This window comes from Bos indicus x Bos taurus, chromosome 11, assembly GCF_003369695.1.
Source record: "Bos indicus x Bos taurus breed Angus x Brahman F1 hybrid chromosome 11, Bos_hybrid_MaternalHap_v2.0, whole genome shotgun sequence".
NCBI lineage: Eukaryota > Metazoa > Chordata > Mammalia > Artiodactyla > Bovidae > Bos > Bos indicus x Bos taurus.
Genome location: NC_040086.1, coordinates 76,286,359 through 76,358,447, shown reverse-complemented (window position 1 = coordinate 76,358,447; position 72,089 = coordinate 76,286,359). Strand labels below are relative to the sequence as shown.

General features: G+C 39.6%; 1 long non-coding RNA gene across 1 annotated transcript; it reads left to right on the top strand.

Moving 5' to 3' along the window:
• The first annotated feature begins 14,659 nt into the window (after positions 1 to 14,659).
• On the top strand, positions 14,660 to 50,249 carry LOC113900764. Its single transcript, XR_003513243.1, has 3 exons — positions 14,660 to 15,164; positions 47,243 to 47,334; positions 49,819 to 50,249. It is a non-coding gene; the product is annotated as an uncharacterized LOC113900764 (long non-coding RNA).
• Positions 50,250 to 72,089: the final 21,840 nt, after the last annotated feature.

The window sequence follows — 72,089 nt, the reverse complement described above, 5'->3', positions numbered from 1 at the left end:
ACAGACTGAAACCACAATCACAGACAACTAGCCAATCTGATCACACGGACCACAGCTTGTCTAACTCAATGAGACTAAGCCATGCCGTGTGGGGACACCCAAGATGGAGGGGTCATGGTGGAGAGGTCTGATAGAATGTGGCCCACTGGAGACGGGAATGGCAAACCACTTCAGTATTCTTGCCTTGAGAATCCCATGAACAGTATGAAAAGGCAAAAAGATAGGACACTGAAAGATGAGCTCCCCAGATTGGTAGGTGCCCAATATGCTACTGGAGGTTCTCTACATTGGGAGGTGGATTCTTAACTGATAGACCACCAGGAAAGTTTAAATGCACGTGTGATTCTTAAAGATTTAATAGAAACAACACAATGAAAGTAGAAGGCACACACATTAAGTACGTTTTTAAAGTGTCAATATCAGTAGATTTTAAATTACTTTGTCAAATTGAGATAAAAGTTTTTAAGTTCCTACTCTCAATGTCTATATTTATATCATTGTGGACCAGTAAGAAACAATGGACAGACAGTGTGCCACAGACTGCCATTACAGTGGTGTGGGCATGTACTCTTTTGGCCTATTGTCCAGAACACGATGACACCGTCTCAGCCTAAATGCAAGAAAGGTTGGGAAATGGTTTCACCTGTGGTTAGAAAAGTGAAATATATTCGTGGGTATCTCATCCATTCCTGCTACAGAGTTCCAATTAATTTAAATCAGATTTATTGTATTCCTTGCTTAATGTCCCTTTCTGGGAAACTGTTGCCTAAGCAGTACAGTCTGAATACCTTAGCATGACAAATTTATTCAGGATTTGTTGTGTTTACATAACTCTGTTGTTGTTGCTGTTTTTGTTGTTTTATTAAAGCACTTGATACCCTCTGCTATATGGACTTTTTCATATCTAACTTTCCCACTAGAACCCAGGTCTCCTGCCTTGCAAACAGACGCTTTTACTGTCCGAGCCACCATAGCACACAACTTTCCCACTAAACTATCAAAATCTGTCTCATTTTTACAACAGCATCTAATAGTGTAGTATTTGATGCCTAGAAAACTTTTAATAAATGTTTGTAAGCTGAATTAGTTAACGTATTAAGCGTGGGGATTTCCCTGATGGTCCAGTGGCTAAGACTCCATGTTGCAAATGCAGGGCATCCAGGTTCAATCCCTGGTCAGGGAACTGGATGCCACATGCTGCAGCTAAGATTTGGCACAGCCAAATAGATGAATATTAAAAATTATATATTAAGCATGATATTATTTGATCTGTTTTATTATGCAAAGGTTCTTATCATCAAATTGAAGGAAGGATTGGCCAGAAAGTTGGCAAGACTGGAAGTAAGAATATTAATTAGGAAATAATTTTTAGTAATCTAAATTAAGTATGTTAACGGTCTTAATTAAAAGATCATGGAGATGAATATAGGGAGCAGAAACAGCGAAGTTTCTGGAGTTTGAGTAAAGAGGATTCCTTCACTGATTGGTGATTCAGAATGAAGAATGACTTAGATTTCTAGTTTGTAGGACTAGTTGCATTTGATAGCAGCAACATAGAGGACACAGGAGGATGTGTGAGTTTGAATGGAAAAGTATGAGTAATGAGCTCAGTTTGGGTCATGCTGAGCTTGAGATCCCTACAGAATAATGCACGGTAGTTTCTATGATCTTCATGTTGTAAAGTCTGTGTGGTTCTTTGTAAACCAAAGAGAAGAACTATTATCATAATGACTTGTAATATATTTCCTCCACTTCAATATGAAAAGCTTCCTCAAATTTTAAAATACATTGGTTTGAAAGAGGAATTCTAAACTCTAGAGGGGAGCTGTGGTTCATGGCCCCTTTGAAGGGTGGAGATGAGTGGAGAAGGGGTTTAGAACAGGCATGTTAAGAAGCTTATCAGGCTGCATTTCAATGCTCCCCTCTAGTCCTCTAGAACTAGATGGGGGGAGTTTTTATTCGCCAACCCATTGTTTGTGATCTTTTTCCATAGACTGCTTTCTTCCTTTTGCCAATCTCTGTCTCCACGCACTCCTACTTCTCATATTGCCTACACTCCCTCTCCCCACCAATTCTCATCCTGAATCCAATGTGCTCACTCCCTCTCTCAGTCCCTTAGCTCTTTGTTAGCCCTTCTGTACTGCATGCTATGTGCTGTGCTTAGTCACTCAGTCGTGTCTGACTCTTTGCAACAGCATGGACTGTAGCATGCCAGTCTCCCCTGTCCATGGGGATTCTCCAGGCAAGAATAGTGGAGTGGGTTGCATGCTCTCCTCCAGGGGATCTTCCCAACCCAGGGATTGAACCTAGGTCTCCCGCATTGCAGGAGGATTCTTTACCATCTAAGCCACCAAGATGTATGATTTTACTTTGCATTCTAGATACTTATGGGCTTGCCTATTCCCACTAGGAGATAATAAAGCTTTTTTTTTTTTTTTTATTGTCTATTGCCTTTTTAAGGGAGAAACCATTGCTTAACTATGTATAGCTTGCTCTATCAGAGTATACACTATACAAAAAATGTGATGTGCCTCAATGATTATATTTGGAATTCACCTAAATTGTTCAGGAATTTATCGCCTAGAAGGCAATTTCAGCTGAGACTAAAGAAGAGCCAATTAGACAAAAGTGATGAGTAGTTGAAGGTAGGTGGGAGATTACATCTTCTTAGTCTTCTGTTTCCATGTTAGCATACTTCTCATGGAGTAAACAATCTCTTTTGGCCTCTTACACATTTCTTCTGGGCAAGAGAAGCGTGTTATCCAGTTAGTGGATTTTGAAAAAAAAAATGAGTTTGAATAATTCAGTCTCAATGTGCTTGGTTTCTTGTTTTTATTTGTCGGTCTCTAACTCTCAGATATACCTGGCTCCAGAGAATCTACTGTCTGATTTATTCTCCTTCTGTGGAATATGTTTATTGTGTTAGGATCTTTGGCTTCAAGGGAGGCCTGGAGTTGTACATAGCTTTGGGGATGGGAAAAGTATAGTCTGATTTGGTGAGGGGGTGTTTCTGGGCCTACCAGTTCTCTCATCAGCTTCATCAGAATTGAGGTGGTCATTTTCATAATAATCTCCTGTTATTGTCCATCTTTCTATTAAGGTATAGTTGCCTTTCAGTGTTGCGTTAGTTTCTGCTGAACAACAAAGCAAATCACCCATATGTTTACATATATCCCTTCCTCTTGGGCCTCCCCCTCACCCCACCCCCATCCCACCCATCTAGGTCATCACAGAGCACCAAGCTGAGCCCCTGCGCTGTACAACAAGTTCCCACTAGCTACTTGTTTAACACAAGGTACTGTATATATGTCAATTCCAGTCTCCCAGTTGATCCCCCCACACCTCCCACCTTATGTCACATGTCCATTCTCTACCTCTGTGTCTCTATTCTCCCCCTGCAAACAAGTTCATCTGTGCCGTTTTTCAGACCACATTTTTTAAAAAGGTAAATCATAAAGAGCAGGAAAGCAAAGCTAAAAGAAACAGCAGCTCTAATGTATTTTTCTGTGAGTGTCTCAGGTCTCCTTAAGTGTTTTCCTGTTTTGGCTCTTCAAATCCGGCCTAAGCTAAAATGAAGAGGTATGATAGATGCTGTTACACATATGCGCAGTTTCCAAAGACCCCAGTAGGGTAAAGACCAAAAGGAAGCAAAACTAAGAGAAGATAAAACAGGAGAGCTGAGTTCGATCCCTGGTTTGGGAACATCCCCTAGAGAAGGGAATGGCAACCCATTCCAATATTCTTACCTGGAGAATCCCATGGACAGAGGAGCCAAGTGAGCTACAGTCCATGGGGTCGCAAAGAGTTGGACATGACTGAGCGACTTTCACTCACTCACACACCATTTTTCTAGATTCCACATATCCTGTATTTTCTTTTTCCACTGGTTTCAGAGGCAGAAGAGGGTCTGTGGTGGGCAGAATTCTAAGCTCACCTCCAAGATTTCCCACTCTCTTCCTTTGTATATGTGGTACAGTTTACCTTAGATTAGGTGATAAGGGGACTTTGTATGAAGGAACAGAGGAGGTATTCAGGGATTGAGAGAAACCACTGGCTAGCAACCAGCAAGGAAGTAGGGATGGTCTCACAAATGAGTTATGCCAACCAAAGAATGGGCTTAAAAGGGATTTTCTCCAAGAGTGTCCATATGAAAATACAGCCCTTGATTTCATGTTGTGAGAATCTAAGCAGAGATCCCAGCCCTTCTGTGTCAGATTTCTGACCTATAAAACTAGGAGTTAATGTGTGAGTGTTATGTTAAGCTACTAGTTTACACATGGATAATCTTTAAGAAATCAAAATCTCTACAAAAAAGATTCTGGGGCAATAGGGGGCGATAACATAATTTTTGAATCTCTGCAAATTCCCCTCTAGAAACAAAAAACTGAGAATGTAAGACCAAAACCCATCAATAGCATTTACAAGAAAACTAAACAACAAGATAATTCTCTGTGAACTCCAAATATAAATGGGGAGAACTAAACCAGAGCTGCAAACCTACCTGGTATCAGGCCAGACTGGGAGGAACTTCTATGATAATTCTCACACTGTTTTTTAGTTCAGTCTGCTACAACAATAAGTCCCCCAACACTTTCAGCCAGTTTTGCTATTTAAAAACACAAGTATATCCTGGTTTTTATAACGATTTAGTACCTAAACATTTAGCTTCTCTGGGTTCTCTGGTTTAAATCAGCCTGTGCTGAGTTTTCCCTATGACAGTCTTAGATTGGAGGTGTTTACCATCTGCTAGTCAGTTATTCCTGTCTGTTTGCCCTGCATTTTCTAAAGCTGTGCTGCTCTTGTTTTGTCATTCTTTGTCTTTGTGGGTTTATGCCTTTTAAAAAATCCATTTTCCCGAGACTGTGTTGGTGTTTCACGGAAAGGTAAGATAAATGCATTTGTTCAGTCTCCCATGTTTTACCACATGTTTGACTTCAACATTTAAAGAGCAAAGAGACTTTCAATAGATTTGCCCCCAGTCAAAGGGAGATGGCAGCCCTCCTTCAGAGCCCCATTCTGCACAGAGTTCGTCTATAGGAAGCGTGCTTGTGTCTGCCTACTGCCAATTATTTGCTTCTTAACAAAATGACCTTCTAGAAGTATTCCACACACTTGTTGAGAAAGATTTCTTAAAGGTTCAGAAGGACACAAAGTACTTACTTTTGAAAAGGAGAATTGGTGGGGGATACAGATGGTGACAGGAAAATTCTGTTCTTTCCTGCATATAATATGTTTATGCAATAGCATATATTTGTTATTAAAACTAAAATAATTACACAGATAAATTTAGCATTGTGGTATATTTTTCAGCAAAAGATAGAAAAGAAGGAATGTAGGATGGATGGGGGGAAGGAAGGAAGGAGAGAAAAAAGGGAGAATTCCTTGAGAATGCACAGCTACATTTAGGTACCTCGATAGTCAATAGTGATGAGGACTTAGATACCTCAGTGGTTTGTCAACAGCGACGATGAGTTGACAGCAATGATGATCGCCATGATCGCCTTTCATTTTACTGTGGATTTGAATAGCATTTGGGCTTTGCAGTTCACTGCCTGGATGCCCTGCTTTTTCTCTCAGTTCTAACTAAGCTTTGCTCATGCTTCTTTGTTAAATACCAATGAAATTCATAGATCTTTGCCACCTTAAGCTGTAAGAAAATTCAGTGCAAAATCCTGGCTTATATAACTTTGAATTCAGACCTTGACAACTAGACAGGATTTATCTCATGCATATGTATTAATTTTAAGTGCTTTTCTGTAACAGTCATTTGACATTTAATATACCATAATTGTATTATTAAATTTAAATGCATATTTGCAATTCTAAAAGCACTACTGAACTTTATGGGTGAAAAATACGTTCTCCTTCACCTTGGTTCCTTCTCACCCACCGGCTCTTCTCTAGGCGTTATTATCTCTGCTACCCTTACATTGATTGGAGCCCCTTCTGTATTTTTCTCAACACCAGATTCCCAACTTCCTATCTTTTCCCACTTCCTAACAATGTCTCCCTGGTCGGGACACTAAGATACCACATGCTACACACTGGTGGTTAAATAATAAAAATAAAATGTAAAAAAGCAAAACAAAGCATCTCTTCTTATACATTTAAAAAAGAATTAAGTGCTGCCGAATATCTAGCTCTCCACTGAAAACTCTTAACTTTGACCTTGACCTATTATAATGGCAGGTGTCAGTGGGGTTTTAGCGCTTCTTTCAACACCATCATTTTCATTAGAAATAAAACCGAGACCCAGAGAAATTAAGTCTTGGATTAACCTCATCTGTGGCAGAGCGTACAAAAAGGTCCTGATCTATGATGCATTCTCTAGTGCTCCCCATTCATCCCATTGGCTGCAGCCGCACAAAACATCTTGTTGTGAGTTCCCTGAATGTGACCTTAGATTTTATGGCTCTTGTCACAGCCACGCACTTACATCTGCTCTTTGCCCTGCCAGGTACTACTTTTCCAACTTCCCCTGTAGAGTTAAGTTTTATTAATTCTTCACTGGGTTTCCCATGTGGTGCCAGTGGTAAGGAATCCTCCTGCCAACACAGGAGTTATTAAGAGCTACATTATGATAGCCAAGCACTGCCTTCCCGGAACATCTTTCTTCATCTTCCTCCACCACTTCTGTCCTCTGTCTGCCTCAGGTGCTCTGGTCCTGTGTTCTGTTAGCACCTGAGTTTAGTTTCTATTTGTACTTAATCACACAGTACCTGTATTGAATTTGCCTGTTTATTAACCATCACCCTCTACTAGAATAGGAGCTTCTAGGGGTCAGGGTCTGTGCATTATTTAACTTTCGATTCTCAGGATCTGGCATAGAGCCTGCCATAGAAGGATTTAATTTTTTTTGTTGTTGGACTGAGAAATTAAGGCTGCTAATCTCCCTACTACTTCTCTTAAGCCCCTTTTAGCACTTTTAGCTTTGTGAGTAAAAAAATATATCCTCCTTCCCTTTGGTTTCTTTCTATGTGCCGGTTCTTCTGCGGGCTGCTCTCACCCTGACTGAAATTCCCTGTGCCTTTCTCCATTTCAGCTTCTCAGTTTCTTTCCTTTTCCATTTCTCAGTGCTTACTGTGCTTCTCTCTCTGCAGTGCACATTCCCTCACGCTTAGCTACTGCCTTCCTTTTTTGGAAGGAAATTGCATTTCTGTTCTATGTGGGAATGTCTAGTGCTTCTCTTCACTGCAAAACATTTTCCCCCAGTCGGCGCCTCTCCCAGTCATATGTCTCCCGCACCACGGAGGGCGGCTTCCTGCTCAAGAGGGAGGTTATCCTGTACTTTCAGACCCTCAGGCTGGGGAAGAGTGGACTTCAAGCAATGCACAGGCTCGGATTTTATTGATATCTGCCTCCCTCTACAAAAGCTATTTTAGGGAGATTCTCTGAGGGTCTAACAGTTTAAACCAGTCATTATCTCTTTCCTGCTCTGCTAAAATTCTTGATCTGTTAACCCAGTGAAGATATGTGGTAACAGGAACTACAGTGTACCTCCTTCTTTTTAGACTTTTCTGGACATGCCCAGTGTTTATCTTCGTGACAAAATAACTTTCCAGTCAGCCCACCACACATTTTACCCTAAAAACCAGGTTTTAGGATGATTCAGTGACCTCCTTACTCCTGCTTCTTTGAGTTTTCATTATAGTTTGAGCAATCATTTTCTAAAATTTAAATTCTCTATCACTGAAAAAATTCCATTTTCCTTCCTAGCAGTGTCCCACCTTCAAGGAGGATTATACTATAGGACTTGCTTTGAATAGAGAAATATAATTGTATATCACTCCTGAGTAGATACTTTCAGAGTTTACAATAATTCCTTTTCATTCTGCCACTCAAGATAGAAGTTATTCTATTAACAAGGTCCTAGGAGTAAAGATGATACAATACAGAGCTTCAGCTGACCCATTGCAAGCATGTAGCCTGAGCAAGAAATAACATCTTTTGATAAGCTGCTGGGATGGTGGTTATAACCAAATGTTAACTCAACACATGAATTTTCAGGGGACCCAAACATTCAGTGGATATATCTTTCCTTTTCTCCTTTGCTTTTCGCTTCTCTTCTTTTCACAGCTATTTGTAAAGCCTCCTCAGAGAGCCATTTTGCTTTTTTGCATTTCTTTTTCTTGGGGATGGTCTTGATTCCTGTCTCCTGTACAATGTCATGAACCTCTGTCCATAGTTCATCAGGCACTCTGCTTATCAGATCTAGTCCCTTAAATCTATTTCCCATTTCCACTGTATAGTCATGAGGGATTTGACTTAGGTCATACCTGAATGGTCTAGTGGTTTTCCCCACTTTCTTCAATTTAAGTCTGAATTTGGCAATAAGGAGTTCATGATCTGAGCCACAGTCAGCTCCCAGTCTTATTTTTGCTGACTATATAGAGCTTCTCCATCTTTGGATGCAAAGAATATAATCAATCTGATTTCGTGTTGACCATCTGGTGATGTCCATGTGTAGAGTCTTCTCTTGTGTTGTTGGAAGAGGGTGTTTGTTATGACCAGTGCGTTCTCTTGGTAGAAATCTATTAGCCTTTGCCCTGCTTCCAATAGATAGAAATTCCAAACAATAGAATGTATTCCAAACAATAGAATGGGAAAGACTAGAGATCTCTTCAAGAAAATTAGAGATACCAAGGGAACATTTCATGCAAAAATGGGCTCAATAAAGGACAGAAATGGTATGGACCTGACAGAAGCAGAAGATATTAATAAGAAGTGGCAAGAATACACAGAAGAATTGTACAAAAAATATCTCCATGACCCAGATAACCACAGCGGTGTGATCACTCACCTAGAGCCAGACATCCTAGAATGTGAAGCCAAGTGGGCCTTAGAAAGCATCACTACAAACAAAGCTACTGGAGGTGATAGAATTCCAGTTGAGCTATTTCAAATCCTGAAAGATGATGCTGTGAAAGTGCTGCACTCGATATGCCAGCAAATTTGGAACACTCAGCAGTGGCCACAGGACTGGAAAAGGTCAGTTTTCATTCCAATCCAAAAGAAATGCAATGCCAAAGAATGCTCAAACTACTGCACAATTGCACTCATCTCATACACTAGTAAAGTAATGTTCAAAATTCTCCAAGCCAGGCTTTAGCAATATGTGAACCGTGAACTTCCTGATGTTCAAGCTGGTTTTAGAAAAGGCAGAAGAATCAGAGATCAAATTGCCAACATCTGCTGGATCATCAAAAAAGCAAGAGAGTTCCAGAAAAACATCTATTTCTGCTTTATTGACTATGCCAAAGACTTTGACTGTGTGGATCACAATAAGCTGTGGAAAATTCTGAAAGAGATGGGAATACCAAACCACCTGACCTGCCTCTTGAGAAACCTATATGCAGGTCAGGAAGCAACAGTTAGAACTGGACAAGGAACAACAGACTGCTTCCAAATAGGAAAAGGAGTATGTCAAGGTTGTATATTGTCACCCTGCTTATTTAACTTATATGCAGAGTACATCATGAGAAACGGTGGGCTGTAAGAAGCACAAGCTGGAATCAAGATTGCCGGGAGAAATATCAATAACCTTAGATATGCAGATGACACCACCCTTATGGCAGAAAGTGAAGAAGAACTAAAGAGCCTCTTGATGAAAGTGAAAGAGGAGAGTGAAAAAGTTGGCTTAAAGCTCAACATTCAGAAAACGAGGATCGTGGCATTCGGTCCTGTCACTTCATGGCAAATAGATGGGGAAACAGTGGAAACAGTGGCTGACTTTATTTTTCTGGGCCCCCAAATCACTGCAGGTGGTGATTGCAGCCATGAAATTAAGACGCTTACTCCTTGGAAGGAAAGTTATGACCAACCTAGACAGCATATTAAAAAACAGACATTACTTTGCCAACAAAGATCTGTCTAGTCAAAGCTATAGTGTTTGCAGTAGTCATGTATGGATGTGAGAGTTGTAGTATAAAAAAAGCTGAGTCCTGAAGAATTGATTCTTTTGAATTGTGGTGTTGGAGAAGACTCTTGATAGTCCCTTGGACTGCAAGACGATCCAACCAGTCCATCCTAAAGGAAATCAGCCCTGAGTGTTTATTGGAAGGACTGATGTTGAAGCTGAAACTCCAATACTTTGGCCACCTGATGTGAAGAACTGACTCATTGGAAAAGACCCTGATGTTGGGAAAGACTGAAGGCAGGAGGAGAAGGGGATGACAGAGGATGTGATGGTTGGACGGCATCACCGACTCAATGGACATGGGTTTGGGTGGACTCCAGGAGTTGGTCATGGACAGGGAAGCCTGGAGTGCTGCGGTTCATGCGGTCGCAAATAGTCGGACAGGACTGAGCGTGTGAACTGAACTGAACTGAACTGAAACATTCAGTGTATAGCGCCGAGCATAACTTAACATCTACAGGCAGGGAAAATGGAAGAGTGGACTCTTTACTGGTGTGACATATATGTGCTTTATTGCTTAGCTCTGTCTGACTCTTTGCAACCCCATGGACTGTAACCCATCAGGCTTCTCTGTCCATGGGGATTTCCAGGCAAGAATGCTGGAGTAGGTTGCCAACCCTGCTCCAGGGGATCTTCCCAACCCAGGTATCAAATCCAGGTCTCCTACACTGCAGGCAGATTCTTTACCACCTGAGCTATCGAGGAAGCTGGTAGCTTACTTGAAAGAAGGCATCAGGAGCCTCCGTGTACAACCAAAGCATTAATGACTGAGGCTAGAGCATTGGGAAACAGTCCCAAAAATCTAATGAATGTTGTCTAATTTCCCAAGTCTAGTTTTCATAGAATGCACCTTACAGAACATGAAGTAAATTCTTCAAGGATTAATAAAAGAACCTTGTTATTATATATACTATCTCTCCGGTGGACCATCTAGATGAAAAAAAATCTATAAAATGTATTAGAGCTTCATTGAAGTTGTGAAAATTTTATGGATGACAGCACTATAAACAGGGATTGGACAAAAACAGGCCAGCCTAACCTGAAACTGAGCTTCAGAGATCAAGGACAATTAATCCAAGCTCACCTTGGGTGTGCCATCTGAGACTGCACACTCTCCACAGCTGGACTTGAAGCTGAAGCTAAGGTGGCATTTACACTCCTCTGAAAATAGCAGAGGAGTTTGTCATTCCACCAGTATCAGGTTTTCTTTTTGCCTTTATACTTGCCACATGAAAGCTGCCTTTATATGCGTGTCACCAGACTGTCTTTTTATAAATCACGCCTGCCTTGCCAAATAGATACGTGCATTGGTAAGACTGTCCTTTTTTGCATTAGTCTCATAAATCAACATCACAGAACAATTCCCAGCTTAGGTAGTCTTTTAAATTTAAAATTAGGAAACATAAAAACGGAGGCTGTGATAAGGAAATTAAAAAATCTCTTAAGAAATTCTGTGTGTTTGTTTGGAAGAGTGAGAGAAAGAGAGAGATTGAGCCAGTGAAAAATTCCCTTCATTCAGCTGCTCTGAGTTATGAGGCAGAAGGCATAGCAATGCTTGGAGGAGAAATAAAAAGACAGTTTTTCTAGGTAGCTTGGTACAGGTTTGCATTTTGTGACCCCTGGGAGGAGGCTCTCTGATGTGGCCTCAGGAATCACTGGACTCACTGGTTCACCCTAAAATGCATGTTCTTGACAGAGGTTAAAAAAAACAAAAAAACAAAAAAACCTGACTACTGTGATGTCCAAAGAAAGTAACAAATGGATTAATTTCAATGGAAAAAATACTAAGAATTGTGATAACTTTACTCTATTGAGTACTTATTCTATGCTGGGAACTTTCTAAACACGGTACCTGTAAGAATGCAGTCAGCCTCTAAGTTGAAGCCTCTAAGATAGGCACCAGAGTTGTGTCTTTATATAGAAAAGGAAACTGAGGCATAGAGATATCATTAAATAACTTGGATAGAGACATATGGCTGATGGGTGTCCGGGCAGGATCTGAACTTGGACAGCATGGCTTCAGGGTCCATGCCTCTCTAGCAGCAAACCTATAATTTAACCACAGATAGTCTCAAGTTGAGAAATGAAATCCCTGAATAGGACCCTGACTTTCTTTGATGACCAGTGTGGATATTAGAATGTGGGCTTAGAATCGATAAGGCTCTTGACCTTGCTTTAAAGTACTTTCTAAAATAGCTTCTATCTGGTGTGAAATTGTGAAGGGGATAGAGTGGATCATGATTCTTAAAGGTACATGGAGTAGCCCAAGTTCAGTCTAATCATGGCCAGGAGGATCTGTGGCTGTTTTAAGTGTGCTTTCTCATCTATTTGGTGCATGTTATATGGGAAGCCACTTCCCTTCTTAGTTTAGTTGGCTATGGAGAGACTAATGAGCTCAGTCATGTCTGACTCTTTGCGACCTCATGGATTGTAGCCCACCAGGCACCCCTGCCCATGGAATTTTCCAGCCAAGAATACTGAATTGGGGTGTCATTTCCAACTCCAGGGAATATTCCTGACCCAAGGATTGAACCCACGTTTCTTGCATTTCCTGCACTGGCATGCAGACTCTTTACCACTAGCACTAGGAAGATGATAACACCAGTGGTATAGGGGATGTTGGTGAAAGTGTATATTCTTGGCCTTCAGTAAACATCAATAAATGACAGTCATTAGATTTCTAGCTGTTGTCACATCCTTTGCTTGTGGGTTCCCTGTTCCAGGATTAGATTTGCAGAGCTACTTGAAAGCCTGCAGGGATAGGGTGGAGCATCACCTTAAGCCAAGAAGACTTACCTTAAAGGACCCTCTAAAAAAACAAGAAACCTCTTTTACTCTTTGATTCTCTAAAAAAAAAAAAAAAGAATATTTTGAGTCAAACTAGCAATGTACAGCTCAGAAAAACAAAAACATGTATACCTGTGGCGGATTCATTTTGATATTTGGCAAAACTAATACAATTATGTAAAGTTTAAAAATAAAATAAAATTTAAAAAAAAATAAAAGAAAAGAAAAACAAAAAAATCATTATTTAGTGGTCAGGGCAATGAAGTAGAAGTTAGATTTCACATCTTAAAGGGACAAAACAAACCCAGGGTATAGGTTATATTTGAAAGTCTTCTAAGAAAGCTAAAATCAGATCTAGCCCACAAATCACACCTGCCCAGCTTAAGAAATAGCAACGCTATCCCCACTGATTGCCATCTTCTCTCCAAGTCTCCCTGCTGTTCGAAAGAATCCTCTACCAGGGAGAGGGATAGAAGGGAAAGGTTTATTTCAGTCATATTCCTGAGAATGGATCCCTTACGCTTATACCCTCTGAATCAGAATTTTCTGGGAGATGGGAAGAACAGAAAAGTGTTTAAAAATCTCTCATACTAATACTGAAACATAATTTGCTCCACCTGGACACCACTGTGTTTTAAGAACATTTACATAGATGCACAAATGTATGAATAATATGTTTGAAGTGATAAGTTATTCTCTGAGCCACACACACACACACATACATATAATTCTTATGACTGTTCACTTCCTGTACTCACTTATCTAGCTAAACATATCTTAAATATTTCGAAACATATTTTAGAATTCACTTCTAAGGGAAAAAAAATCCATCCCTCTTAATTAACTGTTACACTTTTGTTCCTATTAATACCTAGCATCCTCTAATGTTTTTGCTTTGACCACCAGGAAGCTACATTCAATGCTTTGTTATTATCATATTTCAGATTTTTGGCAAATTTATTTATATCCTTTCCTGTTTTTGTTCTTCTGATGATCTGTGCCTAGTGTCAAACAAGGTCTTTTGTGTAAGACATCCCAGTCATTATTAGAAGTTGATTATATGTAAATAATTTACTAAAAAGAAAAACGGGCATTTATTCTCTAAGAATGCTTAAAAGCTGGAATGTATGGGAATTTCACATTCAGATCTTTCCTTGCCTCTTTTTCTCTGGGGTCCCACAGGGAAGTGTTCCTGGAGGCTCCTTCCTACTCATCTTGTGATAATAACTCAGAACGAACATTAATCCAGAAGGGCCCTGTCTCGTGTTAACAAGAATTTTTCAAGGAGGTCCATTTGAAAGGGCTTGGGGATGATGTGCTATGTCATAGCTTTTCACATAACAGGTCTGAAGATAATCATTTCTGAGAAAAGATGAAAGGGACCCAAACCCGTGGGGCCTGAGAAATAATGACAAGTCTGGAGAACAGGCCAGATGAAAGGAGGGTAAAGGACATTGTCAGCGTGCCACACGGAGGCTTTGGTTCAATGGGAACACGCTGGAAAAAAAAATGATGAAAAAACACACAAAGAGCACACCGTGTCTCTGCTCTGCTCCCCCACGTGCCTTGATAAACCGTGGACACGGGAAGATGAAGGCGCCTGTTCCCCAGACAGTACCACCCAGGACAAGAGCCTCTCCCTGGCTTCCTTGCTGCCTTCTTTTCTCAGCCCTTAGTGCCCCTCCATTTCCCTTTAACATTTTCCACGGCATCATTAGGCTTCTTTTTTTTTTTTTGTACACTTTTGAGATTGCTATTTCATCTCGGTCCGATAACATCCAAGTTTTTAGCTAAAAGTTGCTGTGATTTGTTTTGTGATTTCTGGAGGAGAGTTTGGTGTGTGGTTGGCATACTTCAAAAGCAGCCCTGTGCATTTCAGCTTCTCCTCTCCTGGTAGAAATGTGACAGTCCATCCGTTTCCCCTCCCAGACTGCTCACATTTGTGCCCCAGCTCAGGCCCGGTCCCCTGCCCATTCACGGCAGGCATGAAGCAAGAATTCCTGGTTCACCTGGAACACACAAGTCACCCACGCCTCTCTGGGGGGACGTCTGGCAGCTCTTTCCTCAGTTTCAGGGATGTTTCAGGCAGCCCTCCATCACTGGAAAACACCAGATGGGATGGATGGAGGCAATTTTGCAGAAAGTGCTGCGAGATCGGCTTCCTCAGTGGTCTTTCCAGCTGGAAGCAGAGCGGCCAGAAAACACTGCGTTCTCAGCCCAGTTTCATCGCCTCGAGAGCTACAGATGGCTTCCCCAAGCACCTGAAGTCTGTGCCGCTTCCCTGGACAGAATATGCTGCAAGCTGCAGAAAGTCTTTTGTCTGTCCACAGCGCAACTCAGACCCCAATTTCTTACTGCCTTGAGAATGAGAGCAGAAGACGCAGAGTAGAAAGAGCCAGAAGGTGGGGAAATGAATGTTTAATGTTTGAAACTCCCTGGGACTGGCCAGCTGCTCAAAAAGGTACATCAGGGGATATTTATAACATGGCTTCCTGTGGGCATGCATAAACAAGGCTTTGAAAATCGTCCAGCTCTCTTCCTCCAGAAAGATGTGGATTTACCAGTTGAGTTTGAATTGATTGCATGATTCTTACATATTACTGACTATAGCATTTTTTTCTTGTGCTTTTCCTCTCCTTTTCCTTTTCTTTCTTTTGGACTCTTACTTGACTGTTTAGTTCTATGAACATCAGCCAGTAGTCACAGGGGCTGGGATCAAGGCATTGGCACAAAGAGCCATGGTCACTGAATTGCTTCTGCTACTGTTTAATGAGTCTTGCATTTGTTTTAAATTTGAGCTGAGTGTTGGGGGCTGAGGCTAACTGGCATGGTAAAAGGGTTGGAAGGAAGAGTAACCCTGGGACGGCTGTCAGAAAGGCAGGCAGAAGTGATCTTTGGTTTTACATAGTCGCCCGCAGGAGGCCACCAGTGGTTGCTTCGTGTCAGGCCCAGGAATATTCCACTGTCAGTCAAGACCTCTCAGTTTCTGCATGGTGTCATGGAAACTATGTTGAAAAACTAAATATTTTTTTCTGATTGAAATACGATTTGCATCTTTTTTCCTTATTCCTCCATACAAAACCAAGTGTCAACCATTTCAGTCCAGGCTTTGCCCTGCACCTTTCATTGTTTCTCAACCACTAGGGCTGAGGAGCAAAAAAGATTGGCACTGATAATCTTAAACTCAAGATTCCCTCAAAGCTGGTGGGCTGGTGGTTACACTGAAGCAGCCTCCTGGGATTTGGGTATAGTCTTTCTTCAAGATGGTCTGCTTTCTTGAAGATAAATGAGGCTGACAGTCCATGCCTGCCATGACCCACACAATGCAGGGAATTCTATTCAGAATGCCACATATCAGTGCAGCTGCTGGCCAGGCTAAAGGAAAGTGCAGGGCCAACCAGATAACAGGCAAGAGTGAAGGATCCCGACATAGTAACAGCCTTTGTGCAATAAAATATCTTTATATTAGAGGACTTGGAAATTGTCAAAGTCCTTTTGTATTTGTTGATTCATTTCAGTCCTGCACAAAACCTTCAGCATGACAAGGGAAACAGCCCAGAATCTATCGGTTTTCTGTCTAAAACCTGGAAGGTGAGCCAAAGCCCAGTATTTGTCCAGCAACTCGAGACTTGGCTGAACTGTTCTTATATTCTGTGGGTTCATTCAAAGGGCTTTGGAATGTGCAAAATACAGCACCGTGTAGTTTTGGAGTCCAGAGGATCACATAGACATATGTACAAGCAACAAAACAAATGGGGTAAGGGATGAAATTGTACAACTGGCTTTGCCATGTGCTCAGTGGTAGATCCAGTACCTAAAATATTGTTTGATGCTTACAGTAACAATTCTGTCCTCAATGATATGAGGAAACCAGTGCATACAGACAACTATTGTCATTTACTAATTTCACAAAGTTCATGAATGATGATGCCGGAATTTAAACCCAGGTCTTATCGGCTATACCCAATTTGTTCCAAATAACGTCTAATAGTACTTAGTGCTCTATCACTTGTAAAACATATTCATATACTCCATTGCACCAGATCCCTATCACCCCTGTAGGAGTTGGGTAATGTGATAGATGAGGGAATGAGATTCAAATAGTTAACTGATTTTTCCCAGATCCCAAGGCTGGCAACTGGGAGAGTCAAAACTCCGTCCTTTTCAAATCTTCCTTTTGAAAATTCTTTTTCCTATTTTACTCTGCTTCCCTGATAAACAGCATCAGCAGCCACTTTTTATGGAGCAATTACTTCCTCTCAGACACTACACAAAACATTTTACCTGGGTTCTCCCACTTAACTCTCACAACAAAACTAGGTGAGTAACCATTGTTACTCTAATTTTTCAGACAAGTAATTTAAAGACTACGCTCCAAGGTTACACAGCTAGTGAGTGGTAAGACTGGGCTTTCATCCCAGTTACTCTGGTTCTGACTGTAGAATCCAAACCTTCACAGCTCTTCCTGCGTGTGGCATAATATACTTGAGGTGCACAGTTCCATGGAAGGATAGAAGAAGGAAATATTGATTTCAGCTAAAGAGATCTCCAAAAGCTTTGTGAAAGAAGTGACATTTGAGCTGAGCCTTAAGAGATTAAGTATCTAAGGAACAGATAGGCTTAGTGGCTTGTTTAAAATTTTATAAGTTCTTCAAATACAGGTTTTCTTAAACTCAGATTCAGACTTTTTTTAAAGAATGTATTCCCTAGCCCTATCTAACTGTTCCCTTCCTTCTCTGTAGACCTTTTCTCTCTTTCCTTGAGCTACAAAGAAATAGGCAGAATTTAGAAGGACAAGAGCCTCAGATTCTTCAAAGATTATGTATAAAAATATAGTAGTGTCATTCCATGGAGTCAAGTACAAAAGGTACAAATTGAAAGCATATATTCATGCCCAAACTAACTCAAATCCCTCTGCTAACAAAAACAGCGTCAATTTGCTCTATGAGTATGTACGATCTAAAACATCCCAGCCTGTGAATCCAGACCTGAGAAATGCCCTAGCAGAGCTTCCATTCATGAAATGATATAAAGCAGAAGTAAAGCTTGACTCTATAGTCACATTTTTAAAAAGCTATATTTCTATACAGTTTTCAAACACGTGTAAAACTCTTTTTCATGTGAAATAAATACAAGTCCTGAGTAGTTTTAATTAGCGATCTTGGAGACACGCTGCACCTGTTCCAATTCATCTGCAGAGATGAAAACCCTTCACCCTTTTCATTTGCTGACAAGTTAATAGACATTTCCAACTCAAGCCAGCACATGGAGTTTTGCAGCTTTCTTGTGACAGGTGAATAATAAAGCTGCACAAGAACATGGCAACCATACACAGGAAATCCTCAGCGAGGATAAATTCCTGAGTAGAGGCGCTAGGTCGCCCATTGTTCTGCAGGGCCCTGCATGTGCAGCTTATGTATCACTTTGTTTTTATTAACAGATTTACTGAGTTGTAATTTACATCGTGTGTAATCCTCCCATCGAAAGTGTACAATTCAGTAAGGTTAATATATTTCAGAGTGGTGCAGCTATCACTAGAATCTAATTTTAGAACATTTCCACCACCCCCAAAAGAAATTTCATGCCATTTACAGTTATTCCCTATTCAACATCCCCCTCAACTTCAGTTCTAGACAACTACTCTGATGCTTCATTTTTATATTGTAGTATAGAAGGTATTAACTGTTTCATATGCTTGCTGCTTTGTATATTGGGCTACTGAGTAACTGAATGGCACTTGCATTCATTGGAAAACATGGTATGGTATGACTATTACCATGGTAGTATGTGTGTGTGTGTGTGTATGAGCATCTGTATTCATATGTCCGTGCAAACAGGCTAAACAGAAATAACAAGAAATCATTCCTGAGGAGAAGCAGAGGTTGGAAGACAGCTTATACTTTGATAGCAAAGCTGTCAGCAGAGATCGTTTAATATAACAAGAGGCATTTTACAGAGAAAAGAGCAAAACTACAATTACAGTGTTTTCTCATTATTTGGAGATTCTGTAATTGCAGGTCATCTTTCTAAAATTTATTTGTAACCCCAGCATCAGCTATTCATGATTTGCAGTCATATTCAGACATGCGTAGAACAGCAACAAAAATTTGAGATTCTTCACTCTCTTCTCTCATGTTCCTAGCTGAGGTCAATCAAGGGGACGCTTTGCCATCTTGTTTAAGCTCTCAAACGAGACCAGTGCAGATGGAGAAGGTTAGGACAGTGCAGTACGATGCAAGAAGCTTCAGTTCTTTGGCCAGTTGGATGGGCTTTGACTCCAACTTTGGCACCTGTTAGTGGAGCAGCTTTAGGCGAGTAAGTTAAAATCTCTGACCTGACTTATTCATTTGTAAAATAAAGTAAAATAAAGAGGATAGAATCTATATGAATGATTTAAGATTTAAGATTATGGTCTATGGGAATCTCTCTCTATCTCTCTCTCTCATCTTCCTCTGGTTCTCTGTCTCTTTCTCTCTTTATTGTCTATTTGTTTCCTCTAGGGGTACTGGTTCACACACTATTCACTAATTCTGTGTTCCTGGGGAACTTGAGAGAACGTAGCTCTTGTGAATAATGAGAATCAACTATACATTATAGATATTGTTGACTGTGATAGGGAAGAAGGAGACTTTTTCATACAATAAACTTTCTGTGGATAATTTATCCTATGAAATAATGACAACTCTCTTCAAATTTCCTTCTTTCTTAATACATACAGTCTTATAGGTAGAGGTCATTCCTAAGTTTCAAAAGATAGAGAAGAAACCTTTGAAACTACAAATTAGGAATTTACTTTACTGCTAGTAATGCAAATCGGAGTCACTGGACTTGAAAACGGAGATTTGTTATTCAAACATAACAAGATATTTGAGGGTTGAGATGCTGGTGTTGGTTTAGCTGCTCACGGTAGAAACCAAGGCTATTACCACCCTCCCACTCTATCATCCTCAGTACTGGTTTTCATCATCATGTTTTTGCCTCTCAGACACAAAATGGCTACACAACCACAGACCTCATGGGAAGGGAGGGTAAGGAATAGCACATAGAACAGTAGTCAATCTGTCCTTTATTAGGATCAGAAAAGAATTTTACCAGAAATGACTCCCCATAATTTTTTCATCAGTCTCATTTGCCAGAAATATGCTTTATGGCTATTTAAGACCAATTAGATGTTCTAATTTTTAGTGTGACCTGGTCATGTTGCTATCCCCAATGAAATCAAGCTTTGATAAACCATGAAGAAGAGGTCACAGGCATTGGATATTCTAGGGACTACATGGAATTGAACACAGTATCTGGATATAAGCAGACTGGAGCCTCATTTGAATTTCTGATGTGGTATCATTTCTGGTAGGTAGCTCAGGTGCAGAGATGTTCCCTGGCTTTAACCTTGTACCATAAAATGAAAAACTGGCTATCCAGGATTGAGACTCAACTGATCCTTCATCCCACTACAGCTCACGAGCTTCCTTTATGACTATTTGGTGAAATATTTTATTCTCTGGAAAGAATGTAAGTCTGCTGCATGGATACAAACGTGAAGAATTATTTCTGCAAGTTGAGTATCTTGTTAAAAATAAGAGAAGAGACATTTTCAAATAAAAATGTCAGTCAGAGGATGAGAAGTTGAAAATCTTCATTCAGCTTCCCATGTGTATTTATAACGCTTGAGCCAAAGTAGGATATAAGGGCTGCTCTATGACAATGTAAAAGTCTTAAAAATCAGAATTTTCCCAACCAGATTTTTGAGAAGTATTCCCACATTATTCTAAGCCCTTTAAAAACTACATAATATTTTATTAAAATGTGGCAGGTTTAAATTAATAAAAAGTAATTTTATTAATTCAATGCATACATTTAATACATGAACTTATTTCATGGACCACTAATATTTTTGCTGCTAAGTCACTCAGTCGTGTCCAACTCTGTGCCACCCCATAGACAGAAGCCCACCAGGCTCCCCCATCCCTGGGATTCTCCAGGCAAGAATACTGGAGTGGGTTGCCATTTCCTTCTCCAATGCATGAAAGTGAAAAGTGAAAGTGAAGTCAGTGGTGTCCGACTCCTAGCGACCCCATGGACTGCAGCCTACGAGCCTCCTCCGTCCATGGGATTTTCCAGGCAAGAGTACTGGAGTGGAGTGCTATTGCCTTCTCCGCTAATATTTTTATTAGTTCTCAAAACATTGATCTTAAAAAACTTTTAAGTATTAGACTTCTAGTAAAAAATTTTAAGTTCATACTATCAATGACTGATAATTTCTCCAAGATCCCATACAAATATCAACAAAATTATATAACTTAGAATAATCTTATGAGCCCCTAGAATTTGAGAACAAAACAAAAAATGAGCTCAGGCCAAAAAATATCAAGAAGAATCACTGACAATGAGACTAGTAAATCTGACTTGGGAAACAGATCATGTTTTGTATAGTCTACACCTTGAACTAAAACTTTTCCAGCCAGGAAAGTGGTAACAAAAGCCTTTGATTCATTGCGTTGTCTAACCCTTGCTCAAGGTCACAGAAAACAGGTTAAGTAGAAAACTAAGCAGCTGCTCCTCCTTACCCCTTTTACCTCCACATCATAGTGACTGTTTCCTAGACTTTAAGAATTCATCGTGGAGAATAAAGTGGTGACCAGTGTCTGGGTTCAGCAGAACCTGAGTTAAACCCTAGGTCCCTGACTAGCTTAGGTGCTGTACTTAGGCTAAATATTCATTTTCTCATCTGTGAAATGGGAGTAATAACAGCACCTACTTCCAAGAGTTATGATGCTTATTTGAGGTGGTTTGCACAGCACAATTAGTCCTAGAGGAGACTTTCCTGGTGATACTGTGGATGAGAATCTACCTGCCAATGCAGGGGACCACAGATTCGATCCCTGGTCCCGGAAGATTCCAAATGCCACGGGGCAGCTAAGCCCGTCTGCCGCAACTACTGAGCCCACGTGCCACAGCTCCTGAAGCCCTTGTGCCTAGAGCCTGTGCTCTGCAACAAAAGAAGCCACCACAATGAGAAGCCTGCACACCACCACAAAGACTAGACCCTGCTTGCTGTAGCTAGAGAAAGCCCAAGCGCAGCAACCAAGATCCAGCACAGCCAAAAAATTTTTAAAAAAGCCCAAGAGTTCACATATATTAAGTACTCAGTAGTTGTTCTTACCTATCATCTATCAAACTATTATTGCGCTTCCTGACACCATAAGGTACACATACAAGGGAGGAGGAGCGATGATGGAGGAGGCAGAGATTCTAAAACCTGCCATTGGACTGAGGTACCATGGGCTGACTGGTCTGAAAAATGGGACATGCACTTCTTGGCCTGCATTGTCCTGTTTGTCCTTAATAACAACACAAAGGAGCATCATTTGTGGCAAAGTCTTAAAGTATGAGAGGCTACGGTTGCTCTGCTGAATATATTACATGAACTAAGAATTACAGATTGACCACACCTCTTTGCCACACTGTGGAAAGACACAGATATTGGAGCCTAAGAAAAGTCCACCACAGAAATACTGGCTATGCAAAAAAAAAAAAAAAAAAAAAAGCAGGTAGTTACAGGGTTACTGGATCAATAAAACAAGACTAGGAGTCATAGGGAAGCAAAGATTTAGGTGAAGACTGATACAAAGAGGAGGCAGGATACAAAAATAAACTCTAAAGTAGTAGTTCTTAATTGAAGGTGATTTTGCAACCCCCGCTCCCCCGCCTCCGGGAACATGTGGCAATATCAGGGGCAGTTTGATAGTCATGATTTGCTGCTGCCATTACTGGGTACTGGTTGGGAATGCTACTAAATATTTTGCAATATATTATATATGCTGCTATAAACTACATAAGGCACTCCTTCAAACCAGGCATCATCTGGCTCAAGTGCACTTAGTGCTGGGGTTGAGAAGCTCTACTTGAAAGAAAGGTTGATAGTAGAAACCAGGGGTATTGATCATTGGAAGTGACCCTACAGGAAACTGAATCACCCATTAAATGCTACTGAAAGGCTTTTTGCTAATTCAAAAGAAAAAGAAAATATGCTAGAAAGAATATGTTACATATAGACTAGAAGAGGTGAGACCCAACCAATGAAAAATAGGTATATATATAGAAAAAAAATGAAGACGGAAATACAGAGGTGCATCATAAATTAAAGTTTACCTAAATGGAAGCATCAGTTTGGTTTAGGTAAAAAAGACATCCTCCCATTTGTAGTAAACCATGTTTAAAAAAAAAAAATCTAGGTGTAAAAAAAGAATGGTTTCTTCTTTTGGTTTAAACAAAACCCAAGCTAGTCTCAAATTTCTCCTGTCCAAGGTAAAATGCCAAAACAAAAGAACAAACCAACATTCCATAGACAGACAAACAAAAATCTCCAGAACAAAGTCCATAGAAATTTAAGGACAAAGACTTCAATTAAGTAAATGTGTACCTAATCAATAGCCATCTTACATGTGCAAAGAAAGATACTTAGAGTCCATGCTTTCAACTAAAAAATATTAATATCCCAGTTAATAACAGCAAAATTGAAAAGTGATAACTTAGGATAGCCATGATATGAAAAGCCTGGTTGAGAAATAGAAACAGGTGAAACAACAATAATTATTTAAATTTTGGTAACAAAGTCAAATCCAAATATTAAAATTATTCTTAAAAGTTAAATGAATAGTAATCGGTTCACACATTCCTTATGAACAGTAATCTACATCTAATACCTTCAAATGAAATAATAAAAGCCAAGGTGACTTACCTGAAATGATAAATACAAAAGGTAATATTTTATTCATGATGTTTGTAATTTTAGAAATATTAGAAATGACTTCTTACAAATAAAATTGTCTTTAGAATTCTATTTTTAAATGTTTCATTCTTTCATGATCACTAACAATTTTAAATTGAATAATTTAGCATATGTATCAAGAGAAAGAAGAGCATAGCATAAGTGCAATATTTTTTAAATTCATAAACTATGCGACATAAATAGGACCAAAATCATCAATGTATTTTTAACCTTCAGATTACACTGGATAAAGAGAAGAGTTTTCTGTTAAAAACAATAATAATCCCATAATGAAGATAAATCTCTGTGTATTACATAATTTTTTCATCAAATATATAAAGCCTATTTTTTTAATGAATGCAAAGCTAAATTGATAGAAATGTTCAGATAGTCATAGATAAGTAGTTTTAAAAGAAATGCATTTATAAAAACTAGAAAAATATTTTCAAAGTTTGCATCCATAAACACAAAACATAATCATTAATAGTGTACAATTAAAATCACTTGTATAGAAATATGTATCCTAGAAACACAAAAATACACTTTAAAGAACTGATGAAATATTTACTTTAAAAATTGCATCTTAGAGTATAAATTAAGCAATAAAACATTACAAATATATGAAAATATACATACAGAATGCTCCAAATTCAAAACTATTGAAGCACATTACTTGAAAGTAAAAGAAAATGTTTCTTGAACAGAACAAATTAAGAAAAAACAGAATCTTATAAGTAACTCAAGTAAATGAGGGGGAAAATCTTTATTTTTTATTCAGCAACCATAAAATTCTTATCAATATTTGTAGAATGTATCCAAAGTTATGCTCAGAGGCAAATGTACATCCTTAAATATTTTCATTATTCATTAACAAATATTAAGCTAAGCTTTCAACTTCTATAAAATAATACAAGCCCAAGGATAGCAGCAGAATAAATAATTTTGAAATTTATTAACTCAATATATTTGCAAAATAAATTGAAAAATTTACTCTGTGGTGTAATAAGGAACATAATAATTAAATATTAGGAAAATAGCTTGCTTTTTTAATTAAGAAAAAAAAAAATGAATAAACCCACAAATATATGTTGTTAGAATGAAAGGACTATTTCAAAGTAGTGGAATTTTTAAAAGTATAAGAAAATTTTATGTAAAAACTTATGCCCCAAAATTTGAAAACCTTAATGAAAAAGAAACTTTCACAAGTTATTTTTAGTTGATGAAAAGTGATTCTAGAAATCTTAGAAAACAAAAAAATGTCTAACACCTATTGGAAAGAATGAAAAAAATCAAGGCTTACTAGGGTCTGATAGATTTACCAAGGATTTATTTTAGATTATTACTTTAAAAATTCCAATGTCATGTCAAATATTTCATTATATAGTAAAATATAAAAGTCTATCAATTTATTTTGTGATACAAATATTACCCTGAGAAGTAGACCATAATTAGCATGTCTCACAATTGTAGGCCAATAAAATTTATGAATGCAGTACAAAAATTATAAGTATATTACTGAAAATAGTATGTTAATGGAAGAATTATAAAAATCATTATTTATATTAGGAAATTATTTAAATAATCATGGAAAACATATTTCTTCAACATGACGTCTATTCTAAGCTAACATAATATAAATTCTCAGTTATGAAAGCTAATGTTATGATTACTGGAAAAAGCATTGTTTCTTAAATGTAGATTATGACAAAATTGCCTACTGTCCCCAGTGCTATTTCACATTGCTTTAAAACACTGACCAAGATAAGGAAACATGAAACACAAATAAAATGTGCAGCTATTGGTAATGAGAACAGACTATCAATATTTATGAGTTGCTTCTGTGAAAACACAATTAACTGAAATATGATTTAAGATAATATAAAATGAATCAAACCCTTCCCAATGCACTGGCAGTAGCAAATTGAAAGATGGAATGGGAAAATAAGGTGTTTATGATAACAACAAAACACAGACCAATGGAAAACCTTGATAAGAAATGTGGAAAACTATAGAAATTTTAAAAGATTAAACTATTAGCTTATAAAGCATGATGATATATATCATGTTTCTAGATGGAAATATCAAACATTGTAAGGGTAGTATAGCTCCCTAAATCGAGATAATCCCAATCAAGATTTAAATTAGATTGTTTTGTTCTTTTTGGCAAGGAAATGGAAGACTTATAAAGGTAAAGAAAGAACTGATAATGTTGAAACAGAATGACACAAGTGATAAAAAAAATCATTTGTAATAGATATAAAATTATAACAACCAAGAGATAGTTGATGATGATGCTGTGAAAGTGCTGCACTCAATATGCCAGCAAATTTGGAAAACTCAGCAGTGGCCACAGGACTGAAAAAGGTCAGTTTTCATTCCAATCCCAAAGAAGGGTGATGTCAAAGAATGTTCAAACTACCACACAATTGCACTCATCTCACTCACTAGCAAACTAATGCTCAAACTTTTCCAAGCCAGGCTTCAATAGTACATGAACTGTGAACTTCAAGATGTTCAAGCTGGATTTAGAAAAGTCAGAGGAACCAGAGATCAAATTGCCAACATCCGTTGGACAATTGAAAAAGCAAGAGAATTCCAGAAAAACAACTACTTCTGCTTTATTGATTACACCAAAGCCTTTGACTGTGTCAGTTCAGTCAGTTCAGTTCAGTCGCTCAGCCGTGTCCAACTCTTTGTGACCCCATGAATCGCAGCACGCCAGGCCTCCCTGTCCATCACCAACTCCCGGAGTTCACTGAGACTCACGTCCATTGAGTCAGTGATGCCATCCAGCCATCTCATCCTCTGTTGTCCCCTTCTCCTGCCCCCAATCCCTCCCAGCATCAGAGTCTATTCCAATGAGTCAACTCTTCGCATGAGGTGGCCAATGTACTGGAGTTTCAGCTTCAGCATCATTCCTTCCAAAGAAATCCCAGGGCTGATCTCCTTTAGAATGGACTGGTTGGATCTCCTTGCAGTCCAAGGGACTCTCAAGAGTCTTCTCCAACACCACAGTTCAAAAGCATCAATTCTTCAGCGCTCAGCTTTCTTCACAGTCTAATTCTCACATCCATACATGACCACTGGAAAAATCATAGCCTTGACTAGACAGACCTTTGTTGGCAAAATAATGTCTCTGCTTTTGAATATGCTATCTAGGTTGGTCATAAGTTTCCTTCCAAGGAGTAACCGTCTTTTAATTTCATGGCTGCAATCTGCATCTGCAGTGATTTTGGAGCCACCAAAAATGAAGTCTGACACTGTTTCCAGTGTTTCCCCATCTATTTGCCATGAAGTGATGAGACCAGATGCCATGATCTTAGTTTTCTGAATGTTGAGCTTTAAGTCAACTTTTTCACTCTCCTCTTTCACTTTCATCAAGAGGCTTTTGAGTTCCTCTTCACTTTCTGCCCTATGGGTAGTGTCATTTGCATATCTGTGGTTATTGATATTTCTCCAGGCCATCTTGATTCCAGCTTGTACTTCATCGAGCCTGGCATTTCACATGATGTACTCTGCATATATTAAATGAGCAGGGTGACAATACACAGCCTTGAAGTGTTCCTTTCCCAATTTGGAACCAGTATGTTGTTGCATGTCTGGTTCCGACTGTTGCTTCTTGACCTGCATGCAGATCTCTCAGGAGGTGAAGATTGAAGGTGGGAGGAGAAGGGGATGACAGAGGATGACATGGTTGTATGGCATCAGTGATTCAATGGGCATGAGTTTGAGTAAACTCCAGGAGTTGGTGATGGACATGGAAGCCTGACATGATACAGTTCATGGGGTCACAAAGAGTTGGACATGACTGAGTGACTGAACTGAAGAGATAGTTGAATTGATGTAAGGATCAAAACACATGTTAATTGAATGGAATAGTTGGCCTTAAACTACACTACAGAATTTATTAGAATCTAATTATGATAAAGAAAGCAACATACACCAATAGGAAATTAATTATTCAAGATATGGTATTGGGAGAATAAATGCATGAGAATGATGAGGTAGGGTTTTTTCCTTATATAGTCCATTAGTATGTATTCCATATATTTAAAGAACTGGTAGAAATAAAGATATTCTGCAAAGAACTCTACTAAAAGGAGTTTCCCTGGTGACTCAATTGGTAAAAAATCCGCTTGCAATGCAAGAGACTGCCTGCAGTGCAGGAGACCCTGGTTTGATCCCTGGGAAGTCTGGTGAGCTATACTCCATGGGGTTGCAAAAGAGTTGGACACAACTTAGTGACTAAACCACCACCACCAAACATACCCAACCTTGCATGTTCTTGTGTGCATATTTTGGAAGAATGATTTTTCTGAGTACAAATCAGTCACAAGATATCTAAAATATGTACTTTAGTAAAAACATAAAATGCAAGATAAATATTCTAGTTTTTTGAAGAATGTACAACCAGGAAACATCCTTTTTATATGTATATGTAGATTATTAATATATATATCTCTCTCACAATTTCAGTGATACACAATTGTCAATGAAAAGAGATTTAGGGGGATGAGAGTGGGATTAGGAAAAAGTCAAGGTGGGTTTCTGCTTAATTTTTGTTTTTCAGTATTTTACAAGGAGGAGAATCAATTTTGTTTGTGTAATTAAAATTAATTAGTTTTAAAGATAAAAATTAAATCCATGGATAACTTCATACAAAAATCATTGTATTATATGCACATTACACAATTTAAAAAGCAGAGCAAAAATTTATGAATCGAATGAAAAACTGAAATATTATTGCAATATATATTTTCACATTGAAAATGTCATTAAGAAACCTTTAAAAAAATGCTTCAATATAGAAGTGGCCACTTGATATGAACAATTTACAGAGGCCAGAAAATGCATTGAAAAGATCAATTCTGCAAGTAATCAGGGATGCAAATGAAAGTTATATTGATTTTTCACTCACCACATTGAAATAGATTTTTTAAATGTATTTCAATAGTAGAGAGAATGAATTTTATGAGCAGTTTTATACATTCCTAATGCGAGTATGAATTTGGGTAAGTTGACTATGAAACAGTTTATGTTTTTTTTTTTTTTTTTTAATTTACCAAAATCCTTAATGGAAATTTACCCTTTGCTCCAACAGTATTACTTTTCAGTTCAGTTCAGTTCAGTCCCCCAGTCGTGTCCAACTCTTCGCGACCCCATGGACTGCAGCACACCAGGCCTCCCTGTCCATCACCTTTGAGTAAACTCTGGAGTTTACTCAAACTCATGTCTATTGAGTCGGTGATGCCATCCAACTATCTCATCCTTTGTTGTCCCCGTCTCCTGCCTCCTTCAATCTTTCCCAGGATCAGGGTCTTTCAAATAAGTATTACTTTTAGTTATCTATTAAATTTTTAAGAGAGAGAGCGACAGGCAAGTGTTTGTACAAAATGATTATTGCATCAAAATTTATCATAGTATAAAAAATGAAAGCAATTCAAGTTCCAAACAATAGAGGACTTTAAAATGCAGAATATCTGCATGAGGCCCTGATAGGCACTAATTAAAAATCATGTCGTAGAAGACTATCCTCCATCATCATAATAAGTGAGAAAGTAGAATACAAAACTGTTAATCGGTTTTTGTTTTAGGCTCCTCTGTCTATGGAATTCTCCAGCAAGAATACTGGAGTGTGTGGTCATTCCCTATTCCAGGGTATCTTCCCAACCCAGGGATCAAACCCAAGCCTTCCACATTGCAGGCAGATTATTTACTGTCTGAACCACCAGGGAAGCTCTTTATTTAATAGGCATACATTGAATGCTCATCAAAATCCTTGCACAAAATAGCATCAAGTAATCGAAGTGCACATGTGTGTCCAAGTATGTGTAGACATGGAGATAAAGCAATATATATTTTGGTTATTTGTATGTAATTATATATAATTGATTTAAAGGTATTATTCATTTTCTTCATTAAACTCTTCTGCTCTTAAATGTTTTTCTTTTTAGTGAGCGTCCACTGTTTTCACCATCAGAAAAAGAAAAACAAGCATTAAAAATAAACAAAGCACACATCCCCTTCCTTGGTAAGTTTCTGCGCTTTTGCTGACAGCCCTGCATCCGCCAAACATTCAAACAGGCAATTCTGACAGATTCTGGAGGCATTTAACAGGCATTTTTATGAGCATTTAATGACCAAATATTTACAAATTCTCACGACACCTCTGTGAAATAGGTAAAGGAAGTGCATCATTCCTTCAAAAAGCAAGTTGTGTTTGAAGTTACTCCTTCACTAATCTTGTCAAGACTGTCAGATCGCCCCCATGCTACAAATGGCGATAGTTGAGATACCGCCATTACAGTTCCTAGTAATACAAATAGTAAAATGCCACAATAACCAGAAATAACTTTACCCGAAGGGGAAACTGATGCCTGCTTTGGTCACCTATGTCCTTTGTAGGGTCAACAAAGTCCCCACAGATTCCCCAAATCCATCTCCATGGATTCACTGACACAGGGACTGAGGCACCACATCCTTTCTCTCATTATTGAAGCAAATGTACGTTGAACACCTGCTTTCACAGCTGCTGGCTATAACGGCGGTGAAAAACAGCAAAACCTAAGTTTATGACTTCAGGGTGCTCACAATCCAGTGTAACTGAACCTGGTGTTCCCCCTCCCTCTCCTCTTCCCAGGCCTCCCAAAAACTCAGAGAGTGGTGTCCCTAAAGTCTTAGCTTCTTCAGAGTTTCCAGGACAATCTAGATATGAAATAGGACTATAATGAATACGCACGTATCTTTTGCTGAAAATTAAAGCACACTGCTAACTGGTCCTGTGATAGACTATCCCAACCTCCTTTGTGGTCTGGCATTACTTTCGGAGACTACATCCTGCCAATCAAACCCTAAATCTGATGCCAATAGAACAGTGCTGGTGAATATGGTAGCCACTAGCTACATATGGTGGCTATTTAAACTCAAATTACAATTAATTCAGAAGTTCAGTTCCCAAATTAGCCACCATTCAAAGAATCAATTACCACATGGCTGGGGCCATTGTATTGGGGAGGACAAACAGAAACATCATTGTGAAAGGTCTGTTGGGTGGCACTGCTCAATAGTTGTACTTGGATTTGCATTGTTTGTTAAATCGAAACTTTCCACATCCCCCACCTGTGCTCCTGAATCCTGTTGTCTAGTCTGTCTTCTCAGATGTAGGCTCTTCCCTAAATACCCCAGCCTTCGTCTCGGTAATGAAATACTCAGGAGAATACTGCTAAGCGACTATGTTTATGAGATTCTCAGTCCACATTTTCACTATGTTCTTCCCACCTTGCATTTTAAATGGGCACCAACTTTTGAATTGTGGCTGAGTCTGCCATGCACAGATCTATAAGGCAGTTTGGACCACTTTCTACTTTAGAAAGTGAGTGAGTGAGTGTGTGTGTGTGTGTGTGTGTCCGACTCTTTGTGACCTAATGGAATGTAGCCCACCAGGTTCCTCTGTCCAAGGAATTTTCCAGGCAAGAATACTGGGGTGAGTTGCCCTATTTCCTACTCCAGCAAATAAATCTTCCCAACCCAGGACTGAATCCACGTCTCTTGTGTCTCCTGCATTGGCAGGTGAATTCTCTACCACTGCACCACCTGGGAAGCATTTCAGAGTTTAATTCCACTTAATAGTAACCTATTCATCTTCCCACTATTCATTTTCTTACTGTTGTTCCCAACCCTGTTCTCAGCCTCTCAGGGTTGCCTCATCCCTGGACCTCACATTTATTTATAATATTCCTGGTTCCAATCACATCTCCCATCTGTCTGTAATTTATATTCTTTGTAGGAGAAACTTTCCTCTGGCTTCCTTCAAAGGTATACTTACCAATTAACATTGTCCTCAAGACTTGCAGGTATAAACATTTATCCCCACAAAGTACCTGAACTTAAATGAATTTCCTTGAACCTAGACTTGACTGCCACTTTTAGAATCCAAGTTCTTTGACCCAATCTTCTCCCACGGTCCTAGACTATATTTGTAGGAAGATCTTTTTCAAGGTTCTCCCTCCCTCCCCTCTTCCAGTCCCAGGAACTGCCAGAATAATATGCCTTGCATCTAAGTCTTAAATCATTCATCGAACAACATCAAAAGCTCCTATGTCTTGAGCACAGCACTACAATAAGAGAATATCCAGAGAGGAATGAAACCTTTCCTTAAGGAGATCACTATGTAATTATGACATGAAATTCTTTGACATGGAAAGAAGCCTTTCTTTCTGCTGTAAGAGATCATGTTCAGAATATAAGTAAAGCTTAGAAGAAGCAAATCACTGATCACAAATTTACTTCTGTCATAAATGAGAAGACTGGTTCAGAAATGAGGAGGCCATTAAAAAAAATGATGGAAATAAAAAAAAAAACTTTGCAAAGTTAGTTATCTTTGTGAGATTCTGGTTTTCATATATTTATGCTTTTTTAAAAAATATAAAAATTATGACTGAGGAAAAGAATATTTGCAGGGTTTCCTTGGTGGTCTAGTGGTTGAGAATCCACCTGCCAATGCAGGCATCACAGGTTTGATCACTGGTCCAGAAAGATCCCACTTGCCACAGAGCAACCTGCGCGCCACAGCTACTGAAGCCCACGTGCCTAAAGCCTGTGCTCCACGTGAAAAGCCACTGTGATGAGAAGCCCGTGCTCCGCAATGAAGAGTAGTCCCTATTCACTGAAACTAGAAAAAGCCCATATGCAGAATGAAGACCCAGCACAAACAAAAGTAAATAAATAAAAATTTAGAGGAATATTTGCAAATTTTCATTCTTGGGTAGTCTGGATTGCTCTGATCAATTAGAAGCATTTCAACTTTAGATTCATCTTGACCATTTCCTTGAGTCCCTCCAAGCTTGGTCTCAGTATAGATATTCCTCCTTATTCAAGGCACCCTGTTAATGAGTTTTATGATCTCAGACTGGTCTATTCTGAATACTCATTCATTCATTTATTCAGCACGCATTTGTTAATTATCCAGACAGTGTTAACCCCTGTCCTGGGTGTCAGGAACACAGTGATGGGCATGAGAGACAAATCCCTGGTTCCCAAACATGACACTCCGATAAACTGATAAATAAATATTAACATATCTGGTACTGAAAGCTGCTAGGAAAAATACAGTGGTGGGGGAATGGAAATCAGTTGTTTCTTAGGGTATTTAGGGACAAGCTTTTTGAGGAGGTGGCATCTGAGTAGATAGCAAACTGGAATGAGATGGTAAACTGTATGGATTTGGGAGGAGTGTCTCATACAGAGAGAAAAACTAATGAAAAATCCCAAAGGAGGGGAGTGGTATACACTAGTTTATGTTTTCAAAGGATTTTTCCAGCTTCTGTGTGGATGATAGACTCCTGGCAAGACAGAAGCAAAGACACTGTTAAGAGGCTGTGCATCCTTCAGGTGACTCAAAGCTATTGTAAGTCCCACACGTCCAGTACTCCTGAGTCATTCTGAACCCTAAGTAGGATGTATTTTTTTTCCTTATCTATCCCCTGTAATTTATTCTCAGGAATATATGTGTTTTATGTGTCTGTTTTGTCAATGTTAACCTTAAAAGCTCAATCATAATATTTTGTTGCAGGGATAGGAAAAGTAGTTCAATTTGATACTGTTTAGCCCTCAATTACTGAATCACAGCAGTGCTTACTGGAAATGGCATTAGTTGCTATAGTCTTGGTGTTTGTATTTTTACATGAAAAAGAGTAACTCCAGCATGGCCATCACCCCATTGCCAAGAATAAAAGCCCAGTTTCACCAGGGCATATCAAGACTGCCTTCCACTGGTCCGTCTTTTTGGCATTTGTGGGAGCTTATATATATATATATATATCAGAGAAGGCAATGGCACCCCACTCCAGTACTCTTGCTTGGAAAATCCCATGGACGGAGGAGCCTGTTAGGCTGCAATCCATGGGGTCGCTAAGAGTCGGACACAACTGAGCGACTTCACTTTCACTTTTCACTTTCATGCATTGGAGAAGGAAATGGCAGCCCACTCCAGTGTTCTTGCCTGGAGAATGCCAGGGACGGGGGAGCCTGGTGGGCTGCTGTCTATGGGGTTGCACAGAGTTGGACACAACTGAAGTGACTTAGCATAGCATATATATATATATATATATAGGATCACAAAGGTGGATCCTATATATATATGATATATATATATATAAATATATATTTATTTATAAATAAATATATTTATTTATATATAAAGGATCTCACACACACACACACACACACATATATATATATATATAGAGAGAGAGAGAGAGAGAGAGAGAGAAGGCAATGGCACCCCACTCCAGTACTCTTGCCTGGAAAATCCCATGGACGGAGGAGCCTGGAAGGCTGCAGTCCATGGGGTCCCTGAGGGTCGGACACGACTGAGCAACTTCACTTTCACTTTCCACTTTCATGCATTGGAGAAGGAAATAGCAACCCACTCCACTGTTCTTGCCTGGAGAATCCCAGGGACAGGGGAGCCCCGTGGGCTGCCGTCTATGGGGTCGCAGAGTCAGACACAACTGAAGCGACTTAGCAGCAGCAGTATATATATATATATATATATATATATATATATATTTTTTTTTTTTTAATTCACAGAATACCTAGAGACATTTACCCTTTCCAACGTAAAACCTTGGGTGAGACCATAAAAATTATATTCATGCCATCTTTCCTAATGAAAGCAAGCATATGCTTTCTTCATTAAAATGGCAGAATGGTAAACATAGACAAAATACATTAGTTACCATTAGCAACTGTATCAAAATTAGCAAATTTAGGTTATACTTGAAAAATTATATATATATATATATATATATATATACACACACACACATATATTTTAGTAATCATTTCCCCAGTATGAAGGCTCAATGCAGTTTGATGGGAAGGTCTAAAAATACACTTTCTGCATAAAAATCAGTTGAAGCAAATTAGCTGTTAAGATGAGAAATTTTAAAACAGGGCTGATAATAAAAAAAAATATAATTTGATTCTGCTTCCACAAAGATGGTATTTTTTTGTACAAAAAAGTCTTGAATGTAATGATAATAAACACAACTGAGTTTAAGTTCTTTTAATTTTACTTTGATACATTGTTTTGACTTTATTATGGGCTTTGGCCTACAGATTATTAAAAAAAAACTTGAGCTCTGTTTCAGCATTATTAGAGAGATTTAAGTCTAATGTTGATAGATTATTCATTTTGGATTTTATGATGCCATAGTCCCTCATATGTCACTACAAATGGAGATTTTAGCACTTTCATATGTGTATTTGACTAGTGAGAGAAGATCATAAAGCTGAGGATTGTGTGCTTAAGTAGCAGGTTTATTTGTGGAATATTTTTTCAAACATAAAAGTTATTATTTCTTATCACCCACATACTGTCATTAGTATAAGTAATTTACTGAATTTTTATCAACCTGTGTTCTGGTACCTAATATGAGACAGACATGAGATTTCTTATTGAAGGCATTCGGTTGTGCAGTGCTCTTCTCAGGAGGAGTGGATAGAAAGTCTGAGATTAATGATGTTTGGGGTAAAAAGTTAATAGCTTATTCGCCTGCATAGTTAATGCTTGGCTGTTGGTGACTGGATACTGATCTAGTCAGGACGCCTGTAATCCTGGAATTTTGCCATTGGCACAGTGCTCGCCTTCTATACTTTCTTTGGGTCATTATTCTTATTAGCTTGGTATAGGTAGAAAACAAATTATAGTTGAGTTTTATTTGTTTCAGAATTGAGGTCAGATAGCATGAATCCTTGCATGCACTGTTAAGTGAATCTTTGTATGATTTAATCGGATTGTTAACAGCACTTTGCACTAAGTAGCTTACTGCAGAAAATTCAGAATTCTGACTTCCTTAACTCACGTAACATGATAAATTCAGGAAAAAAAATACTACATCATGGGACAATTGATCCTGCTAACTTGATTTTTCCAGAACTGGAAAACATCATCTTAGGCAACACACATATGTAACTGTGTTCAATAAAGGCTCCAGCGTCTTTAAGCATCTGATATATGGCATGCACTGAGCTAGTTGGTTACACCAGCAATAAATATTTATCGGGTATGGTGCAGTTCATTTGTTATTGATCCTCCCATTGCTGTATTATCAACATTTCATTATTAACATGATGGTAACAATATCCAAAAAGCAAAGTTATTTCAGTTTCAAGGAAGGAGTTGTGAGAGAGGAGATCATTAAAATAAGGCACAAACCAGAGCCAAGGAACTTGGCAGGATGGTGGGTTCTGTCTGTTTGTCTTCTGAGAAACACTTTTCTGTGCTTATGAACCAATATGGAGCAATACCCTAGTGTTTTTCACACTCCACGTTGCTCCATTTGTGTTCCATTTCCCTGTGAGGAAAGTGAACCAAGGAAGTTGGCTTCTCCTTAGGTTACGTGCCCTACCGTGATGACTCAATAAAGCTACCCCTTCTATTCTGGCTAAAGTGCAAAGGTGACATGTGATCTAGGTGAATCGGATGGTATCAGCCTCTGAAGTATCTGGAATTGAATTCTATTCAACAAGTTTTCTTTACATTGGCCTCTGAAAACCCAATTCCAACGAATTCCTCTCTTAGTGGATGTATTACTTCTAGATGAACAGTGAGGAAGCACAGCTATTGTCAGGGCAATGGTGATACTGAGTTTCTTTTCTGGCTTGAGTCTCCAGAGCACTGAGATCTGAATACTTGAAGAGCTGTTGATACAGTTTCACACTAAATAGGTGTACTCCACTGCCTATAGTATGTATCACTGCAACAATTCTCTCTGTCCTATTAAGAGATATAAGAAGCTTTTGCAATATAAAGATCATTGATGGGTTTACCATTTTGTTATGTATTTTTCTAGACAACCCTATCCAGTGCTTGTACATTATATTTAACTTGACAACATGGATATAAAAATGAATTCAATAAACTGAGTCTTAGTGAGACATTATTTTCCTTCAGAGTTACATTAAAAATTTGATGGAGCAAGTGTCCCATATTCCATTTTTTGTAGATGAAGAAACTGAAAATCAGAGATGGTTAATGACTTTCCCAAAGTCACAAAGCTATTATTGGTAGGTATCAGGATATAGTCCATGGAGTCACAGAATCAGACATGATTTAGCAACTGAGCATGCGCAAGATCAGGATATCCTTTTCTCATTTCCGCTAATCAGTCACTGAATGTGTGATACCCTGCAACCCTTTTCTTGGCCCTAGGGTTGTCTGAACCTGCTCAAGTTTTTCCTAGTACGCATATGGTTGCTGAAGGTACACAGTCACCTCTCCATGTCTTTTAACTAACTCATAAGGATTAATTTCTGAGCCAAATAGCACTACATCTGCCACTGGAAGCCAGAGGGTTATAAAGGCAAGGACACAGATTAGAAATGGAAGGAACTGTCTAATTGCGGACATTCACATTTTAGAGTGTACAGAACAGAAAGTACCCGATTATGGAACAAAACAACTGGGAGCATGCTTAACCTCAGGCATTGAGAGAAAGAGCAGTCCAGAGGGTGCAGTATGTTTCCAAAGTGTCCTTAGGTAGCAAACTGAGACCAGAAAGCAATAAAGAGGAGGTACATGTAGAGTAACTAGAGGAAGTCTGATATAGTCCCTTTAAAAGATAGTGTATGTGAACATCCTGGACCAGAAAGTGAGGGATGCTCAAGGATTCATGGGGTGTGTCAAAGGACATAGGAGCCAGCTTGTAGGGACTTGCAGTGATCAAAGCTGGGCCTCAAAAGTAATGATAGTTGCTGCTGCTGCTAAGTCGCTTCAGTTGTGTCCAGCTCTGTGACCCCATAGACGGTAGCCCACGAAGCTCCCCTGTCCCTGGGATTCTCCAGGCAAGAACACTGGAGTGGGTTGCCATTTCCTTCTCCAATGTATGAAAGTGGAAAGTGAAAAGTGAAACTGAAGTCGCTCAGTTGTGTCCGACTCTTAGCGACCCCATGGACTGTAGCCTACCAGGCTCCTCCGTCCATGGAATTTTCCAGGCAAGAGTACTGGAGTGGGGTGCCATTGCCTTCTCCAAATGATAGCAGTGTTTTATAATTTAATGAATAAAGCAAGAATTAATAAGTGCATAGAGTAATAAATAAATAAAGGAATGAATCTATAAATAAATGAAAAAGAGAAAAGTCTTCCTTTCCATGGAATTCTCCCTAATAGTTATTAGAGAAGTGGTGGAGTTAGAAAATTAGTATTGGATGCTAAAATTAGCAGGTGAATGTTTGTTGAGAGATAGAGTGATTACATCATCTCAACCACAAATTACTTAGCACCTCTTCATAAATTACATTATTTTTAAAGGGAAAATAGTAATCTTACAGTGAAGGACAACAATTTAACCAAGTGATTCAAAGCTAATATCACCAATATACCAATACTGGGATGAATCCCTAACATGTGTCTCTTACTGTGACACACTTAGACATTAGATTGCATATATAATACTTCTGCCAAAATGCATAATCTGAATATAAAGAGAATCAAATATTGGACAAGCAACAACCAAGAGCAATGCTACAGAATAACTAGCACGTGCTCTTCAACAGTTCTAGGTCAAGAAAGAAAATAGAAAGGTTGAGTAACTGTTCCAGATTAAGGGAGAACAAAGAGACAAGATTCTGAATTAGACCCTGAACTGGGAAAAATAGTTAAAAGGAAATTAATGGGGAAATTAGTGATATTTAAATGTGGACTCTTAGATACTAGTATTACCTCAATTCTTAATTTTCTGATTTTGATACTGAAATATTTGGGGGAAAGGGGACACAATGTCTTGAGCTTACCCTCAAATGAATGAGAAAAAATAATATGCATACATGCATGTAAAATAATATATGGGAGAGGAGAGAGAGAATGATAAAATAAATGGGTCAGAATAAAAATGCTTGGATAATTGGAGTAAGGGTTATGCATGAGTTTCTTATACAATCCTTGCAGCTTTTCTGTAAGACTGAAAGTATATCAAAATTAAAAATTTCCAAAATCATGCACATTATGTTTCTGACTAGATTCCATTACAATAAGGCATGAAAAATTCTAACTACGTTAAAGAATTAAAACACTGCTGAAAGCAAATAAGACAGTGAACTAAGGGGTGTATAAGCCTTGTTCAGTTGAATCAGGCTGAAACGGAAGTTTGTGTTAAGACAGATTGTAGATGCACAGCTTATAATGAGCTCCCATATTCATGCCCCAATAACTGGACTCATCAGAACATATTTTCTTCAGCTGTGAAAATAGTATCATAATAACTAACTTGCAAGGGCTTTTTGTTAGGTTGTTTAAAATAACAGATATACAGCAACCAGGATTGTGCCTGACACATAGAAAATACTCAATAAATATTGCCCATTTAATATCCATCTCCACTGGATTTCCCAGATTTTATTTGGATGTCACTTGTAAAATTTCTCTAATTCCATCTCAAGGCTATTCACCCTTGAGCCCATGGCAACTTATTCCTGAAACTTAGGCTACTGTTTCATGACCCATAAGAAATAGCTCCTATAATAACCCTGAAGGGAAGAAATATAACACTTGAGAGTTAGGATAATAATGAACACTTTTCTTTCCATTTCAGAATTATTCAAATGTATAGTCAATGGATCCCAGTGGAAGCATATTTCTCTCTTTAATTTCTGCCTGAAGACTTTGTACCACGTTTTTCCCTTAGAACAAACATGGGAAAGTGTTCTGGGAAAAGGAGTATTTTAGTGAATCAATAAGTAGGATGTTTTCTTTAAAAGGACTACAAATTCTTTCCATGTTTTTTTTCCTTAGTAACATGGGTGCACATGTTTAGAATCTAATCAGCCAAATTAATAGACTCCAGTGGCAAAGAAGTAAATTGAGAACTTGGATTTTGGCATTTTTATATTACTTCCATAATGGGTATTTCTATTGCTTGTGATGTTTTAATTTTATTCTACAAATGTAGTGAACACTAGCACTGGTATAAAAATGAAGGGTGTACCTCAAGAAGTAGAAAAACACTCTTTACCCCCAAATTATGCTGTGCATATGTCTTCCTTTCACAAATCATGGACAAGTACAATGTGATGAAAAGGTAAAATGAGTGACGCATAATATATGACATAGAAGTTGAGAAATTTAATTGAGCCAAATGGAGAAACCAGCAGAATTCAAGAGTCTTAGGGGGAAGGGTGGATGTGGCAATTACAGATTTCAGATACAACTTGGTTAGTATTACTTCCTGTCTCCTGGGTAACTTCGCTTAAGTCACTTAACAATTGTTCTGTGCATTGAAATTACATCTATACTAATCAAAAAAATTTGTTCAAATAATGCCAGGCATAAACTTTAATAAATTTATGATGGGGTACTTATCTCTGTGTTTGAGCCTATTGGCAAGCCTGTTGTTCCTTAGACACCATCACTTAAAATTATGCACAAAAATGCCCCATTCCTTTGTGTAGCTGCCTGGTAGAATTTGCCACTTATACCAATCAGTTCCGACCACTAGTCAATCAAGTAGCAAGCATGGGAGAAATAAAACTCAATCATGCATTTAATAAATATTTGCTGAATCAAATTAGTAGTTTTAAGAGAGGCAGGATGTAACATGGAAACAGAACTGGATTTATAGCCAGACAAATGGCAATTAAATTCTATCTCCCACTTTAAAAATATGTGACCTTGTTTATTCATCTGTAAAATGGGAGTAGTTATGCCTTCAGAACCAATCTCACAAACTGTTTTGAAGGTTAAATTTAATGCATATAAACTTATTTTCTAATAAGTGTATGTCTGTGTGTCAGAATAATTCCTTTCTTTTCAGTAAAATCATATTAGTCACATGTTACATTATTAAATCATTGCTTATTTTATATCCCTACTATATAGTTTTAGGTTGCCTAAGCAGAGACATTCAGAGAAGGCAATGGCAGCCCACTCCAGTGTTCTTGCCTGGAGAATCCCAGGGGCGGGGGGGCCTGGTGGGCTGCCATCTGTGGGGTCGCACAGAGTCAGACACGACTGAAGCGACTTAGCAGCAGCACGCAGAGACATTATTTTGCCAACAAAGGTCCATCTAGTCAAGGCTATGGTTTTTCCAGTAGTCATGTATGGATGTGAGAGTTGGACTATAAAGAAAGCTGAGCGGCAAAGAATTTATGCTTTTGAACTGTGGTGTTGGAGAAGACTCTTGAGAGTCCCTTGGACTGCAAGGAGATCCAACCAGTCCATCCTAAAGGAGATCAGTCCTGGGTGTTCATTGGAGGGACTGATGTTGAAGCTGAAACTCCAATACTTTGGCCATCTGATGAGAAGAGCTGACTCATTTGAAAAGACCCTGATGCTGGGAAAGATTGAGGGCAGGAGGAACAGGGGATGACAGAGGATGAGATGGTTGGATGGTATCACCAACACAATGGACATAGGTTTGGGTGACCTCCAGGAGTTGGTGATGGACAGGGAGACCTGGCATGCTGCGGTTCATGGGGTCACAAAGAGTCGGACACAACTGAGCAACTGAACTGTACTGAACTTAGTACTTGTGACTTACACAAAAGTAGGAATAAAACTTATAAGAAACAACTGAATTATTTTTCAGAAAAGGGACAGACTTCTAGCTCCTCTAAGAGAATCATTTAACACTGAGGGTAGGAGAGGCCACAGATGAAAGAATTCCAAAGTATAGCATGTCGAGGAGTGATGCTCATGTAGCTCATAAAGCTTAAATCCCCTCCAGTAAAAAAATACCTCTGGGAGGCCTTGTCTGTGTAACATTGTAGTGGCTACTGCCACTTGGGTCAAGTGAAGCTGGTTGTGCTATTCTGGTTATTATTGCCTAAGCCAAAGTCAAGAGTGTTTGGACTAACTGCAAAAAAACAAATAAAAAGACTAAATTTCTTTTAAATGAAAAATTACTATAATGTAAGCTCAAAGAAGGTAGGATATTGTTAAAAAAACAATGGAACCCTAATACCTAGAACACTGTTGGGTACAAATAGCTTGTTAACTTAATGTAAAAAAAAAAAAAAAAAAAGTTCTGGTGAAAAATTCCCTGCTGGTCAAGTGGCTCAGACTCTATGCTCCCAGTATAGGGGACCTGGGTTTAATCCTTGATCAAGGAACAAGTTCTCACATGCTGCAACTAAGAGTTTGCTTGCCGCAACAAAAGATCTGGCATGCTACCATGAATATCAAAGATTCCACCTACAGCAACTAAGAGCCAGCACAGCCAAATAAATAACTAAAAATAATTTTTAAGAATTCTTCTGATATATATATACAATGGAATATTACTCAGCTATTAAAAATAATGCATTTAAGTCAGTTCTAATGAGGTGGATGAAACTGGAGCATATTATACAGAGCAAAGTAAGTCAGAAAGAAAAACACCAATACAATACATTAACACATATATATGGAATTTAGAAAGATGGTAATGATGACCCTATATGCGAGACAGCAAAAGAGACACAGATGTAAAGAACAGACTTTTGGACTCTGTGGGAGAAGGCAGGAGTGGGATGATTTGAGAGAATAGCATTGAAACATGTATATTACCATATGTGAAATAGATTACCAGTCCAGGTTCGATGCATGAGATAGGGTGCTCAGAGCTGGTGCACTGGGATGACCCTGAGGGATGGGATGGGGAGGGAGGTGGGAGGGAGGGTCAGGATGGGGAACATATATACACCCATGGCTGATTCATGTGAATGTATGGCAAAAACCATAATATTGTAAAGTACTTGGCCTCCAATTAAATTAAAAAAAAATTCTGCTCAGGGGGTGAGCCATAGTGAAGAGTGATCCATAAAGACACTCTTTGAAAGTGTCGGTGGTAGATGACTCATGACAAGCCACTCAACACTGTACTGTTCCTGTGTTGATACTCTAAATGTTTTCATTTTCTTTTAACTGAGGTAATATAATCTCATATTCTGAGAAGAAATGAACCAATCCTTCATATCCATGCAGGAACTCCCTAACTATGTATCACAGAAGGATTTGATCCTTGCAGACTTCAACAGCTCAATTATTACAAAGAGAAAAACAACTCTTTCCTTGGGTACTCAATAGAAAAATGCAATTTTTGTTCTACCTAAAGCCAGGATGCGAAGAGCTGACTGATTAGAAAAGACCCTAATGCTGGGAAAGATTGAGGTCAGGAGGAGAAGGGGGCAACAGACAATGAGATGGTTGGATGGCATCACTGACTCAATAGGCATGAGTTTGAGCAAACTCCAAGAGATAGTGAAGGATAGGGAAGCCTGTCATGCTGCAGTCCATGAGGTCGCAAAGAGTTGGACAGGACTTAGTGACGGAACAACAAAGCCAGGAAGCCTTTCAATATTGTTCCTGCTACGGCAGCAGAAAGTATTCTGCAGAAACCCACATACAAGTAATTGGTGGACAGCAGTAGCAGAATGTTTGCCCTGGAAGAGCAGGGCCCTGACTGTTCTCTTTCTTGTTGTTGTCCCTGTTGTTGAGTTGCTAAGTCAGGTCCAACTCTTTTGTGACCCCAAGGACTATGGCCTGCCAGGCTCCTCTGTTCATAGGATTTCCCAGGCAAGAATACTGGAGTGGGTTGCTGTTTCCTTCTCCGGGGGATCTTTCTGACCCAGGGGTCAAACCCACATAACCTGCATTGCAGGTAGATTCTCTACCACTGAGCCACCAGGGAAGCCCTCTTTCTAAAATAGCAATAAATACTACCAGAAATGGTCAGAACAATGGAAGTAATGTCAATGAGTTCTCTTAATGGAAACCAAAGTGTTTGTACTTTAAATCCTGAATTCTGTAATATTAATACAATGCTCTGAAACAAAGGGGGAAAAAAAAGGAGGAAGAGATGAGGAAGAGGGAGGGGGAGGGAAAAGGGAAGAGGAAGAAGAATGACAATGGCTCTCACATAGATGATCTTCCGACTGGAGAATTAAAGAATCAGGACTAGAGACACAAGCAAAATCCATATCAAAATCAACTCATTACAGAACATTAGTATTAGATTTAATACAAGAGTCACAATGCAATGATTTCTGATTGAAAAGTGTCTATATTCCCAAGTTATATGTTTAGCAAACAGCATACAATTCGCATTCTGTAGTACATGCTTAATTATGTTCAACTAAATCTTTGCCATCTTAACGTTGACAGATAAATTCTAATTTAAGGAAAGACATGAGAGCAAGTGTACCCACTTGTATAAGAATTCTTACAAATTCTTATAAAGTAATAACAACAAAAATATATTGTAGCCAACCATGTCTATGGTAATTCAGTAAATGAAATGGTTACATGTTCCAGAATAACTGAGGAAAACCTCCACAGAGTAACCTGATGAGTTACTCTTGTTGGAGTAAAGCTACTAAAGTTGAGTAAGCCTAAAGCTGAGGTGTTGAATTTTGGGAAACACGTATAAAGAATTAACCCAAGGTAATGAAATTCATGCTTCTTTCTTCTTATATTGAATGACTAGGTTCTAGACTAAAGGATCGGAGAAGGCAATGGCAACCCACTCCAGTGTTCTTGCCTGGAGAATTCCAGGGACGGCAGAGCCTGGTGGGCTACTGTCTATGGGGTTGCACAGAGTCGGACACGACTGAAGTGACTTAGCAGCAGCAGTAGCAGACTAAAGGATCAGAGAAGGCAATGGCAACCCACTCCAGTACTCTTGTCTGGAAAGTCCCATGGACGAAGGAGCCTGGTGGGATGCAGTCCATGGGGTCGCAAAGAGTCAGACACCACTGAGCGACTTCCCTTTCACTTTTCACTTTCATGCATTGGCGAAGGAAATGGCAACCCACTCCAGCGTTCTTGCCTGGAGAATCCCAGGGACGGGGGAGCCTGGTAGGCTGCCGTCTACGGGGTCGCACAGAGTCGGACAAGACTGAAGTGACTTAGCAGCAGCAGCAGCAGCAGCAGCAGCAGACTAAAGGATATCTATCATGCTGAAGAATTTAACCCAGACCCATATTATTTGCTGTTTTGATAAGGATATACATTAGAAATAAACCTGAAAATCCAGTAGAGTTCATAAGCATTTCAGGATGCTGTCTTACATTTTATTTATATTCTTCTAAATTATTAGGTACCAATGTGCCAAGCTGTTTGACTGTAAAAAAGGAAAAGAAAAAAAAAAAAAAGAAAAAGAAAAGGAGCTGACTTTTTCCTGAGGGATTATTTTTTCCTACCCATGTTCCTATCAGAGTATATGGTACTTGCAGAAAATAACAACTAATTATGTGGTTTCCGTTATAAATTTCCTACCACTATTTCGGATGAATATCCCTTGTTATCTTCAAAAGGTTATACAGCATTTGAAATTCAAAAGGAAGGTGTTACCTGCTATCTTGCATAAATCTCTAACAATTGCAAATGGAATATATTATCGTCAGATCCGATTACTTATGTCCAATCTTGCCTCATCCTAGCATTTGTAAAGGTAAATGCATAGCAACTTGCTTCTTTTTTTCTTGGAATTCAAAATTGTGCATATAAATAAGAGGACCCATGTTGTACAATTCCACACAGATTGTCTTTTTCCGTTACTGCTCTCATATGAGTACATTACACTGAATAGTGAGAAGGGCTGGAAAACTTTATTAACCCTAACTGAAATGTAACAGCAGATTCTTTTTAAATTCATGTAGGGGAAAACAAATACCAACTTTATTCCTACTATTCAATAGAAAAATTACAAATACACACAATACTTGTTTGAATGCTCCTTGATTCTGTAAGGTCATTGTATTAAGAGAATGATATGAGATTTTATACTGAAATCTCTTTGTTGGGAGTTTTCCAGAGTGTAAATCCATTTGGACTGTAATTTGTATCTTCTTAACAATGCAAATAAGTATATTGGAATTACCTTGCTCAGTTGAGCAAATATTTATTGGGTACCTACTCTTTCTAATCACCACGCTAGGTTCTGGAGCGGGGGGACAGGAGGTCAAGCAGGGTCCTATCCCTGTCAAGTTCACAATTGAGTTGGAAAGAGAATGAATAAATTTAAAATTCCCTTGGGTTGTAACAAGTTTAGCTAGAAGCGGGGTTTGGATAATTGTAGGGTTAAGTGTGATTCATAATCAGAATAAATTGGGGATATTTAAAAGAATAAAGATTGCTATCCCCATTCCAGATTTACTAATCTAGAATATTTTGGAGTATTACCCAAGGATATGTACACTTACAATGCTCCCTGGAGGAACCTCCCTGGTGGTGGTCCAGTTAAGAATCTGATTTCCAATGCCAGGGACACGAGTTTGATCCCTGGTCAGGGAATTAATATCCTACATGCCATGGGGAGATTAAGCCTGTATACCACAGGTACAGAGCTCTTGCACTCTATAGCCTGTGTGACACAACAAGAACAGCCCACATACCACAAGTGGAGAAAGCCCACGTGCTGCAACAAAGACCCAGCACAGCCAAAAAATAAAGTAAAAAAAAAAAAAAAAAATTAAATGTTCCCTGGATAATAATGATGATAAGTTTGGGAAACATCAGACCAGATGATTTTTAACATCCTCTGAAAGCTTAGAAGACTGGGATTCTATAACTGAACTTAGGAAGTTAAAAATGAAGAAACAATATGGGGGTTAAAACCTATATACATATTCAGGCTTATCATGAATGAAACATGAAGCATTTTCCCCAATTCGTTTCCAACCAAGTCAATGAAAATCTGTATCAGTAATATGCCTGTTACCCACAAGAGGGCTCCCTGGAAAAAAAACAAAAACAACTCAAATCAAAATATCACAAAGCTTGATCTATTTAGAACAACCACAATGATGCACTTGTTCACTGTAAAACATGCTTACAATATATTATGGGCAATGTTTGAACCTTATCTAAAGGGACTTATGCTAAATTACCAAGACCCTTATTTAGTCCATAACTTTTAAAGCATAGAGCCAGAAGATTATTGTTAGAATATATGGTTAATACATCATATATGGTAAGCACTAAAGATACACAATCCTCTTCATTTTCTGATTTTTTTTCTTATAAAGTCAATTTGTACACAGCTCATCTATTTTCTTTATGTTTTGAGCCTTGCACACTCTAAGGCTTAACCAGTATGTAGACAGGAACAATACATGGGGTTAAATTACTAACACTGCCGGCAGTGATCTTGCTGAGGCACCAGTAAGGCCATTGAGAGCACAGATAATATTTTTAAGTATCCAAATCTGGCTCTTGTCCCTGATTCTGTGGGACACTTGTCCAGAGTTTAATCTACGGGAAGTGCAGAGGACTTTTAGGCAGGACATTTTAGGGGCTGGCCAGCCTGCTTCAGGGATGTTCCATGAACATATCATTGAAGATTCAGAGTCACAACAGTTTTCCCCTACCTCCTCTTTCACTTGGCTGCTCTCCAATTACATTTTATTCAGGAAAAGTCGCTGGATCTATGTTAGCCTCAGGACAACATTTAAATTCACGTCACTGGAGGCATTCAATTTCTACAATCAGGGGTTTCCTTAGAGCTGCCCCAGTGATGCATACTCATCTTGCCACTCTGACTCTGCACATCTGAAGAGTAGCACCATATGCTATGTGGACAGTGGTCACATTGGGATCCTTGGCACTGAGCTTCCCATGTTCCTTGGTTCGATAAGACATTGGTATGAGGTGATGATCTGAGATTGGACTACTCTGAGTGAAGAAGAGCTAATTCGTTAACCATCACTGTCTATTTACCAAATCACGTGTTTACCTGGAGCAGAAGTGGCAATGACATATTTACTGTAGCTAATTTTGATATCATTTGCAGGAGGAAAGAAGATAATCCCCTGGCTTCTGAGAGCTCACGTATCACCTGGCAGATTAAATATGAGAATTGTATTACCTGAATGGAGAAAGAAGGTAACTGAACTGTACAAACTCATTTAGAAGTGTATGGATTCTGTGTTGCAATATATATTGATTGGCTATTGTGGGACTTAAAACCTTAATCTGTTTTGCTAACATAACAGCATGCAAAGCTGTTGGGCATATAATTTACTGCATATACATAACACAGTGCAGGTAATGGCACCACCTATCTCAATCTTACAGTCAGTCACTAGGTGCCTATACTGGGTCAGGTTTCATGCAGAGAGTAGCAGGGGTTTTACAGGTAAGTAGAATTCCCTCTGACTCTTTAACCGCCCTTCAGGAGCTCCGAGTGACCTGAGAAAGGAAAGGTGTATGTAATGAGATCTGTGTGGACAGAGCATGAGTAACAGCACTGAATATATTCTTTTCTTTTTTTGACTTGTGGGATCTTAGTCCCCGACTAGGAATTGAACCCAGACCCTCAGGGGTGAAAACACAGAATCCTAACCACTGGACTGCCAGGGAATTCCCAGGGCTGAGACTTCTATGATGGGAAATGGGATAAGGCAGGAAGTCAAAAAGGGGAAGAACTGTATGGGCAGAGGTAGAATGTATGCCTGAGGTCATTTTAAAGGATACTTAGCAACAAGCACGAGAGATGTGACAACCACAGCTGCCACCACACTCTTTGTGGTTGTACATTTCACACATACACAAAAATGCAGGCCACTTTTTCTCAAGTCATCATCTCTTTGGAAATCACTCTGCTGTTTCTGTCTTTGGGAGGAGTCATGCTCTATACATGGTAGGCAGACCTTCAAGGTGATCTCCAAGATATTTGCTCCCTGTTGCTCCTGTGATCAGGTTCCTTATTATATATCGAAAGGGAGACTATCCAGGTGAACCTAATCTACTCACGGGAGCACTTTATTTATTTTTTAATTTTTATTTGCTTATTTATTTTTGGCTGTGCTGGATCTCCGCTGCTGTGCTGGCTTTTCTTTAGTTGGTCGAGCAGGGGATATCCTATAGTCATGGTGCATGGGCTTCTCATTGCGGTGGCTTCCTTGTTGTGAAGCATGGGCTCTAGAGCTGGTGGGCCTCAGTGGTTGGGGCTCCTGGGCCCTAGAGCACAGGCTCAGTGGCTCCGCAGCACGTGGGATCTTCCTGGATCAGTGATCAAACCAATGTCTCCTGCATTGACAGGCAGATTCTTTACCACTGAGCCACAAGGGAAGCCCATGTGAGTCCTTTAAAAGCAGAGATTTTTCTCAGGCTGCAGGCAGAAGGAAAATCAGAGAGATTCCAATGGTGAGCGGGAATCAGTGGGCTCTACTGGTTTGAAGATAGAGGGGCCACATGAGAAGGAATATAGATGACCTTAAGGAGCTGAGATGGGCCCTTGCTGATAGCCAATGAGGAAATGGGAACCTTAGTCTTATATAGCCCATATAACTGAATTACGCCAGCAGCTGGAATGAATCTAGAAGCGGGTTCTTACTCAGAGCATCCAGGTTAGTCCAGTCTAGCAGATACCTTGATTTTAGCCGTCTGATACCCAAAGCAGAGAGCTCAGTCGCCTGCTTGGACTTCTGACCTACATTACTGGGAGATAATAAATAGATATTGTTGAAGATCACTGAGTTTATGGTAACTCCTTATACAGTAACAGAAAATGAATACACCACGTATGGGCATGCTTGCATTATGCCTAGATTCCCTGTTCAGCATTTTAACTTGTCAGTTCCTTTGCATATATATTCTAAAATGACAGTGACAGCTAAAGAAGAATAATGCTGTCTTGTGTATAGACAGATGAAATGCCTGTCTCTCCATCATTAAAACACTTTGGTTGCTTTTGGGGAGCTGGGGGTTGTTGCAAGGAGCCACCTGCCTTCTGAGGTCGCACCTGTATGGAGACCATTTACCTACCTAAGGGAAGTAGCTGAAAAACTACAGGAGGAAATCGTGGCCCAAATGGCCTGACATTAAATTCAGTTCTCCATCTTAAATTGACTCTTTGATGTCGCTCAGTGAAGCTCAGTGAAATGTACATTTAACATTCTTAGTTCTGTATATTTTGATCTTTCCATCTGACTCTGGTATGTTTGTGCCTCTCCCCTCTGGAAGAGTTGGTTTGCTTTTATTCCACTTATTTTTATTCTGTAGAATACTTGAAGTGGTTTTGGGAGCCTATGAGGACAGTGTAATGCTTCCCTAACAGACATTCCAGATGGCCTAACCATTTAGGACAGGAAATGCAGATCCCTGCCACAAGAATTTTTGGAAGTCCTGCCATTTTCTCAGGATCTGGCTGGGATGTGGGCCAGACCCCTGAAGGCTCAGACTTCTGCTAATACCTCTTTTTCCCTGCGGAACTGCCAGAACTGGAGGAAATACTTTATTTTCCCCTTCAGAATGCACTTACAGCGTCAGCCTGAAACTTTTTGTAGTCTTAGGAATCAAATGCAGTGTAAGCTGCCCTTTCACTGGAGTTGGTTGATAATGTCTTCAGAATCCTCTCTCTTTCAGTTCTTGCAGAGTGTAACTCCTTCTCCCTTGTGATCGCACTTCTGCCAGAAGAACGAACAAGCACCACTCTGAACTTTTGACCTGGTACTTTCAGTGCATTTGAATCCATAAAACGCAGAGAAAATGGCCTTTGTCGTCACTAACTTTCTCCTGCTCATCTACTAACGGGTACAGTATAAGGGTCCCTGGCAAGGCAGTCTGGGGTATACTTGACATAGCCAGGACAGGACTGTCACATGGTGTTTAGACTTCCTTATTAAACCCTAGGTATAGCACCATGACTCCCCAGTCCACAAGGGATTTTATTGAACAATTCTGGCCCACTGGCCTTAATCTGTATCTTAAGTGCGATCCATTTCTAAAAGCTGCTCTTTGAAGTTGGTAGGAGCTCTATATGTAAAGGGCTTCCCAGGTGGTACTATAAAGCTCCTGCCTGCCAGTGCAGGAGAGGCAAGAGACTCGGGTTTGATCCCTGGGTTGGGAAGATTCCCTTGGAGGAGGAAATGGCAACCACTCTAGTATTCTTGCCTAGGGAATGCCATGTACAGAGGAAACCGGAGGGCTACAGTCCATGGAGTTGCAAAGAGTCAGACATGACTGAAGCGACTTAGCATGCACGCACATACATATAAAAGTTCTATTTTGCAAATAAGATCATCTCTACCACTTTTCTGGGCTTCCATGGTGGCCCAGATGGTAAAGAATGTGCTTGCAGTGTGGATACCTGGGTTTGCTCTCTGGGGTGGGAAGATTCCCTGGAGGAGGGCATGGCAACCCACTCCGGTATTCTTGCCTGGAGAATCCCCATGGACAGAAGAACCTGATGGGCTACATCCATGGGGTTGCAAAGAGTCAGACACAACTGTGCGACTAAGCACAGCACACACAGCACATACCACTTTTCTAGATTCTACAATATATACACTGTTGATGCTAGTTATGACATAGATAACTAAGGAGACCCTACTGTGTGGGTCAAGGAACTCTACTCAGTGCTCTGTGGTGATCTAAATGGGAAGGAAATCCAAAAGAGAGGGGATTTATGTATACATCTAGCTGATTCACTTTACAGTAGAGACTTACACAACATTGTTAAGCAACTATACTCCAATAAAAATTAATTTAAAAATAAAAATTATTTTTAAAAAATAAATAAGTAAATATAGCCATGTTTTGCTCACTCTTGGTAATGTACCATTACCAAGTAATGCACCATTCCTTGATGCAACCTTCACAGACAATCAGCACAGCATTGCAAAAGGCACCTCAACCAGGGAACAAGGATGTGGCCAGGAGGGGAAGGAAGAGGAAGGACTTTGTGCTCTGAAGCTGCAGGCATGGGAGATGGAAGCCAAATATAGAAGGGTCCTGCTGCTGAGTTGCTCCATGTGACTGCCACCTACCCTTTTCTCCTTTTGTAAGAGGGACAGCAGGCCTTTGCTTTCCAACTTTACAGGTTATAAAACTATGATTCAGAGAGATTGGTATTGCTTCAGAGCCCTCGGGGTGTCTCCCTTTAGGTTAGATTGTAAATGACTGTGAAAATGTGTCTATCTTCTGTGGTCTCAGTTTCTATCAATAGCTTTTCATCACACCCACTTTCATTTTTCCCCATCCTCCAAGAAGTCCCTGGGGTCATTATACAATTTAAAAGAGCAACACTTAAGAGCTTGGACAACTATTGGCACCAGTGGAGTTAACTGCACATAATTTTGCATCAACAAGAGCTGGATTTAAATGTAAATTCATTTTCCAAATGATTTGTTGGAAGAATACTTCCAGAAGAATACTATTTGTATGTTTTTTGTCTTTGGAGATTTTCTTAGCCTTTTTACTCTTATCTCAAATCATAGCCCTTCTTTCTTTCTTATAAATCCTCAAAAAATTCTACTGCCTTAGTGAATAATTGTAAGAAAAAGATGTAGGGTTCTAATATTAGTGTTTAAAGTGGGAACTAAGTGGGTAAAAGGTGCCTTCAACCTGGTTTCTTTCAAGAAATCTACAAAGATGGAGCTGAGATAGAAACATGATTTTGATTTTGGAAAATTGTTTAGCTTATCTCAGCCTCAGTTTTCTCATCTATAAATTGGGACTGATACCATTGACCTTAGAGAATAGTTGTGCAAATTAAATAAAATAATATATATATATATAAAAACTTCTGGAGTTCTTGCTACTATACTCATAATTCATTAAATATAAGCACCTATCCCCTTAGATCCCACCCATGACCAGTCAACAAATGAACAGTTCTTTGCTGAACCAGGGGCTTCCCTTGTGGCTCAGCTGGTAAAGAATCTGCCTGCAATGTGGGAGACCTGGGTCTGATCCCTGGGTTGGGAAGACCCCCTAGAAAAGGGAAAGGCTACCTACTCCAGTATTCTGTTCTGGAGAATTCTATGGACTGTATAGTCCGTAGGGTTGCAAAGAGTTGGACATGACTGAGCGACTCACTTCACTTCCTGAACCAAGCACTGGCAAGCTAGGTGCTTAGATGAAAGAGAAAAGAATATATGAATCTCAACTTTGAAGATATTTCAGTGTACTGAGAGACAAGATAAGGAACACAGAAAAGTAAAAATTTATGGGTCAGTTTCTGCTCCATATTTCTCAGTATCTCTGTGAAATACTCAGTTCTACCTCTCACCCTCAAGGAGCTGTATCTATTTGTGCAAACATGGTTTCTTTCCACTGCTGTGAAGGAAGAGCTGATACGTGGGTGTCTTCACTTTTCCCAGTGAGACCTGTAGAGACCAGGCTCAGATACATCCTTCTGTGGTAAGTCCAGCACATCATGGAAACCTAGCATGAAGCTCAGTCTACTCTGCTGGGTGTTCAATATAGTGTTTATTTTAGCATATGCTGCTTAGTTTTCTTATTAATTATAGAAAAGAAAAAAATGACTCTGGGACAGTTCCAAGAGAAAATATTTCTTACTACAATTTTTAATTATCAATTTGTCAACTAATGTTGACATTCCTAAAGCTTCCTTAAGGAACTTCCTCCCAAAGCAGACAGCTCCTCCATAGGAGACTCTCATTCCCCAGGTTTTAGATACATTTCCATAATTAGGTGGTCTAAATGACAACACATCAGTTGTACAGAATCCAATTGTACAGAATCCAGTTGTACTGGAACTTAATAAAGTTTTAGTAAGTCAGCAATAAAGTAGATTGTTTTTCTTGTATCCTTTTCATTTTCTTTTCTTTTATTATTATTATTATTTTTTTTTTTTGGTGAGATGACCATTATAGCCAATAGAATGTTCACTAATGTAATATCCAGAGGAAATAGCCATTAGGACATCAAAACAATGGAGAAGATACATGAAGTGAAGTGAAAGTCGCTCAGTCATGTCCAACTCTTTGCAACCCTATGGACTATACAGTCCATAGAATTCTCCAGAACAGAATACTGGAGTAGGTAGCCTTTCCCGTCTCTAGGGGACCTTCCCAACCCAGAGGTCGAACCCAGGTCTCCCCCACTGCAGGCGGATTCTTTACCAGCTGAGCCATAAGGGAAGCCTAAGATACATGAAGGTAACAATCAATTCAAATGTCTTTTTTTTTTTTTTTGCCTTCAAAACACAAGGATTAGGGTTAGGGTGGTGGTTCAGTGCTTACCTGCCAATACAGGGGACATGAGTTTGATCCCTGGTCTGGGTACATTCCACATGCTACAGTACAGTTAGGCCCCTGCACCACAACCCACTGAGCCTGCGCTCTAGAGTCTGAGTTGCAACTTCTGAGGCCCACGTGCTCTAGAGCCTGCTCTGCAGCAAGAGAAGCCAGCACAATGAGAAGCCCGCTCACCACAACTAGAATAGCCCCGCTCACGACAATTAGAGAAAAAAGTAGGCACACAGCAACAAAGATCCAGTGCAGCCAAGTTAATTAATTTAAAAACTGAAAACAAAAAGCCTCCAAACACTCCCATGAAAACGGCTCATGGATATTCAGATGTGAGTTTTAGACAGGAAAGAAGACATTGACAAAGTCCATTTTCATTTCATCTCTAAAGACAATAGGAAAATAAAATTAGAATGAAAATAATACCTATCATTTTGCATTTGCATTGTGTGTTAGGAACTGTTCCGAGTGATTTGTATTTATTAACTTTTAAAATTCTCACTACTCTATAAATATTCCATTTTACAAGTAAGGAAACCGAAACAGCAAGGTTAAGCAATCTGCCTAAGAATATACAGACTGCAGAGTTGGGTTTTCATAAATGTCTCCAGCAAGATAAAAGGAATTTAAATACAGTTCTCTGGCCATTTGCAGATATAGAGAATGAGTATCATTCCACGCTAGTATTTCAAATTAGAAACAAAGATATGAGCTAGGACATGAACTGTCTACTGGTAAAGACTCACCTTTAATGCAGACTTAACATGTAAAACCTAACCAGGTCAAGGTCACCAGAAGATTGGATGCAGCCAGAAAAACTCTCCTGCCATCACTGGGCACCCAGTCTAACACATTCTCACATTTGTGATAGATATTTCACTGGATTTTCTATTTTGCACCATGAATGTCTTAAGAGAAAGAGCTATGAGCATCCTTCCTGGATTCTCTTTAAGAAAATTGTAAACTCCTCTCAGTCAAAAGTTACATTTTAGTCATCTCTTTCCAGCCTTTTCCTTTGAATCCAGTCCTAGCAACCTGCTTGAATGGCACATATTTAGATGGTCGGCAAATGGTAGATTAAGTTTTGAGTGCCTATCATGCATTCAAGAATATAGAAAGTATTTTGCAAACATTTGATTTTCTAATAAATCAAAGAGCATGAGAGGTACCCTTGGGGAAATAACGGTGACTATCCTTCACTAACAGAGAAGGCAATGGCAACCCACTCCAGTGTTCTTGCCTGGAGAATCCCAGGGACAGGGGAGCCTGATGGGCTGCCGTCTTTGGGGTCGCACAGAATCGGACATGACTGAAGTGACTTAGCAGCAGCATCCTTCACTAAGCTCTTCACTCCCTCATATTCCTGATTATGGTTGAGCTTTGTGGCTATAAAAATGGGCATAGTATATAAATATTTAAAGAAAACATAAAGAAAAATAAGCTGTAAGGTGATTAATGGAGGTAGTTATCTAATTATATAATAATAGAGCATTATGTCAAAAATACTTCATTAAAAAAAGAACAATTACCTATAATTAAATTTTAAATTTGATTGAAGAATGTTGAATTCATTACTGCATCGAGAAACTCCCAGGATCATTCCTTTCTACTAGTGCTGTTTCTTTAAGGACAAACCTTCAATTCACTTGTAAACATGTTTTTTATTTTAATAAAAATGTGTATTTTTAAAACATTCAACCAAAGATTCGGCTACAGAAAAGAAGTTACACTGTTAGAGGATGAAACAAGAGGCAGAGTTAGGAGTTGAATATCTCAGTAAGTTCAGTTCTATTTGTCATTATCTCTCTCTAAAACGGGGACATATAGGAAGAAATGCCAAATACCACCCACTTGAGAGAGTAGAGAGGCTCCAATAACTAGTGAGACAATTGAAGAGCATGAAAAAGTGTAGTTCTTATTTTTCTATGAGTGCTCTTATGTTAATTATACAAATGTAGGTGAGGTGCCCTAAGTAGTTGACCCTTCTGAATCCTTTACTAGCTTTTAGGTTTCCCTGGAAACTATTTCTTAACTACAGCCCAGTGAGAATTGGTAAATAAAAAGTAATCATTGCATTTGCAATTGTAATGGTGCGGATATCCATAAGGACGAAAGAATAGAAATCAGAAAAGTTCTAGGGATTCCCTGGTGGTTCAGAGGTAAAGAATCTGCCTGCCAATGCAGGAGACACAGGTTTGATGCAAGAAGATCCCTGGTGCCAGAAGATTCCTCATGCCTTGGACAACTAAGCCTGTGCACCACAACTACTGAGCCTGTGCTCTGGAGCCTGTGGTCTGGAGCTACAACTACTAAGCCCACGTGACATAACTACTGAACCCCGTTCATCCTATAGCCTGAAATCCGCAACAAGAAAAGTCACTGCAATGAGAAGCCTTCATATAGCAAGGAGAGAGAAGCCCACGCAGCAACAAAGACCCAGCACAGCCAAAAATAAATAGACAAGTAAATGAAATTCTTTTTTTTTTTAAAAAAGCTTTACTCCCAACTCTTTCCAAGGTAAGTTGGCCAATGTATAACTTCTCTTATTTTCTCTGTGAATTCACAGCATAAGGCTAGTGTACCTTCCTCTCCACTTCACAGGGTGGTGGTTCTGGGTGTCAAATGAGTAATATATATGACGTTATATCTTAGAACACATAAAATATTTTCCAGTAGAAGTTATCAGATCAACAGTGACTACCTGTAGTTGCCTTATCCTGGACAATAGGACACCAGCTAGCCTGACATGGATCTTTTTCAAATGCTTAAGTCATGAGACACATGTTATGCTTTTCAAAATTCAAGTTGCCATCAAGAATTGTCGATGACTTAGAGAGAACATTGATTTTTCTGGTGGTGTTTACATGCCTGCCTTCTGCAGCCATTAGTGGCCCTCATAGAATTGATAGCTTTTTGAACCATGTCAATGAGATTATTGATTCTTGGAAGCGTCCTAATCTAGGAAAACTTTTTAAATGTTTGCTATTGGCTTTTATTAACATATAATGTAGCAACAGGATTGAAAAATTCAAGTATTGTGTGATTGCCTGGAAATCTCAAAGTAAAAATCAATGTAACTAATCTATTTAATAAGTCATGAAACACACACAAAGTGGAAGAAAGTCAGTTCAGATTCCTTAGCAAGAAGGCGATCTTGTGGGAATGTGCTTTGCTATGCCAGCCAGCCTTCCAGCCCGTTCCCTGCCCTCATGAGCTCAGCTGTCTTAGCCAGAATCTAACACAACTTCCCTCTGGCTCTTTCAGTGCTTCCTCACCCCAACTCTGGCCCTTATTTTCCTGCCTTGTCACATACAAGTTTTCAGTCCAGTCCCTTCCTCTCTTCACACTACAGGTTCTTCCTCTAATAACCCAGCAGATTGGAAAACACTATCAGTCAGCTCTTCATGATTCTCTGTGAAGGCTACGTCCTACCATCAGGCAAGACATAGGAGCTGTAATATCCTTAGGAACACAAGCTCGGTAATGGTTTATAGCGTCTAGGGCACTGGGCATGAAAAAGTCACATACAATGATTTTAAACAGCAAGACAACTTACATTTAAATGTCCAAAGTGATTGTGAGTCAGATGTAGCTACTTACCACAAAATTAACCACCAGAATGACCCACAGACATTTCACCCCCTCCAGCACACACTTTGAATGAACAGAAACTCGTTCACCTCTTTTTCTTCAAATTCAGAGAGTGTAAACATGGTCTATCCTTATAGTCATACCTTTTTTTTTTCTTTAAATGTTGATATAGGCAAGAGAAAGTAAATTGTAGCACGGACAATAATCTAGTCACAGTGAGGAAAATCTCTCAAGTAATAATTTTGGAATTCCTACTAAGTTATCAAAAGGAGGAGGAAAATCCAATTCCATTTTTTTCTTTACAAATCCATTTATCTCTAGTCCTATGGAAAACAATGAAATGTACTATTAAGGCGGATAAGTCTGGGTGTTCCTTGGTGATAATAGAGCCATGAGGGGAAATGAAACAGGGTAAGAAAATGGGATCACTTTTATATCCAAATTTCAAAATGGGTGGCTAAAGGGTAACCAGTGGTTATAATGCTGATTTTCAGAAAAGCCTATTGAAAGTCTTAGGGAGTTAATCTGAGCTTTGGGCATCTTATTAATAAGAAGATATCAAGGTATCCACCAAGCGATGTCTGTCTCTATCAGACAATGACTAAGGAAGTTTTACCTAGTACATATACACACACACAGCATATATACATTCGCCAATACTAACTAGCTAGACAAGAGGTGATTAGTAACTACTTATATTCTCAGGCTGTGGAGGGGCTTGGCACCCCTGCGTGCTGTGTGCTAAGGCAAATAAAATGCTGCCCATAAGGGAGACCATTTACCTCTATACTGATCCCATATAGGTGTATGATCTATATAGTAAATACTATCCTAGGTACAAAGGAATAGAAGATTTAAGGGCTGTACAGAGAGGTTTGAGAACTAGGTTCTGTGCACAGGCACATCTTTATCCTTCCCTTCCAATAATCCCACTCCACCAACCTCACTCCAGAGCATAGAAAGCTGTGAAGGTGTCTGTCCTGCCATTGTGACCATTTTTGTACAGGTCTTTATTCACCACAGAGTGACTAAACAATCCTAGCGGTTAGAGAGGAGGCGTGGCTGGGTGTGAGTGGTGTAACCTGGATTAGGCACACGCTGCTTGCTGGGAAGGTACGAGACCACTGTGAATAAGGAGCTTCCTGAACAGCACTCTACCACTGCCTCCCAGACCTTTCTTTCTTCTGCCTTGAAATGCCTAAAATCCAACCATAAAATACCTCTCCTTTGAGTGGTGCATGGTGCAGCCTGAGGAACGTGAAGGCATGTTCCTGACAAGCTGCCAATCGTTACTCTGTGAGAAAATTCTCCCATTATGGAGGTGGCAAAGCCAGGGAGAGTTCAGCCAGAGCTGTGACCTACAGGGGTCTTCATCTGCCACAAAACCATTCACTACAATTAATTTTGTAATAAAAATTATGATAAACATATTGTGAAGTGATTGACACAATGTTCCTTGCCTCTCCTGTCTCATATTTAATTCCCAGAGTACGGGGACTGTGCTTTAAATCACCCAGTTTATTGATGGCAAAGCCAAAAATGAGACTCAGATATCTTAATCTAATTTTATTTTCAGTAATTCTAGAAATGTGGATCAGGAGACCTACATTCTAGTCCTGGATCTGATTCCACATCACTCTTTGGCTTGGTACCAGCCACTTACCATTTTTTGATTCTTCCCATATTTAGCAAAATTAGATGAAACAGATAAGCACTACATTTTTTTTTTTCTTCCAAATTTCCATCTGGGATCATCTGTACTACCAGGAGGGTTTCCCTGGTGGTTCAGATAGTAAAGAATCTGCCTGCAATGAAGGAAACCCAGGTTTGATGCCTGGGTTGAGAAGATCCCCCAGAGAGGTAAATGGCAACCCACTCCAGTATCCTTGCCTGAAGAATTCCATGGTCAGAGGAGCCTGGTGGGCCACAGTCCATGAGGTCACAAAGAATCGGACACCACTGAGTGACTAAGCACACACTATACACCCACATACTACCAAGAAACTTAAATCTAACCATTCAAATTCTGATTTCTCTTAAGACAATGAAGTCTCTAATATACATCAGACTTAAAATGAGATGAAGTTCCATTGGGAAAATATAGGGCATCACCAGCTGATCAAGGATTAATCAAAAACTATCACATTTTAAACAAACTTTGTAAATTTAGAAATAATGTGACCAATTTACTTGAGGTAGGCAATAAGCAATGTAAACATTTCTTATTTACATTAAATAAGAAATATTTAAATTAATTAAATATTTATTAATTATTGCTTACAAGAAACTGAACTGGACATTTAGAATCAGATATTAATGTAAGATGCCCCCAGGGAGTGAAACCAGCCAATTAAAATGAATGTGCTGCAGTTCATTGTATAGGAATGTATACTTCAGATTTCCATGCAGGGATTTGCTGAAACTTTTAGAAAAGAGTTAATGTTTGAATTGGACATAAAATTATGTCCAATTTAACATAGGTTTGTGGAAACTTGGGATCCCTAGGCAGAGGAATCAGTATGTACAGATGCAATGGAAAATATGTATGATCATAGCTTAGAACAACCTCCCAAGTGGCATTAGTGGTCAAGAACCTGCCTGCCTATGCAGGAGACATAAGAGATGCAGGTTCGATGCCTAGGTCGGAAAGATCCCCTAAAGGAGGAAATGGCAATCCACTCCAGTATTCTTGCCTGGAGAATCCCATGGACAGAGGAGCCTGGCCAGCTATGGTCCATAGGGTCATAAAGAGTCGGACACGACTGAAGTGACTCAGCATGCACGCATAGCTTAGAATATAGGTTCAGAAAAACCTCAAAAAATGATTCTAGAGAAGTACCAACCCAGTGGAACTGGGTTGTAAGATACTTTTTTGTTCTTGTTATGCCAGAGTGTTTACCTGGCGATAGAGTGATGGCAATTTTTTGAAAATACCACCTTAGTTTAAAACAACAACAAAAACACTTTTTCATAGAATTTATTCCTTTATCAACATCTGTGCAGTTTCTGAAGTCTGGGTCATGTTATCTTCTCAAAACAGAGATAGAGGATGCACTGCTAAGTGTCCCAACCAGTCAGGCTTGGATTATCATAGAATACAAGGATTCAAGTATATGATATTAAGCCCAGTTGCTGAGTTGCTTTCAACATTTATTTTGTCAATAAGAAACATTGCAAGCATGACTCATGAAAGGAGGAAAGAATCACTAACACAGTTAAGGGAGAGAATATGAGGAAATAAACCCTACAGAAATCTGAGAAATGAATGTACTTAAGGGATTTCAGGGAGAAGAGATGATCAGGCTGATTTTTGCTGACCAGCTGTCAATTTGTAATACTCTTAAAAATTGACAAAGTCAAAGCTACGATACAGGGCAGAAATGATTTGAAGATGTAATGTTTTTGCACCCAGAGCTTTAAAGGCTCTCAGAAAGCTTTTTTTGAGAAGACTGAAAACCTCACACAAAGACAAGGTAGCCTCTGGAATGACCAAATCTAACAGAAGATTGCAGTTGAATCATTTTCCAGGGAAAGGAACTGGATTCCTCTTAGAGTCAGGTAACCTCTGTTTGGCCACCCCTAGAACAGATGCCCTCTAAGCAGCTCTGGGACTTTCTTCAGATTCTGGCTGATAGAGATAAAGGGGCAAAGTAGGTGATCAAATTGTTAATCCCACTAGGAGATTTTAGGTAGAAAAAATGTGGGAGACCCTCATATATTAATGATTACTAAAGAGAACTGTTTTACTTAACCACAAAACCAGGTAGGTTTGCTCAGCAGCAAAAGCATGTAACAGAAGCATGAGACATTCCCCCAAACAATAAGACAATGGTGGCATGAGACCCACATCTTGCCCAGTGAGTTCAGTAGACTAATGATCCCTAGGATTTCCCCTCTACACACATATAAAACAATCATTTGTGGACCTTACTTGACCTTGTATGAACAAGAAAACTCCCCTGCTCAACCTGGAGGAGAAGCTCATGACGGAAGCATAACATCTACTGAAGAAAGACAACGAAGTTCTTCTACCCTGACCACTTTTCTTCTGATTATAAAACTGTAGCCCAGTAAGTTCTTGGGGCACATTTCTCACCTGCCTGCTTGTAGGCTCCACAAGCGTCCTGTTCCAGTAAATCACTTCTTATCTATCACTTTGCCTCTTGCTGAATTCTTTTCTACACTGAGACATAAAGGACTGTGGTAATGAAACTCTTCGAATCCACTGAAACGACACACAATAGTTTCATGGCCATCGTGTGTGTGCTCAGTCACTTCAGTTATGTCCGACTCTTTGCAACCCTCTGAACTTCAGACCGTCAGGCTCCTAAGTCCATGGGATTCTCCTGGCAAGAATACTGGAGTGGGTTGTCATGCCCTCCTCCAGTTATGGCCATCAAACCTCTGCTAAATGAGTCCACCCACTCCCACTTGGAGTCCAAACTAGGTCTCCAAAAGGATGATTAAATGAGTCATAGCTTAAGAGAGAAAGGATGCAAATATTTCAGTTGGAGATCACAGCTGTACATAAAGAATATGTGGATAAAACATTAGCCATCGATTTTTTATAATCCTTCCTGTGGACAAGCAATTTAAACAAGCATATCCTATGGTCCTGGAAGGTCTTGCTTTTGGAAGTTGCCTAGATACCGGGAAAGCCATGCATGCTGGAGGGATATCAAGGAGACAAAAGTGGGGGATGCAGAAGAGCTAGGACCCATGCAGACTTTAGCATCATGACATGATGCTCCCCATCCCAGGTGAGAAGAAGCAAAAAATGATTTTACTGACCTGGGGTGCGCTCTCTAGCTGGAGCCTAGTCCTTTGCCAATCCTTTAGATGCTAATTTCTTGAAAAGTTTACCATTCTCTGTTTAGTTTCTTCCCCTTCTATTCATCACTCAATGCACTTTGCCAGAAGTGCTCTTATCTGGGTACCAGTGACCTTCAGATTGCCAAAGTCAATGACCTTTTAAACTTTTTTTCATCTATTAGACCTTTCTGTGTCACTTGATGTTACCCTTTCCCCTTTTGTTTCATGATAACTGCTAATATTATTAAATGTTAAATACTTTCCAGACACTGTGTTAAACATGCATTAACACTCTTTTTTTTTCTGAAATGCAAATGTGGCATATTCCCTGGTGAACAGACTAGTTGTTGTTAGATTGCTAAGTCTTGTCCAACTCTTTGCAACCCATGGACATCCCAGCATGCCAGGATTCCGTGTCTTTCACTATCTCCTGGAGTTGGCTCAAACTCATGTCCACTGAGTCAGTGATGTCATCCAACCATCTCATCCTCTGTTGCCCCCTTCTCCTCCTGCCCCCAATCTTTCCCAGCATCTATGCTATATAGCAGAAGCAGAGTATAGGGTCCTACTGGGACTCTGTGGACCTAGGGACTGCCAGTCCTGGATGCCCAGTGGAAGATTCCAAACCTCCTTTGCTGGTGATGCTGAGACTCTGATCTCATTCTCTTCTCTGGATGGCTTTGGGAAGGGGCTAAAGCCATCCAACCTGAGAAGAGAATGAGATAAAGTCCTAAGAGAAGCCTGGACTAACTCGTCAGGCAATAATAGACTGACAGATGCAGGCATGCTGGGACACGCCCATGGCCTGAGGTTTATTTGGTGACTGCCATTCTACTTCTCTCCCTGATAACTTTGGCTCTGCACTTTCCATGGCCTCAGGTCTCTTCTGTGTGGGCAGCTAAGACAGCTAAGATCATAAGGCGACCACATTACACACAACTTTACATTACACACAACTTTGGTTTTATTCTAGGGAGCAAGGGCCATAAAGATATTCCAGGAGTAAGTCAGTGAGGCCCAAAGGAAACAGAAATGGAATGTTTGTTCAGCCAGCAATAGAAGAGAAGATGCAGAAACAAAGGAAAACAGTCAAAGGAGATCAAATAATAATAGTTCAGTCATTAAGCAGAGTTAAAGACCATTCGTTCATTCTTGGGGACTATAGATAATATTCTGAACCATATCCTGTAAGCTGTCTTATTCTGAACCATGTCCTGTGAGGACTCAACTCAATACTGCTACTAAAACCCGCACCAGGTGGAACAAGTTAACTACACGATGACCAGACTATAGCCATGACATAGCTGCCAAAATTCTGAGAACTGCCTTTAAGAAATGGAAATAGACCGACCCTGGAAGGAATGATTAACTGTACTTAAAACAATCCAGGTGATGTTGATCAGATGATCAGACCACTGATTTTCAAGATGAGCGTCAGAGCTGACTGTGCTATTTCTACAGGTAGCCTGCTCCCTCTGTCTATAAAAACCCCTTGTTCCCTAATTGTCAGGGGTAGAGTTGGCCTTTGGATAGGAGTCTTCCCTCTTCACCCTGGGTTGTCAGCATCCAAAATAAAGAAAACTTTCCTTTCCACCAGCCTGGCCTTTTTAATGGCTTTTGAGCAGTCAGCAGCCAGACCTTGGTTCAGTAACAATATGTCAGCCACACTTAGTTCACCACATGCTCTAGAGTCCCCCTGTGCCATTAAAGGCAGTTTCTTTAGAGTTTTCATTAGCATGGAAAATAAGTTGCCAGCTCTCTCTCTTGGCTTCTAATGATATTTACCTTCAAGTCCAACTGAAATAAAATTTCCTCAGATTTATCTCTATTTGTAGACATTCCTGAGACTTCCCTGGTGGCTCAGTGGTAAAGAATCTGCCTGCCATTACAGGGGACACAGGCTCAGTCACTGGTCCAGGAGGAGCCCACATGCCAGGGAGCAACTAAGCCTATGGGACCCAACTACTGTGCCTGTGCCCTGGAGGCCATGAGCCACAACTACCGAAGCCCGTGCACCCTAGAGCGTGTGCTCAGCAACAGGGGATGAAACGACAATGAGAAGCCCACACACTGCAACAAGAAGTAACCCCTGCTCACTGCAACCAGAGAAAGTCTGCCTGTAGTAACAAACATCAAGCACAGCCCAAAACAAAAAATTGAAAAATCATAAAATAAAAATGTTACTTACATAGAAGGGTAATATATTTTTTCTACTACATTCATATATTAGTATGACCATGTATGTTATCTTTCCTTCCTCAATTCTTTTTTTAATAGCAGGAAAATAGTGAAGGGCTGGGGCAAACAATGTTTGAACTATCAGACAACTGCACTCATTTCTCATGCTAGCAAGGTTATGCTCAAAATCCTTCAAGCTAGACTTCAGCAGTAACTGAACTGAGAACTTCCAGATGTAAAAGTTGGGTTTAGAAAAGGTAGAGGAAGCAGAGATCAAATTGCCAATGTTTGTTGGGTCATAGAGAAAGCAAGGGAATTCCAGGAAAACATCTACTTCTGCTTCATTGACTATGCAGAAGCTTCTGACTGTGTGGATTACAACAAACTGTGGAAAATTCCTAAAGAGATGGGAATACCCAACCATCTTACCTGTCTCCTGAGAAACATGTATGTGGGTCAAGAAGCAACAGTTAGAACCTTACATGGAATATTTGACTAGTTCAAGATTGGGAAAAGAGTATAAGAAGGCTGTATATGTCACCTTGCTTATTTAATTTATATACAGGTATCATGCAAAATGCTGGGCTGGATGAATCACAAGATGGAATCAAGATTGCCAGGAGAAATGGTAACAACTTCAGATATGTAAATGATGCCACTCTAATGGCAGAAAGTGAAGAGACACTAAAGAACCTCTTGATGAAAGTAAAAGAGGAGAGTGAAAAAGTTGCCTTAAAACTAAGATCATGGCATCTGGTCCCATCACTATATGAAAAATAGGAAAATAGGGAAAACAGTGACAGATTTTATTTTCCAGGGCTCCAAAATCACTGTGATGGGTGACAGCAGCCATAAAATTAAAAGACATTTCCTCCTTGGAAGAAAAGCTTTGACAAATCTATAGAGCGTATTAAAAAGCAAAGACATCACTTTACTGATAAAGGTCTGTATAGTCAAAGCTGTGGTTTTTCCAGTAGTCATGTATGGATGTGAGAGTTGGACCATAAATCATGCTGAGCGCTGAAGAATTGATACTTTCAAACTGGTGCTGTAGAAGACTCTTAAGAGTCCCTTGGACAGCAAGGACCAGTCAATCCTAAAGAAATCAACCCTGAATATTCATTGTAAGGACTGCTGCTGAAGCTCCAATACTTTGGCCACCTGATGGGAAGAGCTGACTCACTGGGAAAGACCCTAATGCTGGGAAAGATTGAAGGCAAAAGGGGAAGAGGTGGCAGAGAATAAGATGGTTGGATGCCATCACTGAGTCAATGGACACGAGTCTAAGCAAATTTCAAGAGAATGAAGGATAGGGAAGCCTGGCATTCTGCAGCCCATGGGATCGCAAAGAGTTGGACACAACTTAGCAGCTGAACAACAACAAATGAAGGAAAAATCCACTTTGCATGAAATTCAATGAGTCTTTTTTCTGGGCCTAGAGATACAAATTTAGCAAGATTATACTCTGAGGAGTGGACATTCCTATTCAGTACACAAGTGGGTGCAATCCAGGAAAGTCTCAAGATGGGCAACATGGATAGTGTTGAAAGCTTCCTTATTAGATTCAGTTCAGTTCAGTTCATTCAGGATTCCAGCTTGATTCCAGCTTGTGTCAAACTCTGTGCAACCCTGTGGACTGCAGCACACCAGGCCTCCCTGTCCATCACCAACTCCCAGAGTTTACTCAAACTCATGTCCATTGAGTTGGTGATGCCATCCAACCATCTCATCCTCTGTTGTCCCCTTTTCCTCCTGCCCTCAATCTTTCCCAGCATCAGGGTCTTTTAAATGAGTTAGTTCTTCTCATTAGGTGGTCAAAGTATTGGAGTTTCATCTTTAACATCAGTCCTTCCAATGAATATTCAGGACTGATTTCCTTTAGGATGGACTGCTTGGATCTCCTTGCAGTCCAAGGGACTCTCAAGAGTCTTTGCCAATACTACAGTTCAAAAGCATCAATTTTGGGGCACTCAGCATTCTTTACAGTCCAACTCTCACCTTCATACATGACTACTGGAAAAACCATAGCTTTGACTAGATGGACCTTTGTTGGCAAAGTAATGTCTCTACTTTTTAATATGCTGTCTAGGTTAGTCATAACTTCTTCCAAGGAGTAAGCATCTTTTAATTGCATGGCTGCAATCACCATCTGCAGTGATTTTGGAGCCCCCCAAAATAAAGTCTATCACTGTTTCCATTGCTTCCCCATCTATTTGCCATGAAGTGATGGGACCAGATGCCATGATCTTAGTTTTCTGAATGTTGAGTTTTAAGCCAATTTTTTCACTCTCCTCTTTCACTTTCATCAAGAGGCTCTTTAGTTCTTTGTTTTCTGCCATAAGGGTGGTGTCATCTGCATATTGAGGTTATTTATATTTCTCCTGGCAATCTTGATTCCAGCTTATGCTTCATCCAGCTCAGCATTTCTTATGATGTACTCTGCATGTAAGTTAAATAAGCAGGGTGATAATATACAGCCTTGATGTACTCCCTGCCCGATTTGGAACCACTCTGTTGCTCCATATCCAGTTTTAACTGTTGCTTCCTGACCTGCATACAGATTTCTCAAGAGGCAGATCAAGTGGTCTGGTATTCCCATCTCTTTCAGAATTTTCCACAGTTTGTTGTGGTCCACACAGTCAAAGGTTTCGGCATAGTTAATAAAGCAGACGTAGTTTTTCTGGAATTCTCTTGCTTTTTTGATGATCCAGCAGATGTTGGCAATTTGATCTCTGGTTCCTCTGCCTTTTCTAAATCCAGCTTGAACATCTAGAAGTTCACGATTCATGTACTGTTGAAGCCTGGCTTGGAGAATTTTGAGCATTACTTTGCTAGCCTGTGAGATGAATGCAATTGTGTAGTAGTTTGAGCATTCTTTGACATTGCCTTTCTTGGGAATGGAATGAAAACTGAACTTTTCCAGTCCCATGGCCACTGCTGAGTTTTCCAAATTTAGGATTTGAAATAGCTCAACTGGAATTCCATCATCTCCATTATCTTTGTTTGTAGTGATGCTTTGTAAGGCCCACTTGACTTCGCATTCCAGGATGTCTGGCTCTAGGTGAGTGACCACATCATCGTGATTATCTGGGTTGTGAAGATCTGTTTTATATAGTTCTTCTGTGTATTCTTCTGACCTCCTCATAATATCTTTTGCTTCTGTTAGGTCCATACCACTTTTGTCCTTTATTGTGCCCATCGTTGCATCAAATGTTCCCTTGGTATCCTCTAATTTTCTTGAAGAGATCTCTAGTCTTTCTCATTCTATTGCTTTCCTCTATTTCTTTGCATTGGTCACTGAGGAAGGCTTTCCTATCTCTCCTTGCTATTCTTTGGAACTCTGCATTCAGATGAGTATATCTTTCCTTTTCTCCTTATTAGATTATCTCTGTGCTATGCTTCGGAAAAGGCAATGGCACCCCACTCCGTACTCTTGCCTAGAAAATCCCATGGATGGAGAGCCTGGAAGGCTGTAGTCCATGGGGTAGCTGAGGGTTGGACATGACTGAGCGACTTCACTTTCACTTTTCACTTTCCTGCACTGGAGAAGGAAATGGCAACCCACTCCAGTGTTCTTGCCTGGAGAATCCCAGGGATGGGGGAGCCTGGTAGGCTGCCGTCTATAGGGTCGCACATAGTTGGACACGACTGAAGTGACTTAGCAGCAGCAGCAGTGCTATGCTTTGGTCTACGAACTTTATGGAACTTACTCCACTGGATCTTCATAACAACTCTTCCAGGTCTGTATTAATTGCTCCTATTTTATATATAAACATTGAGCTCAGAGAAATGAAAGAAAATGTCTAAGACCACATCATTGCTTAGAGGTAGAATCAGTGTTTACACTCATGTCTGTCTTACTCCCAAGCTCTATTTCTGTCTTCCATGTGACATTCACTGCCTTTACATTTCCACAGCTGGCACCTATGATATTTATGAGTTCATGGCTTCAGCTTAAGTTGAAGGAGAAGTGAGCTAGACACATAAAAAGGTAAATACCCCGGGCAGAACACATATGCATATGCTATTCTGCATGGTAAAAAACAATGAGATGAGTCTTACTTTAGAGAAACAAAAGAGCTTTGAGAATTGGAGTGGTCAGGAGTGAAAGTTGAACAGAATCCATTGAACATGGTTACTGCCCTTGTGATGAGGATATAATTATTAAATGAATGAATTAAAGAATGAAGGACACTGCTCATGATCATTAAGGGTTTATATAGCCCTGAGCTTTGTAAGAAAGGTTGAAGGCTAACTCTCAAATTTGAATGAAAAAATGTATCAACAGTGTTAAAAATGATAGCACTGGGATTATTTAGTTACTAAATTCAGCTGCATTTTGGAATTACTTAGGGTGTTCCAAACAATGTGCTCAGCCACAATCTATACCAATTATTGGAGAATCTCCAGAAATGGTACCCAAGCACCTGAGTATCATTAATTTCTTAAGCACCCAAGCTGATTGCAGTATGGAGCCAAACTCCAGTGTAACATGATATGAAGAGTTCTCTGACAACAGTCATAACCTGCCATCGGGTAGAGATTTATTCTGAGACAGTAGACACCTGTAAACTGAAGAATTTGGACAAAGTTGATTCTTCCCAAAATATATCCTATAATTTATGTCACAACAATTAATTAGACATATTACTAAAATTTGAATATCAGAAATACAAGTCCCATTGTCAGTTACATTTATATAATTGCTTTAACCACATAGGTGGTGGTGGTTGTTGTTGTTACTGTTTTAACCTTGGGACTTTCAAGAGTCTTTACAGTTCAAGCATGTGTTATATCTACCAAAATGAGGATCTAGCACTTTCTAGATGTAGCACTTTCTAACTTTATGTCATTGCTTATTTTGTTGTTGTTGTTGTTGTTGTTTACATTTGGTAGAAGTAGTGTTTCATGGAGTACATTCTGGCAACAACAACTACTGAAATTCGACAAAGCTAAGAACAGCTTATTCTGAAGTGTAGACCGCCTATGTGTTTCTTTAAATACATTGGATCCACACAACAATATTATGATAGGAATTAGCATATGCATCTTATAGATGAGGAAATTGATGCTGTACTACTTAACTTGGTTAAGTTCACACAATAAATACAGAACTGGAATTCAAATCAGGTCTGTGATTGTTAATTCAGCAACACCTCTTTGTGTTAACAGCCTCTCAGATTTTCTAAGTAAAGTCCCTTGCCCCTCGAGGTAGAGCCTAACCAGCAGTTACCATACTACAGCAATACTGACCACTGCCAAGTATTTGCACTTTTTTAAACAATTTAATGTTGAGGTTAAATTTTCCAATTAAAATCTCTCTGACTTCTGTTTATCTGAGTAAATACACTTTGTACTGTATTGCAGACTTTGTGTGCACTGAAGTCAATGTCCACAACCGCCTTTCAGCCCCTCTATGACTTCCCTAAGAAACATAAATGTCCACAGCCACACCTCACATTGCTAATAGCCCATCTCCTGCCTCCCAGAGTTCTTATTAGTGTCCTCCAACAAGCAAGCATTGGTGGCACTGACTCATTTTCTTCTTCTTCTTCTTCTTCTGCTTTTAGTGTTTGGGTGACTGTGCAGGGTTCTGTGGGAATATGTATGAAAGCGTAATTACATTCCCTGCCTGCGAAGTGAATGTTGGCTAGAAAGATGCCTCTGCCTGTGGTGTAAAACATCACTGCGATCAGATCGGCTCCCCTGTATTTGCACATGGTTGAAAACCGGGTCTCTCCATACCCAGGCAGACAGATGAAGCCAGTTATCTGCAAAGGTAACTGGTCAGTGTCCTGTTACCATCTGCACCTGTCTTGACTTTACATTCTCCTAGCAAACTCAACCGGAGAAGGCAATGGCACCCCACTCCAGTACTCTTGCCTGGAAAATCCCATGGATGGAGGAGCCTGGTAGGCTGCAGTCCATGGGGTTGCTAAAAGTCGGACACGACTGAGTGACTTCACTTTCACTTTTCACTTTCATGCATTGGAGAAGGAAATGGCAACCCACTCCAGTGTTCTTGCCTGGAGAATCCCAGGGACAGGGGAGCCTGGTGGGCTGCCGTCTATGGGGTTGCGCAGAGTCAGACACAACTGAAGTGACTTAGCAGTAGCAGTAGCAGCAAACTCAACAGCAGGCTGAGCAACCCAGATCATCTCTTTATCAGGATGAGTCAATGATGCAGCCTGGAAAATACAAAACCTCTTCATTTTTCTGGAATCACGAGAAAAATCAGCCATGAGCAACTTCATCAGATTATCAACACACGTTTTCCAGTTCCCAAACATTTAACACATGTAGCATTTTCAGATTGAAATCTTCCAATATGCATGAAATGCTTTCTTTCTTTTCTTTTTTTTTAAATTTATTTGTTTGGCTGTTCTGGGTCTCAGTTGTGGTATGCAGGATCTTAGATTTTTGCTTTAGCATGCAAGAGTTTTAGCTGCAGCCTGAGGGCTCTAGTTCCCTGACCAGGGATCAAACCCCGGCCCTTTGCTTTGGGAACTCAGAGTCTTAGCCACTGGACCTCAAGATAAGTCCTAGGACATGCTTTCTTCATGCAATATTTATGTACTGGGCACCAACTGTGACCAAGTACCATGACAATTCAGGACAAAAATAAGGATACAAAGTTATGTTATGTGAAGGCTCAGGATTTCTTTAGATAAAGCATAGATTTTAATTTGGGGGGGTGGTCTCATAGCTACCTCTACTTTGGCAATTCGGAACTTTGTTTTTCCTTTCTCTCAGCTGTGGCCTATATAAATGAGGGTTTTGGATAAGTGACCTTGAGAAAAGAGGGTGTTTTTGTAAGTACACTGCCATTCATTCCACAAACATTTCCCACCTATCCCCACATCCAGCCATAAGCATACAGCACACTTTAATCCCTGGCTATACTATGCTATGCGCTTCCATGGAGGCTCAGCGGTAAAGAATCTGCCTGCCAACTCAGGGGACGTGGGTTAGATCTCTGGGTCAGGCAGATCCCCTGGAGAAGGAAATGGCAACCCACTCCAGTATAATCTTGCCTGGGAAACTCCATGGACAGAAGAGCCTGGCGGGCTACAGTCCATAGGGTTACAAAAGAGTCAGGCATCCTTTTAGCAAAGAGACATAAGCTAATGAAACCATGGACAGAGACACAAAGGGCAGTGAAAAAAACAAAACTGCACCTACATTCAAATCATCATATGGTTTTGCAATTTCCAGGTATTCGGCAGGGGCAGAATGGTCCATGGCAACTGGAATCAAATTAAGAGAGGTCCACAGAACCACTGATACGCTCCTACTTAAATTAGTGCAGCTTCTCCTAGCACAGAAGGAACTGACATCATTTCTATTCACTTGTATGCTCACCGACCTCCTTAATACAGCTTCAGGCATTAAATGTTTCCCCATAGACAATGCAGGTGTCACTTCTGAGAAACGTGCACACTCTGTTAACACTAAAGGTGGCAGCCAATTCTGGAACTATAATTGGAGCTTTTCTTCTCCATTCCAGTTGCATGATTTCTCTTTCTCTTCAGTGACTTCCCTAACTTTATAAATGAATACAAAGGCTCAGCCACATGCTACAGCAAAGATATTTGCTTAATCCCTTTAGCCATCTGTAAAGCAGGCGTAATACACTCTATCAACTCATCAGTAGTGAGTGTGTGTGTATGTGTATGTGTGTCTGTGTGCAGGTCTGTGTGTGTGAGGGCATAATGCAGATAATACACCCAATGAAGCCCACATAAGTAAACATTGTGTTTATTTAAAGATTTAAATAAGGCAGGGCAAAGCTGTGGCTTGTGAGTGTAAAATAACCCTCTCCGTTGGCTATTCTCATTGCTCACTTGCACATGAATGTGGTCCTTGATCATTAATGTTGATTCTAGAGGCACAATGACGTATGCTTAAGGAAGTGTACGATATGCAATTCTAGAATTTGCTTTAGCCAAATTCAAATTCTATGTGGTGTTAACTCATTTGTTTTTCATTAAGTTCTTTATTAACAGCCAAATCCCTTGATTATTACACTTCTCTGAACTTTCTTGTTAATCTTACTTACAA